The 59,498-nt window shown below is 36.1% G+C and overlaps 1 protein-coding gene and 1 pseudogene across 2 annotated transcripts; one reads left to right on the forward strand and one right to left on the reverse strand.

Annotated features, from left to right (window-relative positions):
- Positions 1-11,488: 11,488 nt before the first annotated feature.
- Positions 11,489-23,081, reverse strand: LOC147372723 (natural killer cells antigen CD94-like). Its single transcript, XM_086404136.1, has 8 exons — positions 22,810-23,081; positions 21,364-21,435; positions 20,963-21,058; positions 19,801-19,896; positions 16,480-16,578; positions 15,448-15,590; positions 12,824-12,930; positions 11,489-12,260 (listed from the first exon to the last, which is right to left on the reverse strand). Exons 2-8 carry the CDS (start codon positions 21,431-21,433, stop codon positions 12,158-12,160), a joined length of 714 nt encoding a protein of 237 aa, XP_086260262.1. The 5' UTR covers positions 21,434-21,435; positions 22,810-23,081; the 3' UTR covers positions 11,489-12,157.
- A 10,746-nt stretch (positions 23,082-33,827) lies between these two features.
- On the forward strand, positions 33,828-44,698 carry LOC147372724 (uncharacterized; annotated as a pseudogene). The gene is made up of 8 exons (XR_015164751.1): positions 33,828-33,962; positions 34,336-34,452; positions 36,511-36,609; positions 37,513-37,632; positions 38,733-38,804; positions 38,941-39,092; positions 41,672-41,775; positions 44,548-44,698. The product of XR_015164751.1 is annotated as an uncharacterized LOC147372724 (transcript).
- The last annotated feature ends 14,800 nt before the right edge of the window (positions 44,699-59,498 follow it).

Genomic DNA, 59,498 nt, shown 5'->3' on the forward strand with positions numbered 1-59,498 from the left:
GGAGTTCTGAGAAAGCTTTAAAAACTGAGGAAATGCTTCATATATTGGAAAGTGTTAATGACACATTAAACATAGAGAACAAAGTAATATGAAAAATAAAACAATAGGACAGACTAAAAAATACTTATTTTACAAAAGTATTTGATAATTGATTTAATGGCTAATATCTGAACCCACAAAATGATAAACACGTATAGGTGACTTATGGAAGAACACTGTGGGTTCAAACTTCCAGAAAGATCTGATAGATGTCCAAGTTAGAAAAGGTCATTTTAGCTGTATAAGTGATGCTAATTACTTATAAAAAACCCAGATAACATAATTTATAATTCAGACAATTGATGCAGTAGTCAGAAATATCTGGAAATTAATTATGACTGAAATTTATAAAATGTGACCTTCAAAAAGTTATTTACTATCTGGTAACCTATATTATTAATATAAAATAAAATAAGTTTATGCAATGTGTAAAACTGAGCACTCAACCTGGAATTTATAAGTTCTCAGTAATTATCAGTTTTAATTATTATCTTAGTCATCATTTCTATGGTACTATTTCTGATATATAACAGCCTTTAATTAGTATAACGTATCATTTATGCAATGTTTGATTTTTAAAAAATACTTTAGTTATGACAATTAAGTTTAAATTAGTCTTTAAGAAGTTACTTCATCTTTAATTTTATTTAAAAATTAGGGTTCTTTTATTCAATCTGAAACATGTAAGAGGAATTATGTTTGGCCTTTTGCTATATAATGAATTTCTTTTAAGAATCTGTTTATAGATGCTGAGCAAAATACGTATAAATGTATTATTATACAAAAAAGCTTACCATCTACTGATTATAAAATCCAAAACTAATTGTTCCCTATCATAAGGTCAATACATTTCACTTAATATTATATACACACCCAAATATGCATGTGTGTATTCACTTGACTAGCATTCTACACACAATAATTTGAATACTTGGAGAAATCACCCAATATTTGGTATTTTATGGTTATTGTTTATATCAAATTATTAAAAAAAACATTGTTCTACTTTGATTTTGTTGTATACTTACTATAGCTCAGTTGCATCCCCTCTAACATTTGTTAGTTCCCACTACGTGAGACGGTCTAGCAGAGAGACAGGAGAGGAGGGACACATACCTTCTGTTGGCCAGGAAGTTGTGCATTCTTTAGTGTGCAGATCAGGTTACTCTCTAAAAAGAGACCTGCTATAGCTGGTAATGAAAGGAGAAATTTAAAAACTTACAACCCGGTCAAGATAAGCAATGTCTGTGACCTTCTCAGAGTGAAGCTAGAATGGAAAATATTGATTTGTCATCAATGTGTCACTTCAGGTTTGAACAGGAAATCCTCACACTTAGGCAAGTTGAAGAGAGTTTCGCTTATCACACACCTCCAGAAAATAGGAGACGTTGGGCTCCAATTAAAAGGACAACTGGACCTCTAGTTGTGTTATTTACATTTTCCATTTTTAAATGCCTCTGAGAAATTGTTATCATATACTGTAAGATCCCTTAGATCTGATAAACAAAGTGCCTGAAGAACTATGGATGGAGCTTTGTGACACTGTATAGGAGGCAGTGGTCAAGGTCATCCCCAAGAAAAAGGAATGCAAAGAGGCAAGATGGTTGTCTGAGAAGGCCTTACCAATAGCTGAGAAAAGAAGAGAAACTAAAGGCAAAGGAGAAGAGGAAAGATTAATTCATCTAAATGCAGAGTTCCAAAGAATAGCAAGGAGAGATAATAAAGCCTTCCTCAGTGACCAGTGCAAAGGATAGAGGAAAACAATAGAATGGGAAGGAGTAGAGATCTCTTCAAGAAGATTAGAGGTACCAAGGGAACATTTCATGCAAAGATGGGTACAATAAAGGACAGAAATGGTATGGGCCTAACAGAAGCAAAAGATATTAAGAAGATGTGGCAAGAATACACAGAAGAACTATATAAAAAAAATCTTCATGACTCAGATAAGCACCCAGATCACTTGCCTAGAGCCAGACACGTTGGAATGTGAAGTCAAGTGGGCCTTAGAAAGCATCACTATGAACAAAACTAGTGGAAGTGATGGAATTCCAGTTGAGCTATTGGAAATCCTGAAAGATGATGCTGTGAAAGTGCTGCACTCAATATGCCAGAAATTTTGGAAAACTCAGCAGTGGCCACAGGACAAGAAAACGTCAGTTTTCATTCAAATCCCAAAGAAAGGCAATGCCAAGGACTGTTCAAACTACTGCACAATTGCACTCATCTCATTTGCTAGCAAAGTAATGCTCAAAATTCTCCAAGCCAGGCTTCAACGGTACATGAACTGAGACCTTCAGATGTTCAAGCTGGCTTTAGGAAAGGCAGAAGAAGCAGAGATCAAGTTTCCAACATCCATTGGATCATCAAAAAAGCAAGAGACCAAAAGACTGTTCTATACATCTGTGTCTCTTTTGCTGTCTCACGTACAGGGTTATCGTTACCATTTTTCTAAATTCCACATATATGTGTTAGTATACTGTATTGGTGTTTTTCTTTCTGGCTTAGTTCACTCTGTATAATAGGCTCCAGTTTCATCTACCTCATTAGAACTGATTCAAATGTATTCTTTTTAATAGCTGAGTAATACTCCATTGTGTATATGTACCACAGCTTTCTTATCCATTCTTCTGCTGATGGACATCTAGGTTGCTTCCATGTCCTGGCTATTATAAATGACATTGAAACATATATAATATCATATATGAAACGAGTCGCCAGTCCAGGTTCAATACATGATAAGTGGATGCTTGGGGCTGGTGCAGAGACGACCCAGAGGGATGGTACGGGGAGGGAGGAGGGAGGAGGGTTCAAGATGGGGAACACGTGTATACCTGTGGCAGATTCATGTTGAATATAGCAAAACCAATACAATATTGTAAAGTTAAAAATAAAATAAAATGAAATGAAAAATAAGGAGAACACAAGAAAGAAATGGAAATCTGTTGTTATTCAAATCAGTCAACCCAATATTGGATATATTTACTGTACTGTATCAATCAGGTTGGATATCCTTAGGATGCTTCTTAAAAATATAGGCTGATATTTACTCACAGTTTGATATTTTAAATTTTTATCTAGAAATAATGTCAGGTAATTTATTTTTAGGGTTTTTGAATTAAGTTATTTCCCATCTGCCTAAGTGTCTGAAAGTTGGCCCTTATTTTTCAAGTTTATGTTGGCTGCTAAAGTTCACAAATGGTTTGATCTATGAAATCTTCATAAAATTTGGCATTTTGGTTCTCTGTGATTCTTGTCTGAAGGGTGTGAAGTAAATGAAATACTGAAACCAGTGGAAACTTTCTGTGTGGGAATATTGAATGCTATTGGATCATTGACTATCTTTTCCTGATATGATGTCTCTGAAACCAGTCATACATATCAACATGGACCTCCTATTCTAAAAGCAGAGGTGAAAGGCCAGTCGAGAGAGCTCGTCCTAGCTGTGTTTCTGACCAAGCTTGTCCTCCAATTGGTGAAATCTCAAGGTACAGACATAGGTGTTATCAGGCAGTGTGGGCATGTAATCCATCCTTCAGCTGTCACACTGTTGAACAAAGATAGATACAGGGGAGCTTGTTATGGATGAGTGATGTAGAATTTGGGAGGTTCTGACTATGGCAGGAAATAATTTACCTTGGGGTACATGTTAATTACTGTCTGATGTTCACGTTACCCACTCCAGTGTTCTTGCCTGGAGACTCCCAGGGATGGGGAAGCCTGGTGGGCTGCCGTTTATGCAGTCGCACAGAGTTGGACATGACTGAAGTGACTTAGCAGCAGCAGTAGCAATGTTGATGTTATTCTACAGGTGAAGACAAGAATGAATCAAAATGAAAGTGGGTCAAAAATATTTATTGTGCAGAACGTAATCTTTTTGTCTCCAGTTTTGAGAAATATTTAATTCATTTTTTTGATGTTAAATTTTGTGGGGTTTTCTCCACAGCTATTGGTGTTACCTGCCTCATTAGCAATATATTTTACAATGTTCAAATTCCCTCATCTTCAAATTCGATGCAATCTGAAAGTTTAAATGGCTTGGCACTATGATTATTTTTCTATCAAAAGAAATCCATTTTTGTATTTATACATTTGCTTTTTAGTGAATATAGTACAAGTATTTGATGGTGAATAAAGCCAAATGAAATGTAGTTTGCCTATTATAAGATTTACTCTATAATTTGGCATTGTATGAGGGAGAATATTTGTTGAAAACTAAATGGTAGTATATTTATCCATTTTACCATTATTTAATGATTGTTCAAATATAGATTTCTCAAATTACAAAGTAACTAAATCGCGAAATATTAAGACATTTTAAAAACCCGAGAATCAATCCTAACCTACTGACTTTCTGCCATAAGGGTGGTGTCATCTGCATATCTGAGATTATTGATATTTCTCTCGGCAATCTTGATTCCAGCTTGTGCTTCTTCCAGCCCAGCGTTTCTCATGATGTACTCTGCATATAAGTTAAATAGGCTGGGTGACAATATACAGCCTTGACATACTCCTTTTCCTATTTGGAACCAGTCTGTTATTCCATGTCCAGTTCTAACTGTTGCTTCCTGACCTGCATACAGGTTTCTCAAGAGGCAGGTCAGGTGGTCTGGTATTCCCATCTCTTTCAGAATTTTCCACAGTTTATTGTGATCCACATAGTCAAAGGCTTTGGCATAGTTAATAAAACAGAAATGGATGTTTTTCTGGAACTCTCTTGCTTTTTTGATGATCCATAGGATGTTGGCAATTTGATCTCTGGTTCCTCTGCCTTTTCTAAAACCAGCTTGAACATCTGGAAGTTCACGGTTCACATATTGCTGAAGCCTGGCTTGGAGAATTTTGAGCACTACTTTACTAGCATGTGAGATGAGTGCAATTGTGTGGTAGTTTGAGCATTCTTTGGCATTGCCTTTCTTTGGGATTGGAATGAAAACTGACCTTTTCCAGTCCTGTGGCCAATGCTGAGTTTTCCAAATTTGCTGGCATATGGAGTGTAGCACTTTCATAGCATCATATTCCAGAATTTGAAATAGCTCAACTGGAATTCCATCACCTCCACTAGCTTTGTTCATAGTGATGCTTTCTAAGGCCCACTTGACTTCACATTCCAGGATGTCTGGTTCTAGGTCAGTGATCACACCATCCTGATTATCTTGGTCATGAAGTTCTTTTTTGTACAGTTCTTCTGTGTATTCTTGCCATCTCTTCTTAATATCTTCTGCTTCTGTTAGGTTCATACCATTTCTGTCTTTTATCGAGCCCATCTTTGCATGAAATGTTCCCTTGGTATCTCTAATTTTTTGAAGAGGTCTCTAGTCTATCCCATTCTGTTGTTTCCTCTATTTCTTTGCATTGATCACTGAGGAAGACTTTCTTATCTCTGCTTGCTATACTTTGGAACTCTGCATTCAGATGCTTATATCTTTCCTTTTCTCCTTTGCTTTTGGCTTCTCTTCTTTTCACAGCTATTTGTAAGGCCTCCCAGACAGCCATTTTGCTTTTTTGCATTTCTTTAAGAGGAGAGTGAAAAAGTTGGCTTAAAGCTCAACATTTAGAAAACGAAGATCATGGCATCCAGTCCCGTCACTTCATGAGAAAAAGATGGGGAAACAGTGCAAACAGTGTCAGACTTTATTTTTTGGACTCCAAAATCACTGCAGATGGTGATTGCAGCCATGAAATTAAAAGACCGTTACTCCTTGAAAGGAAAGTTATGACTAACCTAGATAGCATATTCAAAAGCAGAGACATAACTTTGCCAACAAAGGTCCGTCTAGTCAAGGCTATGGTTTTTCCAGTGGTCATGTATGGATGTGAGAGTTGGACTGTGAAGAAAGCTGACTCCTGAAGAATTGATGCTTTTGAACTGTGGTGTTGGAGAAGACTCTTGAGAGTCCCATGGATTGCAAGGAAATCCAACCAGTCCATTCTAAAGGAGATCAGTCCTGGGTGTTCTTTGGAAGGAATATGCTAAAGCTGAAATTCCAATACTTTGACCACCTCACACGAAGAGTTGACTCATTGGAAAAGACTCTGATGCTGGGAAGGATTAGGGGCAGGAGGAGAAGGGGACGACAGAGGATGAGATGGCTGGATGGCATCACCGACTCGATGGACATGAGTTTGAGTGAACTCTGGAGTTGGTGATGGACAGTTAGGCCTGGTGTGCTTCAATTCATGGGGTTGCAAAGAGTCAGACACAACTGAGCGACTGAACTGAACTGAACTGATGAGAAAAAAAGTTCTGGCAATGTTTACAGGTTGTAATAAAATTTTTCAGAAAAAAGATGTGTTTTTATTTCTTTATTTACTACTACTTTAAATTTTCTCAGTAGTTTATTTTGTATTAGTCATCTACAAACTCATCTAAAATTTATAAAATATTTCTGTGTGAGACTCTGACATCAATTCTGTATTCATTTATTTAAAATATTTTCATAGGTCAGTAATTCATATACATTCATAGTATTACATGTGAAAAATAGAGGAGTATCACTGACTCCATAGTCTCACTGAATATTGACTGTGCACTTTGAAGTCTCCTATGTGATGAAAAGGCATTGAGAGGCAAACAGGCCCTTACTTCATGAACATATATGCGGAAAGATGTGTTTTGTTTTGTTTTAGGAGCAAAAGCAAATATTTAAGAAACACACAAGTGAATAAGTAAGACACACATTTTTTTTTCTTTAAAAAAATTTTTATTGGATTCTAGCTGATTTATAATGTGTAATAGTTTCAGGTGTACAGCAGAGTGATACAGTTATACACATATCTGTATCTACTCTGCTTTTAGATTATTTTTCTATATAGGCCATTACAGAGTACTGAGTAGAGTTCCCTGTGCTACACAGCAGGTTCTCTTTTACATACAGCAATATGTAGATGTCAATGCTAATCTCCCAGTGTATCCCTGCCTTCCCCATCACCTGTTTGTTTTCAGTTGTTCAGTCATGTTCGACTCTTTGCAACTCCATGGACTGAAGCATACCAGGCAACCTTGTCCATCTCCATCTCCCAAAGCTTGCTTAAACTCATGTCCATTGAGTCGGTGATACCATCCAACCATCTCATCCTCTGTCATCCTCTTCTCCTGCCTTCAATCTTTCCCAGCATTGGGGTCTTTTCAAATGAGTCAGTTCTTTGCATCAGGTGGCCAAAATATTAGAGCTTCAGCTTCAGCATCAGTCCTTCCAATGAATATTAAGACTTGATTTTCTTTAAGACTGGCTGGTTTGATCTCCTTGTAGTCCAAGGGAATCTTGGGAGTCTTACCCAGCACCACTGTTCAAAAGCATAAATTCTTCAATGCTCAGCCTTCTTTATAGTCCAATTCTCACATCCATACATGACTACTGGAAAAGCCATAGCTTTAACTATAGGGACCTTTATTGGCAATGTAATATCTCTGCTTTTAAATTTGCTGTCTAGGTGGTAACCATAAATTTATTTACTACATCTGTTGACTCTACTTCTCTATCATAAAATGTGATATAGATTGGAAAGAGAAAAACTGTTTATTTGTGGAATGACATAATTGTCTGCACAAATTCCAAAGTATCTCCAAAATCCTCCTAAAACTAATCAGTAAGTAGAGTCCCTGGACTGCAAGCATATCCAACCAGTCAACCTAAAGAATATTCAATCCTGAATATTCATTGGAAGGACTGAGGCTGAACCTGAAAGTCCAATACTTTGGCCACTTGATGCAAAGAACTGACTCATTGGAAAAGACCCTGATGCTGGGAAAGATTGAAGGCAGGTGGAGAAGGGAATGACAGAAGATGAGATGGTTGGATAGCATCACTGACTTGATGGACATGAGTTTGAGTGTTTCGTGAGTTGGTGATGGACAGGGAAGCCTGGTGTGCTGCAGTCCATGGGGTCGCAGAGAGTCGGACACAACTGAGTGACTGAACTGAACTGAACCGAAACATGGTTTCAGATAGAACAGAATATTAAAATCAGTTATGCTGTTACTGCTGCTTCAGTCGTGTCTGACTCTGTGCGACCCCATAGACGGCAGCCCAACAGGCTCCCCCGTCCCTGGGATTCTCCAACTAGAATACTGGAGTGGGTTGCCATTTCCTTCTCCAATGCATGAAAGTGAGAAGTGAAAGTGAAGTCGCTCAGTCCTGTCCAACTCTTAGCGACCCCATGGACTGCAGCCTACCAGGCTCCTCCATCCATAGGATTTTCCAGGCAAGAGTACTGGAGTGGGGTGCCATTGCCTTCTCCCAAAATCAGTTATATTTCTATATAAATTGTTAGAAATTGAGAAAAACAAAAAGTATCATTTATAATGGACTTCCTTGGTGGCCTGGATGGTAAAGCGTCTGCCTACAATGTGGGAGACCCAGGTTCAATCCCTGGGTTGGGAAGATCTCCTGGAGAAGGAAATGGCAACCCATTCCAGTATTCTTGCCTGGAAAATCTCATGGATGGAGGAACCTGGTACGCTACAATTCATGGGGTCAAAAGCTTTAAGTTGGTAGTATAAATGTACCGAATATTTGCACCATTTGTAAGATGAATTATAAAATACTAGTGAGAAAGGTTGAAAAAGACAAATTGATAAATAAACTATAGTCTTAAACTGGAAGTCTAAACATTATGATGATTCCTTTTCTCCCTTAATTGCTCTATACAGTTAAGTCAGTCATAATCAGAAACACACAGCCTGGTTCTCTGTGACAACCTACAGGAGCTGGATGGAGTGGAAGAAAGTTTCATGTGGGAGGGGATATATGTATACTTACGGCAGACTCACATTGTTGTATAATAGAATTCAGCACAACATTGTAAAGCAATTTTCCTCCAATTAAAAAAAAAGGTTAAAAAATAAGAAACATATTAAGCTTTTATTTTGTATAAAGTTGCATATTAATTTTAATTTTTTTAAATGAATTTTGTTTTTTAGAACAATATACATATACAGAAAAGGTTTGAAGATAGTATAGAATTCCATATATTCTGAAATCAGTTCCTCTTTAATTCATTTTATATTATATTGCATTTTGTTGTAATTGATAAACCAACATCAGTGTATTTTTAGTAACTAAAATTCATAGTTTATTCATGCTTCTGTAACTACTTTTATCTATGTCCTTTTTCTATTCCAGAATCCCATCCACTTTACCACATGACATTTAGATGCCATGTCTCTTTAGGCTTCCCTTGGTTATTACAGACTTTCCTTGTGTTTGATGATCTTGATAGTTTTGAAAACTGCTACGTAGGTATATTTTAGAATATCCTTCACTGAGATATCTCTGACATTTTTCTCATGAGGAGATTGGAGTTGTAAATTTGGGGAGGACGACAGAGTGTAAATTTTATTACATCATATCAAGGGAACAAACTGTGAACATGACCTCACTGTTGATGTTACCTTTGCTCACTGAGGTGGTGTTTGTCAGGTTTTCTACTCGAAGGTTACTCTTATTTTTCCCTCTTCCATATGACTCTGTAATAATTTCTTTGGAAGGAAATCATTATGTGCAGTAAGTACTTAAGGAGTAAGGAGTCCCATCCCTTTTAGGCAAGAGCATCTACATTATTTATTTAGAATTTTTCTGCACAGGAGATTGTTTCATCTCCCTCATTTGCTAAAGTATTCAATCATTTTATACTATTCTGGACTCATGGGTATTTTATATTGGGGTTATAATTAATACTATTTCTTTTCTGTGATTTTTGCTGCTTAAACTGTTCCATCTTTGGCCATTGGTAATTCCTTTACCTAGTTGACATACCTCTACAGTTTTAAGCACTTCTCCATTTTCTAGAACTACAAAAATCTCCAGGCTCTTCTTATGTATTTCTTACCCCTATTTTAGAATCAGCCATTTTTTTCAAGTAGCTAAGATTTTATTTACTAGTAATGGAATTATAATAAAAAATGGACGCTAAGTAAGTTTTTTATTCTTTGCAAAAAAAGTTAAAACAATTTTGAAAAAGACAATGCAGGAGAACTCACATCACTTCACAACGTCCTATAAATTCACAATAATCAAATTATTGGTGAAAGAAGGCAGATATTCAGATCAATGAAATAGGATAGAGTTTAGAAATAGATACAAGTATAAGTGGTGAATTGATTTTTGACAAAAGTGCCATGATAACTGAACAGAAGAGTACAATTTTCAAAAAATGGTGCTGAAATAACTAGACATCTTTTTGCAAAACATTAAAAAAAATTCAATCCATACATTGCACTATATACAAAATTAATGCAATGAAATATAGATACAAATGTAAACAGAGCTTCTAGAAGAAGGCATAGGAGAAAATTTTTTAAGTTCAGGTTAATTAAGATTTCTTAATTAAAAACTTCTTAAATATAAAAACATATGTTTAAAAATTATTTATTTCACTTCTTCAAGTTAAACTTCTGCTCATCTAAACTTCTAAAAAGAATGTTAAGGGAATACAAGGTATACTGGAAGGCAGTATTTATGAAACACATGTCTGAAAAAATATTAACATCCAAAATATATAAAGAGAGAACTCTCAGCTCAATAATAAGAAAATGAACAACCCAATAAAAATAGGCAAAATATTTAATCAATCTTTACCATAGGAGATCATATAAAAGGATGGTGCACATCATTTATTGGTTCAGTTCAGTCAGTCATTCAGTGGTGTCTGACTCTTTGCGATCCCATGAATTGCAGCACACCAGGCCTCCCTGACCATTACCAACTTCTGCAGTTTACTCAAACTCATGTCCATCAAGTCGGTGATACCATCCAGCCATCTCATGCTTTGTCATCCCCTTCTTCTCCTGCCCCCAATCCCTCCCAGCATCAGAGTCTTTTCCAATGAGTCAACTGTTGGCATGAGGTGGCCAAAGTATTGGAGTTTCAGCTTTAGCATCAGTCCTTCCAATGAACACCCAGGACTGATCTCCTTTAGAATGGACTGGTTGGATCTCCTTGCAGTCCAAGGGACTAACAAGAGTCTTCTCCAATACAGTTCAAAAGCATCAATTCCTCAGTGCTCAGCTTTCTTCACAGTCCAACTCTCACATTCATACATGACTACTGGAAAAACCATAGCTTTGACTAGATGGACCTTTGTTGGCAAAGTAAGGTCTCTGCTTTTGAATGTGCTATCTAGGTTGGTCATAACTTTCCTTCCAAGGAGTAAGCATCTTTGAATTTCATGGCTGCAGTCACCATCTGCAGTGATTTTGGAGCCCAGAAAAATAAAGTCTGACACTGTTTCCACTGTTTCCCCATCTATTTCCCATGAAGTGATGGGACCAGATGCCATGATCTTCATTTTCTGAATGTTGAGCTTTAAATCAACTTTTTCAGTCTCCACTTTCACTTTCACAAGAGGCTTTTTAGTTCCTCTTCACTTTTTGCCATAAGGTGGTGTCATCTGCATATCTGAGGTTATTGATATTTCTCCCGGCAACATTCATTAGAGATATACAAATATACCTTTATTATACCACACCTTTATTAAGAAATTTTTCATTTTTTCAATATTAAAGTTAGTAGGACACTAGCAAATGGAATTCTCATACACTGCTAATAGAATGCAAAATGGTACAGCCACTTTGCAATATGGAATCATATCCAGAAGTCTGGACTTGCCAGTGAGCATTCAGGCTATTAGTTGTGGTATAGGTCACAAGCACACATCTATTTGTTTTCTTCCTGTTACTATACTGTCTTTCTGCTAAAAAGTAAGAAATCAAACAAATGCATATACAATTGATACAGAATAATGACGTCGCTTACTCTTGGCATTAAATCCCAGGTAAAATGTACATGGCTGTGACAACAGTTTGCAAGATTACTTACTAAATCTGTGTGAGTTGCAGAAATTGACTACACAGTCCTAAGGTTCATGAGAAGCACTGATATTTTCTCACTCTGCCAACCTGTGCTCATAACTGGTGTGATCTGGGATTTATGTTTGAAAGAGGCAGAAGTGGAGGGTCCACAATGTATCTCTACCAAGCTAAAATATAGGTGCAGCCCATAACAAAGCATTCTGAAATGAGAGATATACAGACTGGACTTCCAAGGGTCTGAGTTTTTATAAGGCAACGTTGTTGCATGTGTCTTTGGTTGTTGTTTCATTAGGTAGCAAGACAAGCTACCTACTTCTCACAAATGAAGCGCATGAATCTGAAACAGTCAGAAGCAGACATCTTTGTTGCTTTAATATATGCACAGTTTCCTTCGTTTGACTCTTTCCAATCACTTAAAATGAAATAAAGCATATAAATAATGTATCTGAATGCAAACATTAGAAATATTGGTTCAAAGTTAAGGTATATATATTTTTTCTTTCCTTACAAGAAACTATCCCTTGGTGCCCTAGCCTTTCCTAAAGCATACTTTATAAGGATTATAGCAACAAGTTGAAAAGCCTCCCTCTCTATATATACTCATTTTCTGAACTTAAATTCTTTGTATGTGTGTGTCTGTATGTACATGCAATGCTCATGTGTGTGCTAGTCGCTAAGTTATGTCCTATTCTTTACCAGCCCATGGACAGTAGCCTGCCAGCCTCCTCTGTTCATGGGATTTCCCAGGCAAGAATATTGCAGTGTGTTGCCATTCTCCAGGGGATCTTCCTGATCCAGGGATCAAACCTGTGTGTCCTGCATTACCAATGGATTCTTTACCACTGAGCCACATGTATATGCCCATATATATATGTATATTTGTCTATATATTAAAGTGTGCATTTCCCTATATACTTTTCAAAATGTAAACTAGAATATGGAACTTTTTATTTACTATCTATTCTTGAGACTTACAATTTTAGAAAAGGCAATGACTTATCTTCCCATGTCCATTGATTTCTGGTTCCTTTACGAGATAATCCAATCCAATAGAAATAGGATAGTCTGCTTTGAATGAAGTTCTGCAGTAAAAAGAGACATATTCTATGAGAAAAATGTCTTTTCATAGTTCTGAAATGAAATAATAATCTTTTTAATATTTTATTATTTTGAGTAACAGTTTCAAGATCAATTTCATCCTGATTCTATTCAAATGATAAAATAATAGTCTTAGTTATATTTATTAAATATATTGACATAAATGAGACATAAAATAACACTGTCTTAGCTTACCTATCTTTTTTTTAAAGATTTTTTGAATGTAGATCATTTTAAAAGCTTTTATTGAATGTGTTGTAATATTGCTTCTGTTTTATGTTTTGGATTTTTAGCCGAGAGGCATGTGGGCTCTTAGCTGCATGACGAGGGATCACATCTGTACCTTGTGTGCTGAAAGGTAAAGTCTTAACCATTGGACCACTAGGGAAGTCTGTACCTATCTTATTTAATCTTCAGACTAAAATATCTTAATTTACTTTCAAAACTGATACTTGTAGCTCAAGAAAAAATTCTGAGAAAAATTGGTTGGTATTTTGAGGTCCAGGTGTGAAAGATGTGAGGTTTTTACCAATGTCATTTAAATTATTTTTCAAAAGTACTGTGCTTATTTTTTGTGAAGTGAGCATCTTGAAGAAGTGGTCATTCTACCAGATGAGATGTTTACATGGGTATCTGGAAATTACTTGATAAGTACAAATGTAACTGATGTTCATCTTGTAACTTAATTTTTACCACATTTATGCACATATATTGGGATTTCCTTGATGGCTCAGTGGTAAAGAACCTGCCTGCTAATGAAGGTGATGCGGGTTTGATCTCTGGTTCTGGAGGATTCCCTGGAGAAGGAAATGGTCACCCACCCAAGTACTCTTGCCTGGGAAATCCCATGGACAGAGGAGACTGGCAGGCTACAGTCCATGGGGTTGCAAAAGAGTCGACATGACTTAGCAACTAAACAACAACAAACAACAGCAATGTTCATATATTATCTCATGTGATCTTCCTAACATATGTTGGAAAGAAAATATAACCAGTTTTATTACAAGCAAAGTAATGTGTGAAAGGGAACTAAAGATAGAGTTTCTGACTATAAATTCTGTATTTCTTTATTCTGCTTTAGTTTTTACCCTTAGTTTGTTTTTATTTTCCTTTGTTTCTTTCACCATAGAGAATATGGCAAAAACTTAGTCTCTCTACCCAGAAAAAAATTACGTACATACCATCTACTCATAAGATTTGACATTCAATTTCATGGTTTTCATAGATGATCTTATTTCTTGATGAAGATATCCTACATAAAAGATTAGGGCTTCTAGACTCTAAAGCTAATTTTTGAGCCCACCAGGCTCTCCTGTCTATGGAATCCTCCAGGCAAGAATACTGGAGTGGGTTGACATTCCCTTCTTCAGGGGATCAAACCCAGATCTTCTGCATTGCAGGCAGATTCTTTATTGTCTGAGCCACCAGGGAAGCTCCTTGGAATAAAAAGGAAGTTAATTCAGATCTGCAAAGGTCTTCTTTTCGGGTTCAGATTTGCTCTGTTTTCTTGATGGTTTTCAAGTTCATATTTTTATAACTATTTACGAACTGTTAAAAGCCAAAGATATGGGTGATTGTACTCTTACAGATAATTGAGTTAGTCTCAGTGTCTGTGAAAGAATAATAAAAGATTCTCCTTAACTTGGAATGTAAGAATATATTTCTTGAAAGAATAATAGTAAATTATTTCTCTATTCAAATCAAGGATATTGATAAGGATTATGAAATATTTAGTTCAATTTTCTTGGAAGTTAGTATGAGTTAAAATTTAATATGAGTTTGAATTAATTGATCTTCAATTTTAAATTCATACTAAGTCTTCCTTTTACCCTAAACTCAGTGGTATTGTACTTCTTGATTTTGTTGGAGGTAAAATGACATTTTTTTCAGAGAGAAGCTACATTTCCATGAAATTATCAGTATGAAAATATAATTATCTCTGATAAAATGAAATATTTTAAGCATAATTTTTTCCTAATTGTTTCATGTTTCCCTTTACATTTGCTCTACTGGAAAAGTTCTAACTGTGGGTGAGTTAGATGAATTAAATGAAATTCTAATTTCATTTCTACTTGTATTTCTGACCTTAAGATGAGAACTGTCTAGATCTGAATCAACTTACAACTGTAAACTATGGACACTCAAATATTATCAAGCATTCAGATTTAGCTAACAGGACTTCCCCGTGGTCAAGTTGTTAAGAATCTGTCAGGCAACGCAGGGGACACAGCTTGGATCCCCAGTCCAGTAAGATTCCACATGCAACAGACAGCTAAACCTGAGCACTTCAACTACTGAGCCTGAGCTTTCGAGCCCATACTCCACAACAAGGGAAGTCACCTCCACAAGAAGCCCTGTCACCGCAGTTAGAGAAAGCCCACGGGTAGCGAGGAAGACCCAGCACAGCTTAAAAAAAAAAAATGATTGAGGCAACAACTAATGGCCAGATGGCCAGAAGAATAAGATGAATACAGGGTGAGATGGAAAAAGAAATACGTCACCAGTTCTTCCTTATCTTCTATCTTAAGAAGTGTGGAGTCCATTTCCCTGCAGCTTTTTTTACTTTCTTCAAAGTTCTTCGATTCATCCGAAATATAGTAACATTTCTGTCCACAACACGACCATTTACTTTTACATTCCTTTCCTTAAAAACAAAAGATATTCCCCGGAGACTATTCAGTGTGTATCTTGAAAGGAATATTCTGGAACTTAGCTACTGAGGAATCCTTTCTAGTCCTTGTAAAACCATTGATTTCGTGAGATGGATGGACTTCATTTCTAAGTTCCTGGCCTTAGGGAGATGACTTACATCCCTCCAAATCTATGCATAAGACTATTAAAATTCTCTAGGATATTTATCTTAGAAAATTGATGTTTTTTCTCACAATCTCTACAGATAGGAGTTCACAGGAGAAAACAATTTCTTTGTATTCTCTGAAAGAAAGAAAATGAAAGTCACTCAGTCATGTCTGACTCTTTGTGACCTGTGAACTATACAGTCCATGGAATTCTCCAGGCCAGCATATTGGAGTGGGTAGCCTTTCCCTTCTCCAGGGGATTTCCTCAACCCAGGGATTGAACCCAGGTCTCCCGCATTGCGGGCGGATTCTTTACCAGCTGAGCCACAAGGGAAGCATTCTCTAGACTAAGTAAAATCTATAGGTACAGAGCCGATCTTAACTTAGCATTGATACATTGTACCTGTTTATGTATATCAGGTACATAAACCTAGTACTTGATCTACATATCCACAAGAGAGCATATAATAATGATTAGAGAATGTGCTAAAGGAGAGTTAGGACTATTTGTTGGAAAAAGTATTATTTTGTGAAACAGTGATTTGAAAGAATGTACCATGGATACAGAAGAATCTAACCACTGGGAAAGACTGTTTTTTTTTCCCAATGAAATGAAATGAAAGTTGGACTCCACAATTGGCTGATTCTAAAATAAAATCCAATTTGAGCAGGTTATCAAGTGCTTGAGAGAAGCAGAGAAGAAACTTGTCGGTCTCAGTCTTTATGTCTACATACCTGTGTTAAGTGGTTTCTCTTTGGAAGTTATGTTTTTAGATGCGGAATTTTCTTGTGTTCCATTGTCCAGTGGAAGCTCTGGTAATCGACCCTGGAAAACTTTACTGTACATCATTAGTTCTAGGAAAGCATAACATGGGGCAGACTAATAGGCATAATTTAAATTTTAATGTCAGTTAATGTTCAGGAATTTTATTCCTGTGCTTTTTAGAGAGATAAGACTATACAAGAAGACAAAAAATTACAGCATAAAAAAGCCTTTGGGAATGCTGCTGCTCAGTCGCGTCAGTTGTGTCCGACTCTGTGACCCCATAGATGGCAGCCTACCAGGCTCTGCCATCCCTGAGATTCTCCAGGTAAGAACACTGGAGTGGATTGCCATTTCCTTCTCCAATGCATGAAAGTGAAAAGTGAAAGTGAAGTCGTTCAGTCATGTCCAACTCTTCGCGACCCCATGGACTGCAGCCTACCAGGCTCTCTGTCCATGGGATTTTCCAGGCAAGAGTACTGGAGTGGATTGCCATTGTCTTCAAGGTAAAGCTTGTGATCTCAACACTAGCAATGGCTAATCTGAAAACAACATTAAGAAAAATGTTCTATTTATCATAGCATCAAAAATAATAAAATATTCAGGAATACATTTAACAAAGATGTGTAAAACATGTACTTTAAAAAGAAAATTGTTAAAAATTAAAGACCTAAATAAATGGAAAAATACCTCATATTCACCTTACATCACATGAAAATTAACTCAAAATGGATCAAACACACACATGAAGAAGTTAAAATTATGACATTAGATAACATAGGTGAAAGTTGTGATCCTGGATTAGGCAATGGTTTCTTAGATATGATATCCAAAACACAAGTAATCAAAGTAAGAGTATACTGGGCTTCATCAAAATTAAAAGCTTTTACACATGAAAAGTCACTACAAGAGAGTGAAAAGTAATACAAATAATGGGAAAAATATTTACAAATTATTTCTGATACAAGATTAATATATAGATTAATTATATCCATACAGTGGAATATTTTTTGGCTATTAGAGGGAATGCCATGTTGATATATCCTATCATGAATGACCCTTGGAAGCATCATGTTAAGTGAAAGAAGCCAGTCACAAAAGACCATGTATTATATGATTCCACGTTTAAGAAATGTCCAGAACAGGAAAATCTAGAGAGACATAAAATAGATAATTGGTTGCTTTAGGCTGGCAAATTTTGAGAGAAATGGGAAGCAATAGCTAATGAGTGTGAGATTTCTTTTTGGAGTAAGGAAAATGCTCTAATATTGATAAAAGTTAGGCTTCCCTGGTGGCTCAGATGGTAAAGAATTTGCCTGCAATGCAGGAGACCCGGGTTTGATCCTTGGGTCTGGAATATCCCCTGGAGAAGGAAACGGCACCCCTCTCCAGTATTGTCTGGGGAATCCTATGGACAGAAGAGCCTGGTTGCTCACAGCTCATGGGGTCACAAAGCATTGGACACAATTGAATGATGAACAGTCTGTTTCATGGTTGTGCACCTCTGAATATACTTGAACTCACTGAATTTTACTCAGTAAAAGTGAGAATATATGGCCAGAGAATTGTATGTTAATAAAAGTAATATATATCTGTTATATACATGATTATATGTATACACACAGGCATACAATTCAAAAAGTTTGGCTTATCAATAAATGCTGCAGAGGATGTGGAGAAATGGGAACCCTCTTGCACTATTGGTGGGAATGTAGATTGATACAGTCTCTATGGAGAACAGTATGGAGAGTCCTTAAAAAAACTAGGAATAAAACTATCATATGAAACGGCAATCCCACTACTGGGCATATACCTTGAGTAAACCATAATTCAAAAAGACACATGTACCCCAATGTTCATTGCAGCATTATTTGCAACATTCAGGACATGGAAGCAACGTAGATGTCCACTGACAGATGAGTGCATAAAGAAGTTGTGGTACATATAAACAAGAATATTACTTAGCCATAAAAAGGAATGAATTTGAGTCAATTAAACTGAGGTGGACAAATGTAGAGCCTGTTACGCAGAGTGAAGTAAGTCAAAAAGAGAAAAGCAAATATCGCATATTAATGCATATATATGGAATCTAAAAAAATGGTACTGATGAACCTATTTGTAGGAATAGAGATGCAGAGGTAGAGAATGGACATGTGGACATGGAGGGGAAGGGGAGAGCGGGACAAATTGGGAGATTAGAATTGACATATATACACTACCATGTATAAAATGAGCATAGCAAGCTTAGCCTGGTGCTCTGTGATGACCTAGATGGGTGGGATGGAGGTCCAAGAGGGAGGGGATATATCTATACATATAGCTGATTCACTTCATTGTATAGCAGAACCTAAAGCAACATTGTAAAGCAATTATACTCCAATAGAAAGTAATAATAAGAAGTCACAAAATGGGTTTTAGACAGAGAGAATTGACATCAAGTTAGGGAGTTAGAAAATACATCATGGATGATTTAGAAAAGTCATCCATGTCCTATGAAATGGGCCTTGAGAGATGTCTAAAATGTTCATAGGCAGAGGCAGGCTACATGAGGAAGGCTGTCCAGATGAAGAGAATAGCATAAACAAACGTACTGTGGCAGAGAGACTTAGAGAACCTTGCAGGGACCAGCAAATGATCTAAAATTATCTGAAGCCAATCTGTACATAGGGAGGAAAGCTAAAAATCATTTGGTTGAAATAAAACTGATTCACAAAGGCAAATACAAGTAGGGGAATTTTAACATAATAAATACAGGATGAGACAGTTTCTTGGCATTTTGATGACATGATCATAGATATACTCGGAGAAGTTTATCTGGCAATTGCAATAGGATTTTGAAAGTCTCTTGATTTTAGGAGGTGACTGTAATAATATAGGAGAAAAAGCATTGTTGGGTTGTATTAGGTGTTTGTGACAATAAACAATTTTAAAAAGTAAGTTTGAACTGCAGAATGGAGATTGCAGGAAGATTGGACCATTTATGAAAAGGCATCAGAGAATACAGAGAAATTAATGTTCACAAAGTATGATCAGTCATCAATAAAATCTGAAATATAGTCTTTCCTGGAAGTATCCGGAATATGATCCAGGCTGTGTCAGTAAAGAAGACATTAGAAACTTTTGAGGAACTTGATAACTGTCCAAGTGATTACATTAGTGGTGATGGTGGAAAGGTTTCTTGGGTAGCACTGGAGATCATAGCTTTGGAACTACTAGGAAAAGAAGACTGGTAAAAATAGTAATTCCCAAGGGAGGAGACATTTGGTTCAGGGCACTGGTCTTGTTTAACTTACCCATAAATCCTAAGATTCCTGTGGTTAAAAGGAGAAGGAAACAGAAGATTCCAAGAATCACTACGGTGAAAAACCAAGGAAATGGAACTGAAGACCCTATCCAGAGGGAAAAAAAAAAAGAGGCTGAGATCAACAGAGTAAAGATTAAGTTACAGAGCAGGGTTTAGAGGCAGATTGTTCCATAAATTCAAAACCCTAACTCTTGAATGTCTTCAAACTTGGAATTATAAATTGAAATGAATAATGAACAATTTGAAAGAAATGAGAGTTATTCTGTTCTGTTAATATAGATCTCTTAGGAAAGTCACTTACTCTAACTTTATCAAAATAATCCTCTGATTCATCTCTATGATTTATGAATACAAAGTAAATATCAAATACAGGTATTTGGTTTTTGGAGTGCAAACATACTTCTAAATCATATCTGTATGAGTCAGTTTTATTGACCCATGATCAGAGTATATTTATAATTTTGTAAATATTGTGTGCTTCCATGCATACAAAGTATATATATATATATATATATAAATATATAAATACCCATCATTTCCTTATTGGAACTTTGCTATAGTTTCAGCAGTAGAAGAAATTATAACTCCAAATATGTATCAAATAATATTAATCATGCATTATTTCTTGAAACTTCATAGAACAAGTGGATAATGACATCAGGAGAGTCACAATTGTTTCCAAACAAGTTGAAAAGAATGAATTTTGCCACTTGATTGCTCAGTTACGAATTTATGTATATAGCACCCAGACTACAATAATTATCTGCAATATGATAAATATGGACATTTCATTTGCAATACTACATTTTTTGTTTAGGTTATAGGATATAGTTTAAGCAACCCCGTGAAACTGGGCAGGCTTAGTAATTTGGTACCATGGTAAACTGAGCAATTGGAGAAGATGTAAGTTAGGTCTGGCTCCCCTGGTGGGTCGGTGGTAAAGAATCAACCTGCCAAGCAGGAGATGCAGTTTTGATTCCTGGATTGGGACGGTTTCCTAGAGAAGGAAACGGCAGCCCATTCTACTACTCTTGCCTGGGAAATCCCATGGACAGGGGAACTTGGTGGGCTACAGTCCATGGGCTCGCAAAAGAGTCTTACATGACTTAGTCACTAAACAACAACAAGCTAGGCCTCTACATAAACTTTACCTTTTTCTTCAGGTGATTTAGTTCTTGTTATCTTTGTCTGGTTGGACTGTGAAGTGACTGTTTTCACTTCTGTGTAAATTAGCTGCTCTTTTGTCTCTGGAGATTAAAATAGAAACTTTTTAATAGTCACATTATTTCTCATAAAGCATGTAGGTTATAAATATGTTTGAACAGAGTTGACAAAGTTTTTTTTTTTCCCCAAATAAAGGAGATTTACGTAATTTGTTTCTTCTTACTATGTAAAGTCCACTAGGTAAATCTTTTAAATGACAAAATCTTGAGAATGAGTTAGACATAATGTGTCATATGCTAAATTAAAATTAAATTCCTTATAAAAATTATTTACCAAGGGAACGAATAATATCACAATTCAGTAGGGATTGGGAGAAAAAAACACTCACTTTCTTTTCGCGCTGGCTTTTTGGAAGGAATGTGTTTCACCGTTGCATGTGTTGCATGTTTTCCACTCATCTCTAAAAAATTGTAATAGCAATTCTAAGACATATAAATCTAAGTTTTCAGGTTTTATCTTTCTGGGTTCTTTGTGTATTACTGACATCATTATTTCATGCCATTTAATTACTGATGCATGATTTTACTTTTGCAATTTTCTTTTAAGAAAGATTTTTGTCTCAGGTTATTTTCTTTCCCATTCTTAAAATTATCAGTTAACATCTCTTTAGATATCATTTCACCTTTTACCTGGAGTTCTCTAAATGTGATATATACTTTAACTTTAAAAGGGTAGCAGTGCTATGATAGATGAAATATTCATACTATACTTAAAAACTCTATCCAGAAAAATGCCAATATAATTTTTATGAGTCATTTTGTATTGTAAAGATAGTGTTACATAATGTATTCTAAAATTTCTCTGTCTTTAGTTCTTCTGATATTTTTCTATCTTTTTATCTTCATTCTTTTTTCATGATTAAAGATAGTTTACCTCCCATTATCTCTGAAAGATCCTCTTCCAACAAGTTGTTAAAAATGAAAGCCCTACAAAAGTGATCCAAATTGGTTTATTTGTAATTAAATAATCCTGTAGGGTGTCTGGCATTATGTCCATAATATTTGAACATATAGGTTAAAAGCAATTTACTTCAAATAGTTTAAATATAATTTTGATAATAACAATATTCTATATAATAGAATTCTGATAAACAAATTGAAAATTCTTATGTTCACTAGTTTGCCAGCATGTCACCAAATAAAATACTTTTCATATATTTTCATTTCCTCAGAGAAGTACGCTCCATTGTTATTTTTTATAATATGATTAAAATATATAGACCTCTGTGTTCATAATATTCACTTATAGCATTTAAAGTTTCCTAAAGATAACTTCTCATAAGACAACACAATTGTACAGAAATAGATTTATAATGCTTTTAAAAATTCTTTACCAGATTTGGAATATATGAGGAATATGGAAGCTATATCACATATATAAGAAAATTCTGGATGTAGGTATGAAATAGAGATACACAGTGTTATACAGACAAGAACAATTAATCACTGATTAAATAATTATTTTATTGCTCACATCCTGCCTTCATTGATGTGATCATTTGGTCTGTCCACTCAGTTAATCCAAGAGATATATTGAAATATTGACTAACAACACTATTGGTTGTATTCAATGGTAAACTATGAAAAAATATAAGGTAATTTACCTTGTAAAGTAATTTTAAAATCTGAATGATTTAGCTCTTTTTCTTACAATATTAAATTTACTTAATTACTTTTTAAAATCTCTATTCTTTGTGCTCCGTATATACAATCAAGTGGCACTGGTTATAATGATATATGCTGAGAGCAACAGCTATAGGTATAGTTGGTGATACCTGTGTCAGTTTGGCGATTTCTGCTGAAGTCTAGTCCAAAGAGAAAAGGTAAACCCCAGTGGGCGAATGGCACAGATGCGTGAGCTGGACTCAGGATGGCTCTTCTGTCTGATTTACTTCACTCGGTATGAGTTTCTAGGTCCAATCAGCTGTACTCCAATATAAAATAAAAAGGTTAAAAAAAAAAAAAAAAGATGGTTCTTCCTGGGATCTAAATATGACTGGTTCTTGCTCCAAAGGAGCTTCAGTATTTGCCAGCTCCTTGCAAAGATGTAAGAAAGCAGCTCATATTTGAACTTCAGGCTTTACCATTTGCTTTTTTTGTTTTACAGAGGAAGGTCGTATTTTAACAGCGCAGATGACTGAGAAAAATAATTTAAAGGGCCATACCCACTTTGCACAGAATCCAAACACTGCATGTTTAAAAAAAAAAGCGAGGCCGGGGCGGGGGGGTGGTCATCAACACCACTATGACCACCATCAAATGCTAGGATTCTAAATATAATCCCTATATCAAACACTAGTTTGGGCTTCAGACACTAGTTTGGGCTTTAAATAGCAACTGTACATAATGATATATTTAAATTCATCTTCTAAACTACAGTAGTGTTAACTCAGTGAAAATATATGAATGCTAATAGTCCATCTCTCTTCACATTATTCTGAAGGGGATTTTGAATAATACATTTTAAGATGTTAAGATTTATTAGCTGAAGAGCCAGTCAAACCCTGGTTCTCTTAAAATATACCTAAATTCAATTGCTTTATTTTTTGAAACATTTTTTCCAGCACATGAATTTTTTACAGTCTACTTTTCAGTTCATTCCAATACAAGTATACTCTATAATCTCTAAATACACTTTCTACATATAAGCTTCAGGTTTTAAGATTTTTTATTTCATTCCCCTTCAGTCTGTACTCTAATAATGAATAGAAATATATTGGCTTACCCTCTTAAGTAAGTAGGTTATTCGATCAGTCCTGTCTGACTGTTTACAAGTCCATGGACTGCAGCCTGCCAGGCTCCTCTGTCTATGGAATTCTCCAGGCAAGAATACTAGATTGGGTTGCCATTCCCTTCTCCAAGGGATCTTCCCAACCTGGAGATCAAACTCTGGTCTCCTGCATTGCAGGCAGATTCTTTACTGTCTGGTAAACCTTACCCTCTTAGTGGTAAAGAATCCACTTGTGAATGCAGGAAGACACAAGAGATGTGGGTTTGATCTTCCCTGAATTGGGAAGATCCCCTGGAGAAGGAAATGGCAACCACTCCAGTATTCTTGCCTGTGAAATTCCATGGACAGAGGAGCCTGGCAGGCCACAGTCTATGGGGTTACAAAGAGTTGGATGTGACTGAGCACACACATACACACACACACACACACATATACACCCTCTTAGTAGTCTAAAGTAGCAGTTCCAATAGTGTAATGAATAACAATGGTAATGCAGTTTATGTATATGGGTTTTAACTCAGTAGAAAAAGACAGTTTTATCTGTTTTCACCGTTCAATAATTATAAAAAGCACAATAAGAAATGTATTTCAATTGTGGATTTCATTCATTAAAAAAAAAAAAAAAACACACATTTGGGAGTGGTGCATTTGTAAGAGTTTTCCATTAAGTTCTAGTATGGAGAACTGATGACAAAAGGAAAACCTATTTTGATATAAAAATAATTTGTTACCAAATTTTCAAACAGAATGAGTGTAAAAAAAAGTAACTCTATGTAGGCTGTAAAAGAGGAATGTTACTTATGTTCTGATTAAATGTTCTTTTGGGCCTTGTAGTAGTCCCTTCTTATTTTTGTCTTGCTCTCTTCAACTGCTCTGTGTGTGTTCGTTGCTCCATCCTGTCTGACTCTTTGCAACCCAATGAACTGTAGCTTGCCAGGCTCCTCTGTCCATGGGATTTCCCAGGCAATAATATTGGAGTGGGTTGCCATTTCCTACTTAACTGCAATGCTGCTGCTGCTGCTAAGTCACTTCAGTCGTGTCTGACTCTGTGCGACCCCATAGATGGCAGCCCACCAGGCTCCCCTGTCCCTGGGATTCTCCAGGCAAGAACACTGGAGTGGGTTGCCATTTCCTTCTCCAATGTGTGAAAGTGAAAAGTGAAAGTGAAGTTGCTCAGTCGTATCCTACTCTTAGCGACCTCATGGACTGCGGCCCACCAGCCTCCTCCGTCAATGGGATTTTCCAGGCAAGAGTGCTGGAGTGGGGTGCCATTGCCTTCTCCGATAGACTTCATCTAAAACAACCACCTGGTAAGCTCAACACTCAACACCATGTAATTAGAACCTGAAAACATTTGCTTAGGCCTTAGCTTCTCAAATTAGCAAGTCCACTGAATATTTCCACTTCTTCCTGATCACTAGTTTCTCCACTTAATCAAAAACTCAATTCTCTCACCCACTTCTTGATAATTTTTCTTTATAATATTATACCTCTCTACAGAAATTTCTTTCTGCATGATATAATGTGCCCATTATTTCTAAATGTCACTAATTCTTTAATCTTCCACATTTAACATAGTTCTCATAACCTTTACTATGATTATGCTTCACCTTACAAATTGGTTTCTCCAAATTTAAAAATTAATTTACCTAGATTACTGAATATTTTACAGCACTGTGCTAAGCACTTTGCAGATATTACCTCATTTAATCCTGAAAGAATTTGAAATTTATTAAAAATAAATATCAAGTTTTTTTTACAAGGTGATAATACAACCTAACAGGTATTGTTAACTTTTTGTTGGCTTTTCTTTTGTCTTAATTTCAAGAACATACTCATGTAGATAAACACAAACACATCCATAGCTGATGAACACTGAACAGTCTGTTATTTCATATAAGCCTCAGTCTTTAGTTAGCACCAAAAGAAACAAACTCAAAGAACTCTAAATTTCAAAATACGGAAAAGAGGATGATATTAAAAAAATGTTAGCATTGGAAACCTAGTATTTGCCATTTACAAAGTATACTTCTTAAAAATAATCTTGGTGATATCAGATTTTTCAAAATATTATGTATGCTCTATTTCTCCTATTATAAAAATTAAAAATCAATATGTATTTTCTTTCTTTATACACAGAGCACATTGGAAGTTTATTTTGCTTTCTGTTGTGGTATTTTAATAATATGAGCTAACAGGTCACAGTTATTAGTATTCAGAAATACTTTTACCATGTAAGCACAGTTCAAGCCAAAATTTAACAAGACAATAATGCTCAAAAATATTTAAATATTAGTCAGAGCCCCTGTTTGAGTTTCATGAGCCTTACAGAAATTCCCATTGGCAATCTATTTTACATATGGTAATGTAAGTTTCCATGTTACTCTTTCCATACATCTCACCCTCTCCTCCCCTCTCCCCATGTCCATAAGTCTATTCTCTATGTTTATTTCTCCATTGCTGCCCTGTAAATAATTCTTCAGGGAGATGGGAGGGAGGTTCAAAAGGGAGGGGATATATGTATACCTATGGCTGATTCATGTTGAGGTTTGACAGAAAACAACAAAATTCTGTAAAGTAATTATCGTTCAATAAAAAAATAAGTAAATAAATTAAAAAGCTAAAAAATACTTAAACATTAGTAAAAGAGAAACATTTTGGGGGATTTCATCACTTCTTCCATTAATGTGCTTTTCAAATTTTTTATTTTTGCTTTTTTCATTTTTCTCAAAAAATTTTATTCTGTATTGGAGTAAGCTAACAGTATTGTGATCGTTTCAGGTGATGGCAAAGGGACTCAGCCATAAACATACATGTATCCATTCTCCCCCAAACTCCGCTCCCATCCAGGATGCCACATAAGTTCCCTGTGCTATATGGTAGGTCCCTGTTAGTTATCCACTTTAAATAGAGCAGTGTGTACATGCCCATCTGAAACTCCCTATCTATCCTTTCCCCACATCTTTTCTCCTCCTCCTGAAAACATAGTTCTCTAAGTCTGAGAATCTGTTTCTGCTTTGTAAATAAGTTCATTGGTATCATTTCTTTTTAGCTTCAGCATATAAGGAGTGTTATATGATAATTCTCCTTCTCTGTCTGACTTACTTTACTCAGTATATCGACTGATTTTTAAGTTCATCCATGTTGCTGCAGGGACAAGAAGGCCTGACATGCTGCAGTCCATGAGGTCAGACACGACTGACTGATAGAACAATAGCACCATGTTGCTGCAAATGGCATTATTTCAATTTAGGATACAACACGACATTCAGTCATAATGTTTTGTTTGTTCTGTAACACTTCCAGTCTTTTCTTGCGGCCAGATTTCATGTCAAATGCCCCTTAAGTTTGCTCTTCTGATGTTTTTCTCTTGTTGAGACTGGAAATGTGGGATTTTCAGAAAAACTACCACAAAGGTGAACTAACCTAAATCATCAGGTCTTATCAGGTATAACATTTATCCACAAGGTATGGATAAGGTGATAAGATAAGGTGATCTTAACCTTATCACTTGGTTAATTTGTGTTTGTCAGGTTTTCCCACTGTGAAGTTATCATTTTCTTTTTTCCAAGCTCTGTTCTATGGAAGAAAGCAAGTCACCAAAGCCAGTCTACCCTCAGTCAGAGTTAAACTACACCTCCTGGGCAGAAGAATGTCTGAAAAATTTCTGTAAAGATTTGTCTTTTCTCTCCCATTTATTTAATTATTCAATCACTTATTTTTAATAGCATGGGCTCACTGATATGAATTTTATTCTTGGGTTTATAATGCAATACTACTTTATTACTTTTGTTGCATAAATTGTTCCACTTTTGCCTCTTGGGAGATCTTTTAGGTAGCTCCTCTGTGCCTTTGACCTACCCTAATCTTTTTATTTTTGAGCACTTTCTACTTTCTGTCACTGTAAGATACTCTCAGCTTATATATTTTCTCTGTGCTAACTTTAGAATCAGTCATTTCTCCAAAGAGCTCTAGTTCCTTTTACTGATGAATAACATTTAAAAACCAAGATCTGGGTACTGGGTATGTTTGCTGCTTTGGGGGTTTCACTGCTTCTAACTTTTTAAGTGGACAGAGCTAGGCATTGTATTAACCCATGTATACACACGTATGTGCATCTGTTTGTATATGTCTTCATCTGTATGTACATTGGGTGAAACATGAGTTCAAACAGATGTTGCTGACTCTAATCTAGTGGCACAGTATTTAGTCTAACCTACCTTTTCTGCTTGGTCTGTAACTTGCTTTTCAGAAAGTGTGAAATCTGTCTCCTACCAACTTCCATCTGTACACATAAATCCATTTCAGAAGTGTTAACCCATCTATCATGAGAAACAAATTGACCAACTAGATCACTATCCTTTTGCTTCTAACTTTATCATTTCTGACCAAAATGCCATTTTCCAAACCCACTTAAGTCAGCTCCTATTTTTCCCAACACCTTCAGTGAGATTGTTTCATGTATTTGTATTATAGTTAGATTCATTTGTTGTGATTTGCATCTCATTCTGGGATCCCTTGATATCTTGATGAATTTTTGTTTATTTTAGTCTACATCAAAATTCACTCTGTGATATACAGTTCTATGGACTTTGACAAATGCATAGAGTCATGTATCTGCTTCCCCGGGAAGCAGTTGCTTTACAATGTTGTGTTAGTTTCTACTATACAGCAAAATGAATCAGCTATTCAGTTCAGTTCAGTTGTTCAGCTGTGTCCAACTCTTTGTGACCCCATGAACCGCAGCACAGCAGGCCTCCCTATCAACAACTCCTAGAGTTTACCTAAACTTATGTCCATCGAGTCAGTGATGCCATCCAGCCATCTCATCCTCTGTCATTCCCTTCTCCTCCTGCTCCTAATCCCTCCCAGCATCAGGGTCTTTTCCAATGAGTCAACTCTTTGCATGAGGTGGCCAAAGTATTGGAGTTTAGCTTCAGCATCAGTCCTTCCAATGAACGCCCAGGACTGATCTGCTTTAGGATGGACTGGTTGGATCTCCTTGCAGTCCAAGGGACTCTCAAGAGTCTTCTTCAGCACCACAGTTCAAAGCATCAATTCTTCAGCATTCAGCTTTCTTCACAGTCCAAATGTCACATCCATACAGGACCACTGGAAAAACCATAGCCTTGACTAGATGGACTTTTGTTGGCAAAGTAGTATTTCTGCTTTTGAATATGCTATCTAGGTTGGTAATAACTTTCCTTCCAAGGAGTAAGGGTCTTTTAATTTCATGGCTGCAATCACCATCTGCAGTGATTTTGGAGCCCCCCAAAGTAAAATCTGACACTGTTTCCACGGTTTCCCCATCTATTTCCCATGAAGTGATGGGACCAGATGCCATGATCTTAGTTTTCTGAATTTGTACACAAATCCCCTCTTGTTTGAATTTCTTTCCCATTCAGGTCACCACAGAGCACTGAGCAGAGTTCTCTGTGCTATACAGTTGGTTCTCATTAGTTATCTATTTTATACATAGTATCAATAGTTTAAATATGTCAATCCCAATCTCCAATTCCTCTCACTCCCCTTCCCCCCTTGATAATTATACACTTATTCTCTACATCTGTCTCTCTACTTTTGCTTTGCAAATAAGGTCGCCTATACCTGAATCATTCTTTTCAATAACTACTTTCCCACTTTGAAAATTACCCTGCTGTACATGGGCTATAGTAATCATTCAATTTCAATTAAATTATCTTCTTATCAGCAGGGTTGAGAGTCTGGAAATTGTGATTTTTTTTTTCTCCTTAACCACCACTATAAAATTTTGCTTTCCTTCTCCAAGGGTATGTTTTTTTATTAATTGACCCATAATCTGACCCATAATCTGACCTATAATTTGACCTATAATCTTTTTTATCTTATGCTGCTGCTGCTGCTAAGTTGCTTCAGTCATGTCCGACTCTGTGAGACCGCTTAGATGGCAGCCTGCGAGGCTCTGCCATCTCTGGAATTCTCCAGGCAAGAACACTGGGGAAGGTTGCCATTTCGTTCTCCAATGCATGAAAGTGAAAAGCGAAAGTGAAATCAGTCAGTCATGTCTGACTCTTTGCAACCCCATGGACTGCAGCCCACCAGGCTACTCCGTCCATGGGATTTTCCAGGCAAGAGTACTGAAGTGGGGTGCCATTTGCCTTCTCCGTTTATCTTATGGGCCTCTGCCAATATCTGCATGACAATTGATTAGTTTATAAAGCAGAATCCATTTTTCATGGTACAATCAAGTGGTAGGTGACAATCTAAGACACACTGGTTGATCATCTGAGGGTGTTAATAGATAACCATCTTAACTATATGAATATCTAAGACAGCAATTTTGAAGCTATTTCCCCATTGTCTTTTTTTGCAAAGTGGTGAAAATTGTAGGATTGTGTGGTACAGTTTTCAAATAAACTCTAAAACATCCTCAGCAATTTCTTTAAAAAGTTAGAATAATAGTAGCAACAAAAAATTAGAAAATAAAAAATTGTACTGTATGTGTGTGTGTGTGTTAGTCAGTCAGTCACATCCAACTCTTATGACCCCTTGGACTGTAGTCCACTAGGCTCCTCTGTCCTTGGGATTCTCCAGGCAAGAATATTGGAGTAGGTTGCCATTCCCTTCTCCATTGTTCTGTATATTCAGAAAGAAATGTACCATTACTCTCTTACATATTTATTGGTAATCCTTTTCATAATTTCAGATAAACTATCCTTGGTTATTGACGTCTTTAAAACAAAACATTATGTGTATATATAGGAGAATTTCACTGTTTTCTAGGTTATTTCCTGGACTAACAATGGAAAATTATACCTCATTTTTTCTTAATAATGACATTAAATTAAACCTAAAGAACAACTGTCCTTTGGATGCAATCAATATGTAAAGTACCTCTAATAATGTGTGTTGTGAAATATATGAATTTGCTTTTTCTTCTTTCCCATATGCCTTTTTTTTCTCGAAAGCAACTGTTCTTTTTAGGAATTAACCCCCCCCTTCAATTTCACAGGCAGATTCTTTACCATCTGAGCCACCAGGGAAGCTGAAGATTACTGAAGTTGTAGCCTCTCTCTTCTCCAAGGGATCTTATACAGTTATAAATATTTGTTATACAATATTTCATTACATGTTTATAATATATATCACTTGTACTGTTTTCCATATCTTGGCCATTAATGTTCATAAACAATGCTACAATGAACATAATAGTAAAGATATCTGTTCATATTCCTGTTTTCATTTCCTTTGGTTATATATCCAGAAGTGGAATTTCTGGATCATATGGCAGTTCTATTTTTAATATTTTGAGAAATCTCCATACTGTTTTCCATAGTGCCACATCCATTTTTATTCCCACCAACAGTGCAAAAGGTTTTCCTTTTCTCCTTTCTTCACTAATACCTCTTACTCTTGTCTTTTTGATGTTAGCCATTCCAACAGTGGTGAGATATTATCTTATTGTGGTTTTGATTTAAATTTCCCTGATTATTAGTGATACTGAGTACCTTTCCATGTTGGTCATCTGCATGTCTTTGGAAAAATGTCTGTTCGGTTTTTCTGACCATTTAAAAAAATTGGATTTTATTTTTGGTATTGAGTTGTATGAGTTCCTTATGTATTTTGGATATTGTGTATGTGTTTGTTCAATCACTCAGTTGTATCTGACTCTCTGTGACTCCTCGGACTGTAGCTCACCAGGTTTCTCTGTCCATGAGATTTTCTAGGCAAGAATACTGGAGTGGGTTGCCATGTCCTCATCCAGGGGATTCTTTCTGACCCAAGGATCAAACCAAAGTGTCTTGTGTCTCCTGCATCAGCAGGCAGATTCTTAATCACTGCACCACCTGGGAAATCTATTTTGGATATTAACTTTTATCAGATATATGATTTGCAAGTGTTTTCTACTATTTTGAGGTTTTTCTTTTCATTTTGTTGGTATTTTCATTTGCCCTGATATGCAGAAACTCTTTTAGTTAGATGTAGTCTTTTTAATTCAGTAAATTTACCTATACTAACATATGCCTGTGTCATAAAGAAGATTTCAATAAGGTGATTATATTGGATGTATAATATTCATTATATTAATAGGGAATTGACCAATCCTTAGTTTATGGACATATATTTTTTAATATTTATGGTTCTCAAATATAATACTGTCATGAGTGTTCTTTAAGAAAATTTGTTCACAACATGAATTTTTTAATGTCAAATCACTCTTTGATTTTATTTCCCTATATCTATTAGAATTTCTTTTAAAACATGATAAATAAATATGCAATATAATATGAGGCCTAATAATTATCCACAGTCCATTTGCCTGTGATCACCAGTGTCAATAATTTTCTATATTCATTTGAATTAAACATATTTGCATATATTGTTTCTTCTTGTTTTTTATTCTTCTTTTTATATTGTTCCCCCTCATTTTCCTTCCTTTTTCCCTTTTTTATATGCCATTATAAGTGCCCACTACTGTTCTATTTGGTTTTTGCTCCTAAACATAACAAAACTTATTAGAACCTTCCTTCTAACTATTCTTTAAAGTGTTCTGTCTTTGAAACACATGGATATATAACCACCCAAGTGGAGAGGTGGTTAATCATATCACAGGGCTATAGTACAATAAAATTTACTTCATGCTAATATAATAGAACTACCCAAGAATAGGATACTGTGTATGTCCATATAATATTTTCATATTGGCTTATAAGTGATATTCACACATTAATGATTAATACTTTTTATTTTTTCCAACTTATCTGAATCCTGACCCAAAGCAACATAATCATATTTTTAAATTTAGAGTTAGAAAGTAAACAAAATAAAATTGAATTACAATATAGGCAGAAAGTCAGTGTAGAATATTTTTTATGAAGTCTCTGCTTTCTCCATCCCTGGCTTTACTGAGATCTTTGAAGAGTAAGGTTATAATATTCTTTTTAGTCAACCAATCTTGTGTTTTCATACATTAAACGATAAAATGTGGTCTATTTTAGGATTACTTGTAAAACCATTTGATCTGAACTGGACACAGGAGGATGGGAAACATGACCACTGCCTGTATCTGAGGTATCTTGTGTGGTTTCAACCAGACTTGAACATACATTGGTTTCTATGAGGTTATAAACCCAATGAGAAAAATCTTATGTCTATTTTTGTTTGTGTACATTATCTATTTATTCCCACTGCAAATATTGAACTTTTTTTCAGTTGAGCAGTGAAGAGTAAAAGGTTGATTTCGGTGGTTAACCCAACCATATTTATATGAATAGAATTTGTTTTTCCTTTGAAACAAAGTTGGGTGGGGGTAGTATCAAAAAACTTTAAGCCAATCTGTCACTATGTGGACGTGCAGATTTTATTTTGTGATTTCCATCTTCAAGTGCCATTTTATATAGGCAGTCGTTTAAATCTACCTTTAACGAACAGATGTTATTTCCAGTGTTACTCCTTTTTCTAATTAGTTTCCTTATATTTGTATCTTCCCTTACTTCATACTCAAGTTTCATGAAACATTTCACTCTAGAATACTCAGTTGTGTTATTTATGATAGTGGCTTTTCCTAATTAATTTCTGGAGCGATGGACTATTACCTAAACAAACCAGATGATACTTAAAGGCTTGTTGTATATAGTTTGGAGAAGGCAATGGCACCCCACTCTAGTTCTCTTGCCTGGAAAATCCCATGGACGGAGGAGCCTGGTAGGCTGCAGTCCATGGGGTCGCTAAGAGTCGGACGTGACTGAGCGACTTCACTTTAACTTTTCACTTTCATGCATTGGAGAAGGAAATGGCAACCTACTCCAGTGTTCTTGTCTGGAGAATCCCAGGGACGGGGGAGCCTGGTGGGCTGCCGTCTCCGGGGTCGCACAGAGTTGGACACGACTGAAGCGACTTAGCAGTAGCAGCAGCAGTATATAGTTTAGTTAAGTAGGGATGACTTTATTTCTGTATATCTATTAGAAAATATCCAGTTATAGATTCACATTTCCTCTGTGGTTTTTTTGCCAAATTTAGTTAGTTTCATACAACTGTAAGTAGCTGCCCCACCTGAGACTATGTCTGATCTTCTCGTCAACTCTAGGAAGAAAGTGGAAGAGATAACTCTTCATTCACCTGCCAGCATCTTTGTAAGCTCTTCTTCACACTTGGGATAAATAAATAATCCAAAAGGCTCTAGAATGTCAGATGCTTCAGACTGTGAACAACCTCCAGGTATTTTTTCTTTTTAAACCTTGTATTTAATGAAAATACAATTTTGGTGGTTTTTATTTGATATAATGCTAGTTATAATTATTCTAGGAGCATTATATTTTTAACATTTCCCAGATTACCTGAAAGATTGCTTTTAAACATATTTTAAAAAATAATTATCTTATTTCTTGACTCGGTCCAAAGTGTAAGCAACCAGCTTAAATACTTTTAGGAAAGCTGGGCTGTTGAGTGGAAATGTGGTTTGAGTATCTTTGATTTTATTTCTATAATATTTGTATTTCTAGGGATCTTTGGAAATAGTAATTGTTCTCAAATTCTAATCTCATTTGTTTTACAAAGTTGTAAAGTTATGATATATTTTCTGTGTTAAAAGAAAATACAGAGCAGACAGAGACCATCCCTATTGTGGACTTGGAACCATCTCTTGCCCTTCCTCCTCCTCCTCCTGAGGATGAATGGGGCCCAATTCCTGAGCACACCAACGTGAACGGTAAAGTAGACACACTAGAGTTTATTCATTTATGGTCTCTTTTTGTTATCTTTAGGTACACCTTCCATTTTATGTTTCTCTAATTGTTACTATCTAGAAATTTTAAAATTTAGAAAAAATATAGAGATGAGAATGTTTAGAACATGTATTTAGGAGTAAAACAAATGCGTATTTTCTGACAGCGGTTTGACGTTTTCATATATGAAGGAGCATAGTTAAACATGGAAGAAGCCATGGTCCACATTTAGAATTGTTTTCTTACATAAAACAGAGAACTTGATCAAGGTTTAAAACTCAGAAAATGTGTAAAAAAGACAAAGATAAAACCCTATTACATGATACCTCTTTTTGATCATAATTAACCAACATAATTTAATAGAGGAGGGTTTCTCAACCTCAGGTTTAAGGACATTTTGGGCTAGATGACTCTTGGTTAGTGATTGTAGAATGTTTAGCATCTTTTTGACATCTATGCACTAGATGTCAGTACTACCTGACCCTCAATAATCACATCAAGAGTGTCTCCAAATATTTAATATTGTCCTCTGGGGATTAAACTTTCCTCTGGTTGATAACCACCAGGTTATATTATACAGAAAGTTAAATAAATGATTTGGATATTAGTTATAAAAATAACTATTCTCTAATATGGCAGCTTTTCATTTTGTTTCAAAAGTACAATTCTTTATTTTTGAAGTACAAAAAAAAAAAATACTTTTTTTTTACACTAGAGTTTATACATTTGTTTTGGAGGGAAATAAACTTACCAACAAAAAACTATTAACAATGATCTCTGAAAGTTTAATTTCTAGAATGTGGGGATGAAGCATATACTTTTGTGAAATTGAATAAATTATAGATATTGTTTCATCTAAAACCAACTATTGTCCCTTTAAAACAGTCACTAAGATTTACTGTAATTCTTTATGAATGGGGCTTCCCAGGTGGTGCTAGTGGTAAAGAACCTGCTTGCCAATGCAGGAGATGTAAGAGATTCAGGGACCCTGGGTCAGGAAGACTCCTTGGAGGAGGGATGATAACCCACTCCAGTATCTTCCCTGGAGAATCTCATGGACAGAGGAGCCTGATGGGCTACAGTCCATAGGGTCTCAAAGAGTCCAACACGACTGAAGTGACTTAGCATGCACACATCAAGGGAATCTACTACAAGTCATCAAGTGAAAAAAAAAGAGTTCTATCTTAATAATAGCACAGATTTAATATTGATAAGCATTTCTGTATCTGATTGTATGAATGAAGGTAATGTAGTCTGAACTAAAAGTTTGTACCTAATATTTAAGGTTAATTTTAATAATACCTGTATGTAAATTTTTTACCTGCACTGTAAGTCCCCAAAGATATGCCTAGGTTTAATGATTCACTAGGAGAACTCACAGGACCCTATAGAGTTGTACTTGTAGCTGAGATTTATGACAATGGAAGGATAACAAACATAATCAGCAAAGGGAAAAGGTGCATGAAGTGAAGTGTGGGGGAGACCAGGCTCAACCTTCCTAGAGTCCTCTCCCAGTAGAGTCACACAGGTCACAGGAATTCCCCCAGCAATACATCATGACAATGTGTCAAATGTTGACAACCAGGGAAACTCATTAGAGAATCAATGTTCAGAGTATTTATTAGGGGGTTAATCCCATAGGTAGCATCTGGTTGGCATGTAACAAAATTCCAGACTTCCCAAAGGGAAGCAAAAGCTACATTGTTTGTACAAACAGAGAAGACAAGGTGAGCCATTACTATCAATTAGTGGTTGTGGAAACTCTACTGAAATGTAGGTTTCCAGATCCCAGCCATGGCCAACCTTGTAAGCGGGCCTTTCAGGATAGAAATCAGGTCTGCTACATTAATTATTTTCTGTAAATCCTCTAAAATACTTTTTCCTCTCTTATTCAGCCTAATAGTTTATAGTAATTCACACTTTGGGTATTATTTTTCATAAAATATATAGCACTTAAACAATAATATTAAAATAATGATATTAATCTTTCAAATAACAGGAGCTTACTTTATCTCTGATTTTTCACTCACTCTGTTTCTTAGCTTCTCGTTTTTCCTTCTCTCTCTATGGAATAATTCCTGTGATCCTGGGAATCTTCAGCCTGCTGCTTTTGATGCTGTGTGGATTCTTTGGTTACCAGTGTAAGTCCAATTAATTGGAGAAAAAGAAATAATAGACTCTTTGTCCGATTATCATGTTTCTTTAAATCATTTCCAGATAATAGTTTTTGGTAAATGTTTTATTGCCATACTGAATGAAGAACAGGAAAAAAATGATATAAAAATATTACATTTTTTATTTTATGAATGAATTTAACCTTGTGAGTTCTCAATAATCATTTTTTCCCAAGGAGATTATATGATTGAAATTACTGCAGAAGATATTAATAGTAGTGATTATACTACTATAATCACAGAATCATTATTTTGAAGATTATTTTGAAGATTACAACCTACTAAGATATCAAGCTCAGTGAATATGTAACGTCTTTACTCTGAAAATAAAAAGTAACTTCTTTTACAATTTCTTCATACTGCCCATTTCTCCAGCATCATAAATTAGATGAACAGAATATTTTAATTAGTATTAAAATTGTTCACAACTAGTTATTTAAGTATAGTGTTTTCACATTGATAACGTTAGTTTGAAATTCAGAACTTTAAGATTTGATTAGAAAGTGAAATTCTACACATTGCATCAAGTCATGATGCCAAAAGATTTATTTGAGACTTGGCTTTGTCAAGTCTCATTGTCATCTGTTTTAATTCAGCTGAAGCATTGTTCTGTTAATATAAGCATACGTTCAATCTTACAAGGAATTAGGATGATATTTTAGATTTAGGTATAGACTTTAAAAGTAACAGTGGATAAATGAAAACATATTTAGCTAAATATCTTATTATAGTTGTTAAAACATTTGTTGGGAACTTTATTAAGGATATGCTACAAAAATTAAGCTTCAAAAAAAAAATTAAGCTTCACAGTCTCTCTACCATTTCATAACTGAGCATGTGTTTTATATTTATCTGGAATTCTTGTTCTAGACTTTCAAAGTGTTCAGGAATCAGAGAGCAAGATGAAGAGCTTTAACCAATGGAATGAGTCTTTCCAAAACAAAGAGAAAAAATTTATTCAGGTTCAAAAACTTCTTGACCAAAATAAAGGTAATTTTAGAACTAGAACAAATTATCTTTACAGAATGCTAGATTGTTTTTCTTGTTGCAGCCATAAAATGATTGGTTATATAATAAAAAAGGAGTTTATACAGCAGCATAGTGGTGTTGATGGCTTCTTGTTTTTTTTTTTAATTCATTGATCTTCTGAAACTGCAGGAGTCTCATATTTACCAAATGTATCCTCTTGTATTAGTTAACTAACTTGTTCACTCAGTTAAGCATGCACATTTATTCAATGCACACCAGGTGCCAGCCACTTGGCTGGTGATCAATGATAAATACAATATGAACCCTGCCCTTGGGAAGCTTAGAGAAAACATATAAACCAAACATAAACAAAAGTTTCAAAGTGTGCAGGAGAAGTATGTGCAAAATGTTCAGGGAGCATGAAAATGGAAGAATACAAATATCTGGAAATCAATGGCATTGTCATAGTTTGTAAGTGCCTCCTAAGGAGGGAGTGTTTATAATAATTATCATAAGGCTTCTTTTATGCTAATTAAATTTTAATACAAAAATAGTGTAGATAAGTATTTTACAAAGGCCTTGCATTAAAATGTTAGTTTTTTCCTTTGAGATATTGAACCTATATTGAATAATTAAATGAACAACCTGAGAATCCCTTAGTGATTCATCATGCTAAAAACCTGGTTTCTTTTTTTTTTTATTGAAATGTAATTAACACATAACTTTGTGTAATTTTGAGCTGTACAATGTGTGGTTTTGAAACATTTGTATATCGCAATATGGTTACTATAATAGCATTAGCTTATGCCTTTATTATGACACAAGTTGTCATTTCATTTTTTGTGTTGACAATAACTGAGATCTATTCCTTTAGCAATTTTGAGCTTATAATACAGTACTGCTGACTATAATCACTAAATTGTGCATTTTAAAATGCTAATTTCTAAGCACCTGGTTATTTCAGGCAGAGATGAAGCTAATTAAGTAGGGAAGGGAACTGGACTAAAACTATTTGTACACTGTGCCTGTTGACCATTGTTATTATTATGACTCTTCAAATAGTACAAAATCGGATGAAATGTGTGGTCATCTCTAATGTTAAGTCTCGTTGTCTTATATAGAAATCCTAGAGAAGCTCCAAAACCAGAATAAGAATATGACTGAGGCTCTACAAGAACTAAAGGCAAAAGGAGGTAATTTGGAAGTGAGACAATTCTGAGTTGACAATAATTTTTAATAATGACCTCATTCTTTTAAGCAGGGGAGTGTGAGGACATAAGGCCTTGTTTGGGAAGTTCTGTGGGCTCTGAGTTATATTTTCTTTCCTAGGAGACGGGTGTGGATCTCCTCTGAGTCACTGGGTACAACACAGAGACCACTGCTACTACCAGACCATGAAAACAGTTTCTTGGTCAGAGTGTTCAGATCTTTGTGTCTTTTGGAATGCTACATTTTTAAACACAGAAAGGAGTAGATTGATGGTGAGATTCTATTTCATTCTTTACTTCTGGGATATAAATGTGTAGTAGCCACCAGTGGAAGGAAGAGCTCACGGGCAGCTCTGAAATCAGGGTAAGGGGAGCTCTCCTGTTTCATTTCCATTCATCTTTCCGTTGAGTGCTCCACCTTTCTTTCCTAACATACATGCACACATTCATTGCGGAAACATTGCATTTGCTGTTCCCTCTTCCCTTGTGGCTCAGAGGGTAAAGAATCTGCCTGCAGTGTAAGAGACCTAGGTTCTATCCCTGGGTTGGGAAGATCCCCTGGAGAAGGGAATTGCAACCTACTCCAGTATTCTTGCTTGGAGAATTCCATGGACAGAGGAGCCTTGTGGGCTATACATAGTCCTTGGGGTTGCAAAGAGTTCCACACGACTGAGCAACTAACACTTTCACTTCACTGCATGTAATAGTCTTCTCTCTGATACAACCATGGTGAACTACTTCATCTCCTTCAGCTGTTTATACACTTGTCAGCCTCTTAATGAGACCTGCCCTGACACCTACTTAAAATTGCAACCTGTGTATCAGAGCCCACCCCACCCCTCAGCCTCTCCTCTTCACTTGTAGGCATTCTTACCCTGCTTTAATTTTTATAGCACTTGTCACCTTCTTATATATCATATTATTTATATGTATGTTGTTGACTTCTGTCTGGCCCACAACCCTCCAAAGCAGGGATTTTTCACATTTTTGTTCCATGATATATCTCAAGCTCTAAAAACAGGCACAGAGTTGAACAAATGGTCAAATAATAAAGTGATTCATATATTGGTGTGGTGTCCTCTTAAATGGAAATTTTTCTGTTATATCATCACTTACTATTTGGCTCAGAAAAAAATAATATTAACCTGGTAAAAGTATTAAAACACAAGCTAAAAATTGTGAAGTAACTATATCAAAAAGAGACAGGAGGTGAGAAAATAGAGCATGAGACTAAAAATTCTGCCTTTGTAAAATAGGAAGTCATAGGACAAACAGGAGAAGATAATTGCCTCTGGAGAAAGGCATTTAGTGAGGGAGGGATGACTATACACACACACACACACACACACACACATATATATATATATATATATATTTAGCATCACTTGACTTCTAAAACCAAGTGCATGTATTTGTGTAATAAATTTTTAATGCCATTCTCCCAAATCTTCCCACCCTCTCCCTCTCCCACAGAGTCCATAAGACTGTTCTATACATCAGTGTCTCTTTTGCTGTCTCGTACACAGGGTTATCGTTACCGTCTTTCTAAATTCCATATATATGCGTTAGTATACTGTATTTATGTTTTTCCTTCTGGCTTACTTCACTCTGTATAATAGTCTCCAGTTTCATCCACCTTATTAGAACTGATTCAAATGTTTTCTTTTTAATGGCTGAGTAATACTCCATTGTGTATATGTACCACTGCTTTCTTATCCATTCATCTGCTGATGGACATCTAGGTTGTTTCCATGTCCTGGCTATTATAAACAGTGCTGCGATGAACATTGGGGTACACGTGTCTCTTTCCCTTCTGGTTTCCTCAGTGTGTATGCCCAGCAGTGGGATTGCTGGATCATAAGGCAGTTCTATTTCCAGTTTTTTAAGGAATCTCCACACTGTTCTCCATAGTGGCTGTACTAGTTTGCATTCCCACCAACAGTGTAAGAGGGTTCCCTTTTCTCCACACCCTCTCCAGCATTTATTATTTGTAGACTTTTGGATTGCAGCCATTCTGACTGGTGTGAAATGGTACCTCATAGTGGTTTTGATTTGCATTTCTCTGATAATGAGTGATGTTGAGCATCTTTTCATGTGTTTGTTAGCCATCTGTATGTCTTCTTTGGAGAAATGTCTATTTAGATCTTTGGCCCATTTTTTGATTGGGTCATTTATTTTTCTGGAGTTCAGCTGTAGGAGTTGCTTGTATATTTTTGAGATTAGTTGTTTGTCAGTTGCTTCATTTGCTATTATTTTCCCCCATTCTGAAGGCTGTCTTTTCACCTTGCTAATAGTTTCCTTTGATGTGCAGAAGCTTTTAAGGTTCAGGATGGGGAGCATGTGTATACCTGAAATTTAAAAATGTTAAAAATTATTTAAAAAAATAATAAATATGAAAAAAAAATTTTTTTTAATATCTGTAAGTTTAAAAAAGTATATGAATTAAAAAACAGTTAACACTGTGCCCTTTCTTTTTGCAACTTAAATATTTCTAAAATACACTGGGAAAATAATACCCTTTTCATTACTGGGACTAAGCTAAAAAACAAACAAAAAAAATGATTAGCTTTGTTTATTTTATTTTTGGGGTTGAAGAAGAACTCAAATATTTTTTCAATGTTTCACTTATCAGTGGGCATATATATACTGCATTATTTTTATGATTCTTTAGACACCAGTTTTTTAGATTCTTTTTTTATGATTCTTTAGACACAGGACAGGGAAGCCTGGAATGCTGCAGAGTCGGACACAACTGAGTGATTGAACTGAACTGAACTGAGACACAAGTTCTGTATTTTTATGTCTAATGGACTTCTGGTGTTAATAGCTTTGTGCATTCTGTTTCCATGCAGTGTATTCTGAAGTTACTTGCAGTAAACCAAACTTGGCTTGGCCTGTCTTATAAGGAAAAGGACAATGAATGGAAGTGGGAGGATGGTTCTCTTCCTTCTGGCCTGTAAGTTTCTACTAAATAATCCAATGCCTTACTCCTTTTCCAATGTCTAGCCTAAAGAGTTTTGAGGAAATAGAGATTATTAGGGACAAAATTTAGTCCTCTTTACTTCTCGCTTTTGTTATTTCATATTATATTGTCAGCAACTTTATAAATAATTAAGTCATTTAGATATTTTAAAATTAGTGTAAGTATATCCTTATTATTAGATGACCTGAATGATTACAATTTCAGGTAAGAAATATGATTATGGGAAAGAATATCATAAGTATGAATCTGAGTACCTCTCTGGTATTTTTATTGGGAACAAGCATAGAACTGTCATTTCTCATACAAATAATTTAGGTCTATTTTTTGGTTTTAAAGGCATATTTTTCAGTTGTTATTCAGAAACACTGCATTAGACAACTATGTCAGGAAAAAATATTTCAAGCTCTTTCATCACCATGTGCCAATCTTAGAGAATAAGATTGATAATCTTGATAGCCAATTATTTTTACTTTGTTCCATTAGGTTATATTATTCTGATGTTTAGTAAGGCTGTTTTTCTTCTAACTTTTAATGTCAATTCTTTTGACAGTTTTATCCTATTTATCTTTTTATTTCTTTTAAGATTTCTTGTATATAGTTTGTAACTTCTCTTGCAGGCACAGCTTTCCAGTTTTTTCCTTTAATAATTTGCTCTTTAAGTTTATTTGCTTCTATCACATAAACAGATGATTAACATTTAAATAAAATTAGATTTTTTTTAACTCATTTGAAATGTATCTTAACACATAAAGGTGTGAAGGAGAAAGCTGAGGCATGTACATGAGTATTCAAATGTAGATGTAATTATATCTGTCTCTCTATGTATATTTCAATTAGGCAATCACTTTTCAGAGCACTGCTTAAACGACTCATTTTTTATCACTGGTTTTAATATCATTCATCATATACTAGAATTTAATATTTAAATAATTTTAGTCATCATATATGTCCCTTAAATATTTCATAGTTTTTACGAGTATTTTGTGTGTAAACATATATGAATATTTTCCTGAAATTGCTGTACTAATGCATCAAATTTTTAATCTATTTTGACTTTTATGGTCGATCATTTTAATTATAGGAATTTTATGAGTTGAAAGGTTTCCTCTACTTCAAACCTTGTACAATGTTTGGAACATAGAACATTCAATAGATATGTTGAATTAATAAATGAAATAATGTATGAACTATTTTGGCAATTTAATTTTCCCAACACAGTTCAGAATTTCTTTCTAGTTCCTTTGGTATTTAAAAAAAATGTACTATGCCTTTAGCAATTCAGTAAATAAGCTTTGTCTTTTTTTTCAGATAGTATTAAACAACCAGTTTTGCTCTAGAGTGGATGAAAAGTCATTTTATTGACATTGAACTAAAATATTCCTTATATTCTAGATCTTTAGTAAAGGATTAAATTCAACCAGAATGTTTGGTAGCATCTGCCTACTAGCATTTCTACCAATGGTGATTTTATAAATTGAAGTAAGATGAATGTATCAGAACAGAGGCAACTGTCCCAGCATAGTACATATACACTTGATCTTTGAACAATGTAGAGCAGGGGTGGGGGTTAGGGGCACCAACTCCTCCATGTAGAAGAAAATCTGCTTGGAAGTTTTAATTGGCCCTTTAAAACTACATGTTAAACTAGCCATGGATCCTGTAATACTGTAGGATTTACTATTGAAAAAAATCTTCATATAGTTAGAACTGAGTAGTTGAAATCCACTTTGTTCAAGGATCCGTACACACATACATTCACATGGTCTCTCACACACACAAATATATGTATATGTGTGTATATATATACACACACAAAATTTAGAATATATATATATATAGGAGAAGGAAACTGCAACCCACTCCAGTATTCTTGCCTAGAGAATCCTGTGGACAGAGGAGCCTGGTGGGCTGCCATCTATGGGGTCACACAGAGTCGGACACGACTGAAGTGACAACGTGCATGCATGCATATATATATATATATATATATATATTCTAAATTTTGTTAGTAATTCTGGCTAGCTTTTATATCTAACATATTTACAAGTAAAGTATTCCCATTCCAGCTGCAACTGTACATGCGTGTGTTTTCTTTTTAAAATTAATTTATTTTAATTGGAGGCTAATTACTTTACAATATTGTAGTTGTGCTGATCTATACTTAAACTTAATTCTGTATCCCAGATCATATGTCCTGTCTTTCCTGCTATTGTCATAATTTTCCCAACTGGACCAGTCTCTTCTTCTTTATGCAGGTGTACCTCTTCCCACATATAAAATATTGGGTTGGCCAAAAGTTTGTTCTGATTTTTCCATAAACTGTTACAGAAAAAAAAATGAACAAACATTTTGGACAATAAAGTAAAAGTGAAAGTCTCTCAGTCCTGTCCGACTCTTTGAGACCCCATGGACTGTCCATGGAATTCTCCTGGCAACAATACTGGAGTGGGTAGGCTTTCCCTTCTTCAAGGGATCTTCCCGAGCCAGGAATCGAACCTGGGTCTCCTGCATTGCAGGCGGATTCTTTACCAACTGAGCTATCAGGGAAGCCAGTACTTAGAAATAATTAACACATTTTGTGAAACTTACTTATCATATGCCTATCTCTTTGTGTATATGGCATCGTGTGAGTTCTTTGAAAAGAGGGAGAGTGAGTGCCTTTACTCCCACGAATTCCCTACAGTGCCAGGTATAATAAATTTCACACATCATGTTCTAAAGTAATGTTACTTTATTTGAACACAGCAAGTGGCGTCTACCGAAGCCAAGTATGGATTTCCAGGGGAAGTGTGTGTATGCAGGCGTGCACACTGTCGGCATAGATAACTGCACCATGTCTTCCTCGTGCCTGTGTGAGAAGCCTGTCTGTGCTTAAAACTCAGAAGAAGAAGGTTAAAAGAAAACTGATGAGGTTTGCACATCTCAGTAACATTCCAGATTCACAATCTGACTGTCTTTATTCTACTGTCACTTTATGTTATTCATAACTTTTTTTGTTTTTGGCAGAAACTGATAAATGACTTCATGAAAGAAGAATCCAGAGTCTAGAGTTAAAGCAAAAATATCAGAGTGTCACACAAAGCATAGACACTCAGAACCTTTTGATTTTTTGAGAATTATACAAATGAATTAATAAACATATTTGTCATAAATACTTAGTCTCTAGGAGTCTTTTTATATTTAAAAATCTACTTATTTATTTTCAATTGTGACCTATGAAAATAATCCTGTAAAACAAATATAGTGGGGAATATAAGTGATAAACGGTTTACAACATAGCATACAAAAATGTAAAAAATACAAAGAAATATGAATAATAATAATAAAAGGCAGAAAACTTTTTAAATTAATTAAAACAAATTGCTAAAGTTATCTGTTTCTCAAAACTGCTTGCAAAAGTCTTCCTAGCAGATTTTCAATATATCAGTTTCATTTAACATCTTTAATTTCTTGTTTCTCATCTTAGTGGAAAAGTTAAACTTCCTGCCGAAGGCTATTTTTAAATAGAAGCTGGGTCGGTTCTCCCCTAAATCCCACAGTTTCAAGTTGTTACGTCATTAATTCCTCCGTTGCCTACATGCAACCACTTCCACTTAAAGAGCATTACTTTCAATCCATAAATACACCCATACATCTCTATCTATTTGTTATATTCATGTCTTCTAATCACTCCTTTTATAGGTTTCTTTTCACAGTAACTGTACTTGAGCAAAACTTCTACACTGATTATGTACTTTCTCACTTCTCAATCATCTTAGAATGTCATTATTCATCTTCTCTTTTCTCCTCTTTATTGGTACTGCTTTTGTTTGACACTAATTATCTGTTATTCACTCATTCACCCACTTTGAATCTTTTTATCTGTCTCTTTTAAGCAGTAAGTTTAATTCATAAATTCAATTTGTTTCAAAATGTTATTTCTGAGATAAAATATTTTATTTCATGCTATTTGATCTATTAATAGAATTTTACTGAGTACTTATTTCATTCTTCTTGACACATTATCAGCAGCAGCAGCATTGTCATCTTTGGACACAATATTATTTTACTTTTAACAGCTTTTGTTCTTTCTTAGTTTTCTTCTTACTACTCTGGTCCCGTGCACTTAGTTTTCTTTATGGATTTTTCAATTGCTTCCTAATGTTGAAGCTTGAAGTTTATATCAAGGAATATTCATTTCATTTAAGATAACATATGATTTATTGTCATAGGTAACAGTAGAGAGACTTTTGCTGTAAGAGATAATAGACCAGAAAAGAAAGTGAGGTCACTCAGTCGTGTCTGACTCTTCACGATCCCATGGGCTGTAGGCTACTAGCTCCTCCATCCATGGGATTTTCCAGGCAAGGGTACTGGAGTGGGTTGCCATTTCCTTCTCCAGGAGATCTTCCCAACCCAGGGATTGAACCCAGGTCTCCCACATTGCAGGCAGACGCTTTACCATCTGAGCCACCTGGACTCAAATACTTCTACTGCACTATCAGTATACCTAAGATTCTGCCGGTTATTCTATGAGTCTCAGTTTCCTAATTTACAAGATGGGGATAATAGCTGAAGCTCATAGTTGTTTGAGGATTAGGCAGGATCATCTGTTTGAGGCATTTAGGAGAAAGACAAGAGTGTGTCCAGTAGATGTTAGCTACTATTTAAGATGAGAAGGAAAATTTGAAGTTTCTTATAAACTGTGAAACATTGTATGACTTAAAGGTATTTTTATTATAAATAATGATGGCAAATGTAGAAATTATGATGGTTGAATGCACACTCTTCATAAATATCACATTAACTTTTTAACCTTTTTTAATCTACCTCCCTTTTTTCTATCTTGCACTCCTTCCTCTCCCCTTATTTCTTCATTCAATTACCTACACTCTTTTCTTTGTTTACTATCTTCCTTTCCTTTTACTTGTTATATTTCAGGTAGAGTTTATTAATTACAAGTGACAGAAACAGAATTTAACCTAGTGTGGGCAAAAAGGGAGAACTTTTGGAAATATATTTGCTTAGCCCCTAACATTGAAAGAAAGTTTGAATAAACAAACCATAAGAAAGGAGATGGAGTAGCTTAGCCACAGGGGAAACTGGAGCTGGAACTTAAACTCTACCAGGGTGATCCATTCCTTTTCTCTGCCTGTCTCAGGGTGGGGTTTTAAAAAAATTTTTTCATGAATATAGGTTTCTTCCATATAATAGAAAACATGGACAATATTTATTCTCAGGCCCCCTATTTTATGGCTTCTATTATGAGTATTATGAGAGAGATTCTTCTCATTTAATTTCAGTAGAAAAAAAATAGTAAATAATGGCACATTAAGGAAAAGCTAAGCCCAGAAAACACATCACCTTGGCCATAGCTCTATGTGTTGGAGAGTGGGAGGTTCTCAGAAGAAGAGGTGTATGCTGGCTGATAGTTGCAAGAAAGCTCCTATAAATATGCACTAATTTTGCCTGTACAAACAAAAATTACCCCAAATTAAATATATTCCTTGACAGTCTAGAGATTTTAAGATAAAGTAATAATACTGACTCATTGGAAAAGACTCTGATGCTGGGAGGGATTGGGGGCAGGCGGAGAAGGGGATGACAGAGGATGAGATGGCTGGATGGCATCACTGACTCGATGGACGTGAGTCTGAGTGAACTCCGGGAGTTGGTGATGGACAGGGAGGCCTGGCGTGCTGCGATTCATGGGGTTGCAAAGAGTCAGACACAACTGAGCGACTGAACTGAACTGAATAATACTGAGCATATATTTAAAATTTACTATGTGTCAAGTGCTAAGTATTTACATGCATTAGTCAAGATAACCCTATGAAGTAGATTGCAATATTTTATAGAAAAGAGAAGTGGTTAACTTTCCAAGGTTGTAGAACAAGTTAGTAACAGACCTAGAATTTGATGCAGATATGTTTTTTCTAATTTATTTTTTAATTTTATTATTGGAGTATAACTGCTTTACAGTGTTGTGTTTCTGCTATACAGGAAAGTGAATCAGCTATAGGTATAAATATACACACATTAAAGATTGAAGGCAGGAGGAGAAGGGGACGACAGAATATGAGACAGTTGGACGGCATCACTGACTCTATGGACGTGATTTTGAGTAAGCTCTGGGAATTGGTGATGGACAGGGAGGTCTGGTGTACTGCAGTCCACGGGGTTTCAAAGAGTCAGACACGACTGAGTGACTAAAATGACACACTTTGCCCCTAATCCCACCTCTCTAGGTCACCACAGAGCACCGAGCTGAGCTCCCAAATGCACACATCTTAATGCCACAACTCATGCCCTGAAACACATAGCTACATATATCTTCTCATATACCGATTCAAAGAAGCATTGGCAGAAGCATAGTATACTGATTAATGGCAGGTGACATTATGCTGGTAACCTTAGAAAATCATAAATAATGGTTCTGTGTTCAATAAAAATAGTGGGGAACTCAAAAGACTATATGGCCTTTGCAGTTTTGCAGTAGAATAGCAGTGTTAGAATAAGAATAAGTTCTCTGGAAAGTACACATAAGGGGTGCCACTCAAATTTAAGAATAAAGCAGGAGAGGAATCCTAGTGGATTTTATATCTAGAAAAATATATCGATAAATTCCCCAAATCTCAATTTTTTTTTAGTATGTCAGGCTTCCAAGGAAATTGTATCTGAGACAGAGATTATTGTGTCAAAGGGGCTCTTAATGGAAGAGAAAGAAAATAGTATTGAACAGAAAAAGATGTGATAAACCTATAACTGAGATGGGGTTCAGTTCAGTTCAGTTCGGTGGCTCAATTGTGTCTGATTCTTTGAGACCCCATGGACTGCAGCACATCAGGCCTCCCTGTCCAGGAAGGGTTAATTTGTTGCTCACTCAACATCCCTTTTAGTCAGTGGACTTCTAAACCAATATGGTCACAGAAATGTCTTTATTTTTCTATGGTGTAGGTAGCTCAAGATTTAAATAGTTTTAAGGTTTGGTGTTGGTTAACACAAGCCATAAGACCAGTTCAAGCAGAAGGGAAATAAACTACATGCTTTGATGAAGGTAACCATAGATACATAGCAGAGAACATGAGAAAAGGAGAGATTTTTGTGGCTAACTTTGGAAACACAATGTGGGAAAGATGTAAACACAACTCACATATTTTCCACATTCAAAATCTGTTCATCTTGAAGTCTAGGATTTCCTCATTTCAATAAAGTCAAGTTGTAAATAAGGATCATTGAGTTATGTTCACTGGGATCAGATTCACGGCAGGTCCTTTCAGTCCAGTGATCTGTATATTAAAAGCAAGTTTTCTGTTCCCCAAAACTCAAGAAAAAAAGTAGTGAAAAATTGTCTTCCACAAAACTCGTCCCTGGTGCCAAAAAGGTTGGGGCCTGCTGCTTTATTTTCTAGAATGGGTACTGTATACCAATAAAGTTCAGAGCATTCTTTACATGTAACAAACAGTTCAGTTCAGTTCAGTCGCTCAGTCGTGTCCGACTCTGCGACCCCATGAAGCGCAGCACGCCAGGCCTCCTGTCCATCACCAATTCCCGGAGTTCACTCAAACTCATGTCCATCAAGTTGGTGATGCCATCCAGCCATTTCATCCTCCATCATCCCCTTCTCCTCCTGCTCCCAATCCCTCCCAGCATCTGAGTCTTTTCCAATGAGTCAACTCCTTGCATCAGGTGGCCAAAGTACTGGAGTTTCAGCTTCAGTGTCATTCCCTCCAAAGAAATCCCAGGGCTGATCTCGTTCAGAATGGACTGGTTGGATCTCCTTTCAGTCCAAGGGATTCTCAAGAATCTTCTCCAACACCACAGTTCAAAAGCATCAATTCTTCAGCGCTCAGCCTTCTTCACAGTCCAACTTTCACATCCATACATGACCACAGGAAAAACCACAGCCTTGATTAGATGGAACTTTGTTGGCAAAGTAATGTCTCTGCTTTTCTATATGCTATCTAGGTTGGACATAACTTCCCTTCCAAGGAGTAAGTGTCTTTTAATTTCATGGCTGCAATCACCATCTGCAGTGATTTTGGAGCCCCCCAAAATAAAGTCTGACACTGTTTCCACTGTTTCCCCATCTATTTCCCATGAAGTAATGGGGCCAGATGCCATGATCTTTGTTTTATGAATGTTGAGGTTTAAGCCAACTTTTTCACTCTCGACTTTCACTTTCATCAAGAGGGTTTTTAGTTCCTCTTCACTTTCTGCCATAAGGGTGGTGTCATCTGCATATCTCAGGTTACTGATATTTCTCCCAGCAATCTTGATTCCAACTTGTGCTTCTTCCAGCCCAGCATTTCTCATGATGTTCTCTGCATATAAGTTAAATAAGCAGGGTGACAATATACAGCCTTGATGTACTCCTTTACCTATTTGGAACCAGTCTGTTGTTCCATGTCCAATTCTAACTGTTGCTTCCTGACCTGCATATAGGTTTCTCAAGAGGCCGGTGAGGTGGTCTGGTATTCCCATCTCTTTCAGAATTTTCCACAGTTTATTGTGATCCACACAGTCAAAGGCTTTGGCATAGTCAATAAAGCAGAAATAGATGTTTTTCTGGAACTCTCTTGCTTTTTTGATGACCCAGCGGATATTGGCCATTTGATCTCTGGTTCCTCTGCCTTTTCTAAAACCAGCTTGAACATCAGGAAGTTCACAGTTCATATATTGCTAAAGCCTGGCTTCGAGAATTTTGAGCATTACTTTACTAGAATGTGAGATGAGTGCAATTGTGCGGTAGTTTGAACATTCTTTGGCATTGCCTTTCTTTGGGATTGGAATGAAAACTGACCTTTTCCAGTCCTGTGGCCACTGCTGAGTTTTCCAAATTTCCTGGCATATTGAGTGCAGCACTTTCACAGCATCATCTTTCAGGATTTGAAATAGCTCAACTGGAATTCCATCAACTCCACTAGCTTTGTTAATAGTGATGCTTTCTAAGGCCCACTTGACTTCACATTCCAGGATGTCTGGCTCTAGGTCAGTGATCACACCATTGTGATTATCTTGGTCACGAAGATCTTTTTTGGACAGTTCTTCTGTGTATTCCTGCCACCTCTTCTTAATATCTTCTGCTTCTGTTAGGTCCATGCCATTTCTGTCCTTTATTGAGCCCATCTTTGCATGAAATGTTCCCATGGTATCTCTAATTTTCTTGAAGAGATCTCTAGTCTTTCCCATTCTGTTGTTTTCCTCTATTTCTTTGCATTGATCACTGAGGAAGACTTTCTTATCTCTTCTTGCTATTCTTTGGAACTCTGCATTCAGATTCTTATAATTTTCCTTTTCTCCTTTTCTTTTCATTTCTCTTCGTTTCACAGCTATTTGTAAGGCCTCCTCAGACAGCCATTTTGCTTTTTTGCATTTCTTTTCCATGGGGATGGTCTTGATCCCTGTCTCCTGTACAGTGTCACAAACCTCATTCCATAGTTCATCAGGCACTCTATCTATCAGATCTAGGCCCTTAAATCTATTTCTCACTTCCACTGTACAATCATAAGGGAATTGATTTAGGTCATACCTGAATGGTCTAGTGGTTTTCCCTACTTTCTTCAATTTCAGTCTGAATTTGGCAATATGGAGTTCATGATCTGAGCCACAGTCAGCTCCTGGTCTTGTTTTTGTTGACTGTATAGAGCTTCTCCATCTTTGGCTGCAAAGAATATACTCAATCTGATTTCAATGTTGACCATCTGGTGATGTCCATGTGTAGAGTCTTCTCTTGTGTTGTTGGAAGAGGGTGTTTGCTATGACCAGTGCATTTTCTTGGCAAAATTCTATTAATCTTTGCCCTGCTTCATTCCATATTCCAAGGCCAAAATGCCTGTTACCCCAGGTGTTTCTTGACTTCCTACTTTTGCATTCCTACTTTTGCATCTTGAAAAGGACATCTTTTTTGGGTGTTAGTTCTAAAAGGTCTTGTAAGCCTTCATAGAACCATTCAACTTCAGCTTCTTCAGCATTACTGGTTGGGGCATAGACTTGGATTACTATGATATTGAATGGTTTGCCTTGGAAACGAACAGAGATCATTCTATCGTTTTAGAGATTGCATCCAAGTACTGCATTTCGGACTCGTTTGTTGACCATGATGGCTACTCCATTTCCTCTGAGGGATTCCTGCCTGTAGTAGTAGATATAACGGTCATCTGAGTTAAATTCACCCATTCCAGTCCATTTTAGTTCGCTGATTCCTAGAATGTCCACGTTCACTCTTGCCATCTCCTGTTTGACCACTTCCAATTAGCCTTGATTCAAGTACCTGACATTCCAGGTTCCTGTGCAATAGTGCTCTTTACAGCATCAGACCTTGCTTCTATCACCAGTCACATCCACAGCTGGGTATTCTTTTTGCTTTGGCTCCATCCCTTCATTCTTTCTGGAGTTATTTCTCCACTGATCTCCAGTAGCATATTGGGCACCTACTGACTTGGGGAGTTCCTTTTTCAGTATCCTATCATTTTGCCTTTTCATACTGTTCATGGGGTTCTCAAGGCACGAATACTGAAGTGGTTTGCCATTCCCTTCTCCAGTGGACCACATTCTGTCAGCCTTCTCCACCATGACCCGCCTGTCTTGGCTGGCCCCACAAGGCATGGCTTAGTTTCATTGAGTTAGACAAGGCTGACTAACTAGGCTTAGCAAGGGACTTTACAAATCTTGAAAAAATTTTAAATACCTTAATCCACTCAGGAATGGTTCTTTAAAGCTATTTAATTATTTAAGTAAATAGCTAGTGGAGGTGATCAAATTCCAGCTGAGCTATTTTAAATCCTAAAAGATGATGCTGTGACAGTGCTGCACTGAATATGCCAGCAAATTTGGAAAACTCAGCAGTGGCAACAGGACTGGAAAAGGTCAATTTCCATTACAATCCCAAAGAAGGGCAATGTCAAAGAATGTTTAAACTACCCCACCATTCACTCATTGCACATGCTGACAAGGTAATACTGCAAATCTTTCAAGCTAAGCTTCAACAATATGTGAACCAATAGTTTCCATATGTATAAGCTGGATTTAGAAAAGGCAGAGGAATCAGGGGTCAAATTGCCAACATCTGCTGTATCATAGAAAAAGCAAGAGAATTCCAGAAAAACATATATTTCTGCTTCACTGACTATGCTAAAGCCTTTGACTGTGTGGATTGCAACAAACTTTGGAAAATTTTTGAAGAGATGGGAATACCAGACAACCTTATCTGTCTTCTGAAAAACTTGTATGCAGATGAAGAAGCAACAGTTAGAACTGGACCTGGAACAATGGACTGGTTCCAAATTGGGAAAGGAGTATGTCAAGGCTGTATATTGTCACCCTACTTATTTCACTTTTAAGCAGAATACATCATGCAAAATGCCAGAATCAAGGAAATTCAAGTTGGAATCAAAATTGCGGGAGAAATATAAATAACCTCAGATATGCAGATGATACCACCCTTATGGTAGAAAGTGAAGAGGAACCAAAGGGCTTCTTGATGAAGGTGAAAGAGAAGAGAGAAAGCTGGTTTAAAACTCAACATTCAAAAAATGAAGATCATGCCTTCCAGTCTCATCACTTCATAGCAAGTAGATGGGGAGACAACGGAATCACTGAAAGAGTTTATTTTCTTGGGCTCCAAAATCACTGCAGATTGTGACTACAGCCATGAAATTAAAAGACAGTTGCTCCTTGGAAAAAAGTTATGACAAACCTAGACAGCATACTAAAAAGCAGAGACATCACTTTGCCTACAAAGGTCCCTATAGTCAAAGCTATGGTTTTTCCAGTAGTCATGTACGGATGTGAGAGTTGGACTGTAAAGAAGGCTGTGCTGAAGAATTTATGCTTTCCATCTCTGGTGCAGGAGAAGACTCTTAAGAGTCCCTTGGACTTCAAGGAGATCAAACCAGTCAATTCTAAAGGAAGTCAACCCTGAATATTCATTGGAAGGACTGTTGCTGCAGTTCCAATTCTTTGGCTTCCTAATGGGAAGAGCCAACTCTTTGGAAAAGACCCTGATACTGGGAAAGATTGAGAACAAAAGGTGAAGCGGGTGACAGAAGATGAAATGGTTGGATGGCATCATCAACTCCATGGACGTGAGTTTGAGCAAAAACCGGGAGATTGTGAAGGCCAGGGAAGAACAGCCCCCTGGTATGCTGTGGTCCATGGGGTTGCAAAGAGTCAAACAGGACTGAGTAACTGAACATAAACACAAAATAATATGTATATAATAAGGTCTATTTGTACACACATTATAGATTTTACACCCCCCACCACCACCATTTCTTGTTTTTTTCTGGTTGAAAGTGATGTGTTTTAAAAATAACTTGTCAAACTGAGATAGTAGCATTGACATATACACTACCATGTATAAAATAGTTAGTTAGTGGGAAGTTGCTATAAAGCACAGGTAGCTCAGTTTGGTGCTCTGTGATGACTAAAGGGGTGGAATGGGGTTGGATGTAAGGGAGTCTCCAGAGGGTGGGAATGTATGTATACATATAGCTGATTCACTTCACTGTTTAAGAGAAACTAACACAACATTCTAAAGCAATTATACTTCAACAAAAAAGCAAAAACATAATAAGTAAAAGCAATTTGTCTTCTTGATTAACATTTCAATTACAGAATCAAAGAATTATATTTTACAGACTTGAAATTTACACACAAGGTAAGATTTATGGGAGATTCATATATAAAAAAAGCTACTCACTCTACAAATATTTTGAATATTTGTATTTAATTCTGTTTTAAATGTTAAACTCTTTGTTTTGATTCCTATTTTTGGAAAAATAGATTTATAAAAATGTCTGTAACCTTAGGTAAGTGAAGGTCTTTGAGGTACAAAATCAACTACAGATTCACTGAGAAAGAAAGAGGAAATACAAGATTATATTCCTAAATATTCTGGCTGGCAAAGTTTATAGAAATACATATTTAAATTCTAGCTAAATTCTAGAAAAATCCCCCGATCTAAGGTTGTAGAGATAGGCATTTCAGTCTTGGGAGTGTGTGAAATTAGAAAGTTTGGGAAAGTTTAGAATTTTAAAAGGGTTAATAAATAATACAGTACAAAAATATAAAAGAATGGATATATGCCATTTTAAGTTTGGAATAAAATTGGAAAATGTCCTTTCTCTCATAAACGAAGAGAAAACTTTTGCATATCTTAGAATTAGTCTGTTAGAACTGAGTAAAGTGGAAGATTTAATTAATGAAATATGTCCATTTGAGCTATATTGTTATTTCAATTGAAGATAGTCTTATTACTGGAAAATTTATTACTTAGTGATTCTTACTGAAAAAGAAAATGTTAATTATTAAAATGCATTTTGTTACAGGACTGATAGATAAATAAATATTACAAATGTTATATTAATCTAAATACTCAGATTGCACATAGTTTTTGTTGGAATTTTCTTTTTGCTATTTTCCCTCAAGAAATATTCCAAGGATTTTAGCAAGGTTCAAGTTGGGAGTATACAATTGTCCCTTAGCCTCCCTAGAAGATTGGTTTCAGGATGCCCCATGGATACCAAAATCTTTAGAATTTGCATATAATCTCAGCACATCCTCCATATACTTTAAATTATTTCTAGATTACTTATGATACCTGATTCAAAGCAAACCTTGTACAAATAGCTTAAGTACAATATAAAAACTGTGTAAATTGTTGCCAGTGTGCAGCACATTCAAGGTTTGCCTTTTGGAACTTTCTGAAATTTTGTTTTTCAATACTTTCTACCAGTGGTTGGTTGAATTTATGGATGTGGAACTCATGGATGCAGAGGGCCACTTGAATATGAAAATTAATGTGAACATTGATTTATTTAGTCACTTTAATTTATACTGATATATTTAGCAATGATTCTAAATTACAACCTAAGTTTCTGTTCTGAGGCAGACATGAGTAACAAGAAAAAACAGAGGTTTGTCTTTTATTTTTAAAAGCAGAGATTTGGAACAGAAAAGATGCTGTTAAAGTGCTGCACTCAATATGTCAGCAAATTTGGAAAACTCAGCAGTGGCCACGACTGGAAAAGGTCAGTTTTCATTCCAATCCCAAAGAAAGGAAATGCCAAAAAATACTCAAACTGCCGCATAATTGCACTCATCTCACATACTAGTAAAGTAATGCTCAAAATTCTCCAAGCCAGGCTTCAGCAATAAATGAACCATTAACTTCCAGATGTTCAAGCTGGTTTTAGGAAAGACAGAGGAACCAGAGAACAAATTGCCAACATCTGCTGGATCATCAAAAAAGCAAGAGAGTTCTAAGAAAACATCTATTTCTGCTTTGTTGGCTATGCCAAAGCCTTTGACTGTGTGGATCACAGTAAACTTTTTAAAATTCTGAAAGAGATGGGAATACCAGACCACCTGACCTGTCTCTTGAGAAACCTGTATTCAGGTCAGGGAGCAACAGTTAGAGCCAGACATGGAACAACAGGCTGGTTCCAAATAGGAAAAGGAGTATGTCAAGGCTGTATATTGTCACCCTGCTTATTTAACTTATATGCAGAGTACATCATGAGAAATGCTGGGCTGGAAGAAGCACAAGTTGGAATAAAGATTGCTGGGAGAAATATCAGTAACCTCAGATATGCTGATGATACCACCCTTATGGTAGAAAGTGAAGAAGAACTAAAGAGCCTCTTGATGAAAGTGAAAGAGGAGAGTGAAAAAGTTGGCTTAAAGCTCAACATTCAGAAAACTAAGATCATGGCATCCAGTCCCATTACTTCATGGCAAATAGATGGGGACACAGTGGAAACAGTGTCAGACTTTATTTTGGGGGGCTCCAAAATCACTGCAGATGGTGATTGCAGCCATGAAATTAAAAGATGCTTACTCCTTGAAAGGAAAGTTATGAGCAACCTAGATAGCATATTAAAAAGCAGAGACATTACTTTGCCAACAAAGGTCCCTCTAGTCAAGGCTATGGTTTTTCCAGTAGTTATGTATGGATGTGAGAGTTGGACTGTGAAGAAAGCTGAGCACTGAGGAATTGATGCTTTTGAACTGTGGTGTTGGAGAAGACTCTTGAGAGTCCCTTGGACTGCAAGAAGGTTCAACCAGTCCATCCTAAAGGAGATCAGTCCTGAGCGTTCATTGGAAGGTGTGATGTTGAAGTTGAAACTCCAATACTTTGGCCACCTGATTGAAAGAGCTGACTCATTTGAAAAGACCCTGATGCTGGGAAAGATTGAGGGCAGGAGGAGAAGGGGACGACAGAGGATGAGATGGAAGGATGACATCACTGACTCAATGGACATGAGTTTGGGTAGGATCTGGGAGTTGGTGTTGGACAGGGAGGCCTGGCATGCTGCAGCTCATGGGGTCGCAGAGTCAGACACGACTGAGCAACTGAACTGAACTGAAAAGACAATTCCAATTCTGCACAGCTGTCAGTTATATATTCAAAAGGCATATCAGTCAATCTCATATTATTATATAACCCAGTAAGCTTCTATGGTCTATGAAGTGACAATAAGATTCCTTACATAAACACAAAACTCTTCCTCACTCCTGCCACCCTTTCAGTTTTATTTCCTCTCACTGCCCTCCTAATGCAATGCTTTCTGTTGCCACAAGGACTGCTTGTTCTGCCCATAACTTTGTTACCTTCTTAGTAATTCTTTAGGACTCCAATCAATTACTACCTCTAAAAATCTGTTTTTCCCGTCCACCCTACTTCAACCTGTACCAGGATTTGATTTTGTGTTTTTCTTTTCAAGCTGCACACTCGTATCACTGCCTGCTATGCAGATATCTATAATCATTTCTATACTTTTCTCAAATAGACTAAACACCTGGGCTTCAGTGGCTGTCCATCTTCACTGTGTAGCAGAGACCTAGTTACATTATACACTCAATAATTATTACTTTAATGAATGAAATTAGTGGGTATCAAGCAATATACAGAGGACAAGAAAGTTGGATGGCATCACCAATTCAATGCACATGAGTTTGAGCAAGCTCTGGGAGATGATGAAGGACAGGGAACCTGGCGTGCTACAGTCCATGGGGTCGCAAAGAGTCAGACACGACTGAATGAACAAGTACAAACAATATACATTCAATTAAGTCTGAGTATTTTTACTTCTTGTACAAAACAGCCTGAAAATGTCAGGATAGACTGTCTGTAAGTCAGGAAGAAAACTTTGGTGTAAATGATAATATGTGCACTAATACATAATACACATAAACTAAAATGTGTACCATATGTGTCACAAGCCATGGGCACCATTAAAGATTCACTGTCAGAACTTAAATAAAAGGAGAGATAAAGGTTGCTATTGAACTCAGACGAATTAGGATAGGATGGAAATTTAAATGAAGATGATTTCTGATATGTATTCAAAGTGTATATCACAAAGCCACCTTTTCAAATTTTCAAGTCCTAATTTAGGATCAAGAATTTCTTACCCATCTGATTTTATGGACATGCTTCACAAAGGATTCACTTCACTGATTAAATAATTTATAAAGCAGCATGATTGAATTTGTACTTATGGCATTAATCCAACAACTGAAGTTAAAGAAATGGGAAGACCCAGGAAATAATATCTCAGGTAGGAAAAAAATATAAGAATGGAGAAGAGAAAAACTGAAAAAAATTTATCGGAAAAGTCTCCTAAAAAGTTATCACCTGATTGTATTGAATCTAAATCAGCACCTGGTCCATGCTCTGCCTTCTGTTCTCCGATTTAGTGTTGTCTTTAAAGTTTCTTTTTTTGTTTTTCTTAGATTTGTTTTGATGCAGCCTTTTTAAAAGTCTTTGTTCAGTTGGTTACAATATTACTTCTGCTTTATGATTTTTCATTTTTTGGCCGCAAAGCAAAGCATGTGGGATCTTAGCTCGCTGACCAGGGATCAAATTTACATCCTCTTCAGTGGAAGGTGTGTGTGTGTGTGTGTGTGTGTGTGAAAGTCACTCAGTCTTTTCTGACTCTTTGCGATCCCATCAACTGCAGCCCACCAGGCTTCTCTGTCCATGGAATTCTCCAGGCAAGAATACTAGAGTGGGTTGCCATGTCTTCCTCCAGGGGATCTTCCCAACCCAGGGATTGAACCTAGGTCTCCTGCATTGTAGGTGGATTCTTTACCAACTGATCCACCAGGGAAGCAGTGCAAGGTGAAGTCTTACAAATTATCTTTTTTGACATTCAAATAAACTTGCTTTTTTTTTTTAATTTTATTTAATTTTTAAACCTAACATAATTGTATTAGTTTTGCCAAATATCAAAATGAATCCACCACAGGTATACATGTGTTCCCCATCCTGAACCCTCCTCCCTCCTCCCTCCCCATACCATCCCTCTGGGTCGTCCCAGTGCACCAGCCCCAAGCATCCAGTATCGTGCATCGAACCTGGACTGGCATCTCGTTTCATACATGATATTTTACATGTTTCAATGCCATTCTCCCAAATCTTCCCACCCTCTCCCTCTCCCACAGAGTCCATAAGACTGTTCTATACATCAGTGTCTCTTTTGCTGTCTCGTACACAGGGTTATTGTTACTATCTTTCTAAATTCCATATATATGCATTAGTATACTGTATTGGTGTTTTTCCTCCTGGCTTACTTCACTCTGTATAATAGGCTCCAGTTTCATCCACCTCATTAGAACTGATTCAAATGTATTCTTTTTAATGGCTAAGTAATACTCCATTGTGTATATGTACCACAGCTTTCTTATCCATTCATCTGCTGATGGGCATC

The sequence above is a fragment of the Bos grunniens genome, chromosome 5 (genome assembly GCF_055505025.1).
Source record: "Bos grunniens cultivar Pamir isolate PY7600 chromosome 5, Bosgru_T2T1.0, whole genome shotgun sequence".
NCBI classification, from domain to species: Eukaryota; Metazoa; Chordata; class Mammalia; order Artiodactyla; family Bovidae; genus Bos; species Bos grunniens.

Excerpts from the sequence above, each read along its gene's own strand:
- LOC147372723 (XM_086404136.1), bottom strand. The coding sequence starts at position 21,433 with ATGAGTGGAAAACATGCAACACATGCAACGGTGAAACACATTCCTTCC. Across the intron at positions 21,059-21,363 it reads AAAGCCAGCGCGAAAAGAAA|AGACAAAAGAGCAGCTAATT; the intron begins GTGAGTGTTTTT and ends TTTAATCTCCAG. Across the intron at positions 12,931-15,447 it reads TAGAAGATAAGGAAGAACTG|AACTTCATTCAAAGCAGACT; the intron begins GTGACGTATTTC and ends TTTTTACTGCAG.